Source organism: Heloderma suspectum, chromosome 10, assembly GCF_057233095.1.
Source record: "Heloderma suspectum isolate Gila_16-S chromosome 10, 16-S_ref, whole genome shotgun sequence".
Classification (NCBI taxonomy): domain Eukaryota; kingdom Metazoa; phylum Chordata; class Lepidosauria; order Squamata; family Helodermatidae; genus Heloderma; species Heloderma suspectum.
This window is the reverse complement of record NC_139467.1, coordinates 19,217,181-19,279,738: the sequence shown is the minus strand read 5'-3', so window position 1 is coordinate 19,279,738 and position 62,558 is coordinate 19,217,181. Positions and strand designations below refer to the sequence as shown.

Genomic DNA, 62,558 nt, shown 5'->3' with positions numbered 1-62,558 from the left:
TTAACTTGGGCCATAATCTACCTGGATGTTTTCGTGCAAGCCTCAAATGAAATGGGAATTGTGTTAGAGAACTTCCCAGTCCCACTGGATTGTTCCCCGTAGGAGATCTGTCCCCCATCCTGCTGATCTTAATGGCACTGTGGTAGCACCAAGAGAAGGACCATAGCTCAGTGGTTAGAGTGCATCCTTTGCAAGAAGGTCCCAGACTCAATCCAGGTAGGGCAAAGAAAACTCCTGCCTGAAACCATAGAGAGCTCCAGTCAGGGTTAAATGAGCTGGATAAACCAACGGTCTCACTCTATATAAGGCAGCTTCCTGTGTTCCACTTCAATGGAGTGCACAACAACTTAAATGATTAAGGGTGCAATCCTATGCAGGTTTCGACAGAAAAAAGGTCCTACAGTTCCCAGCATTCCCCAGCCAGCATGGCTGGCTGGGGAATACTGGGAGTTGTAGGATTTTTTTTTTTTCTATCGAAACTTGCATAGGATTGCACACTTAAGTGTTCTAAGTGTCAAAGCACAGGAGAAGGTGTCACATTACTATTAAGGTCACAAGCACATAACCACTATAACATTATATGCATCCATGTTCCATCCAACACTTGCAAATCCAATGAATGCATTTTGGAGCTACAAAATAATGTGAATTGATTGCTGGGAAAATGAGGTATTTCCACCACAAATAGAGTACCTTCAGAGAAGATGGCTGGATACCATACATTTATTAAATGAAAAACAAACACACTGATCCTCTTGAAAGGCCCTTAGAAGCTACATGAACAAAAGCTACTACTCCTTGTTAGGAGAGGTCTCATTCCAAAGCCAGCTGCATTTAATGCTCTCTTTTTCGGCATATTTGACTACTGGGGAGCTGTGTTGGTTATAGATGCCAGGCGAATGACACCATCCACAGTGGCTTTTCCTCCATTAAATTTATATTTCACTTTTGAGATTTGCACAATGTGACTTTGCACAGATCTCCCCAAAAATGTGTGTGTGGGGGGGAAGCACAAATCCCCCCATCTGCATTTTTCATGCTTTAGCCTATGGGGGAAATTCATATTTTTGTTCGGAGGATGGGGAGGTGTCTGTATTTTTGTATGACTAAATTTGCGTACAATTCCAGAAGGTTTCTTCTTCTTTTTAGGTCTGCAAATTTGGATAAATTTGCACAACTCTCGCAGTTGAGTACTGCTTGATTGCGCAATTCTCCCCTTCACGCAGACCAATCAGCAAGCACAAACGCAAATGAGAATTGGGCGCATAGGTGCTCCCAGCCTGACATACTGCTAGCGAAACTGTGAGGCTGCAAGTGGAATGGTCACATTTTCTGCCACTCTTGCCAAGTGCCTCTGTAGCCTTCAGGAACAAGCCATGCACAAGCCATCATGCCAGGTTTGCACGTCACGATAAGCCACTCTGAAAACAAGCCACCCTGAACAACACAACAAGCAGCCATGGGTTCTCAGGGTGGCTTGTGTGAGGTCAACAAACCACACTGCAACCACCATGCTGGGTTCGGGCGTCATGGCAAGACACTCTGACTGGCTTTGCATGATCACGGAGGGAAAATAAGCCACGGTGGCTTACTTTCCCTCCCCACACGTGCTCTTTGTGAGCCACTTAATTAGCATAATTACCCTTGCCAGCTGCAGGTCATCATGATGTCCAAACCCAACAAGGGTAGATGGCTGGGGTAGTTTACAAATGACCCTGAAACCCATGGTTTGTTCTAGGGTTGCTAAGTGGTTGTAAACCACCCCAGCCACCCACCCTCACCGGGTTTGGACATCAAAACAACCCAAACCCAGCAAGGGTAATTATGCTAATTAAGCGGCTCACAACTGGCGTGCCCAGGAAGGAAAATAAGCCACCCTGGCTGATTGTCCTTTCGTGATCATGCAAACCTGCCCTCTGAAGCACGGCTGACAACCCACTATGGGTCGTCGGATCGTGCGAACCAAGTCTGTATATCTTTTTAGATTGTAAGCTTGCAAGTAAGGACTGCCATGTTTAACTGATTATGGCTGGGTTCACATGATCAGCAGGGGAAACTACGCAGTATGGGTTGTCTCCCCTGCCTCTGCGCGTGTCCAGCCTTTAATTACCCATACCACATTGCGGGTTGCCGTGTTGTCCAAACCCGGCATGTGGCACAGGTGGCTTCTAACCCATCTCACAACCTATGGCTTGTAGTAGGGGTTGTGGGGTGAGTTAGAAGACACCCCCGCCACGCCGCACAATCGAGTTCAGACAACATGGCAACCCACGACACAACGCTGATAATTAAGCAAACGGTGGGTGTGCGAGCAGCATGCGCCGGGGTGGAGGAAACAACCCATACTGTGTAGTTTCCCCTGCTGATCATGCAAACCCAGCCAATACGTAAGACGCTACAGGTGTCTTTTTGGCTGAGGAGCAGCATAATAATACTGTAAACCACTTAGGAATTTTATTATATTTAGCGGTAAATATCATAGACAGACAGAGGTGGTGAAAGCACATCCAAACTGCTCTACAAATGTTGTATCTGTCTTCATCAGGGCCAGCACCAGACTTCAATTATTGAATTGTTTGTGCCTAGTTTTTCCCTGATGCTTCCAGGGTGGATGTCTGTTTGTACATCCAAACAGTTTACTAAATCAGCTGCTAGTGAGGTATAAGTGTGTACTTTGCGTTAACATATGGCTTGTATTTTATTAACCCCTTGTTTGTTCAGTATATTGTATGCATTTTGTATTTATCAACCGACGTGATGTTTTAAGTTCTGAACTGAAAGTTGGTTTACAGGTTTATTGTTGTACTTTTATTGCTGGATAATTTTTCACTTTGTTGTCTTTTGATATTTTATTTGATAATATCGTATTTGTTCTGTATGAAGATGTCATTAGCCACTTTGGGCTTCCTTTTGGAGGGGAGACAAAGAAGTGGTGGTGGTGGTGATGACTTCACCTTGGGCATGTTAGATTATCCCAAAGGTGATACACAACGTTGGGCATTGCATCTGGGATAATCTAAGATTGAGGCCAGCCAGCACAGAGTGGAGGAAGCCAAGCACTGACTCAGTTCCCATTCAGAAGTGCTGCCACCCCCTGGGGGAACTTGTCAGGGGAGAGTCAAGGTTCGTTGCAGTGGGTGTTCTGCTCTGCTCATTTTATTTATTTATTGCATTTATATCCCGCCTTTTTTCCTCTTGCAAGGAACCCAAGGCGGCTTACATTATCCTCCACCCCTCCATTTTATCCTCACAACAACAACCCTGTGAGGTAGGTTGGGCTGAGAGTCTGTGACTGGCCCAAAGTCACCCAGTGAGCTTCTATGGCTGAGTGGGGACTAGAACTCGGATCTCCCAGCTCCCAGTCTAACACTTTCACCACTACACCCCCAAAACCAACTTTTGACATTGAGTTGGACAATTCATTTGAGGGTAATCTAAGCCTAGAGTGGGCAGAAGGTAGATCTCCATGTCTGAGACTTTAAATCCCAGAAGAACCTGCTAGCATGGCCAGTGGTCAGGAATGCTGACAATTGAAGTCCAAAACACCTGGAGATCTTTTTGCCAACCCGATTTAGGATGCTAGCCAGCGCAGAAGCAACGACTGGGTCGGCTCCCATTCAGAACTGCTACCATCCATGGGGTTGGCACAGATGAAAATGGGCCCTTCTGAGCCCATGGGTTCTTGGCAGCTGTCCAGCCATGCTGATTCCTGATCCCAGACCTGGCCTTCATCCTAAGCTCATCGCTGAGTAGGGACTTCAGGTATTCCAGGGTCAATTCCCACATTCTAGCAGCCACTTCCCTCGGAAGACTGGGCCATTTTATGGCACTGTAATGAGAGAATATTGTGCTGGACTCTTTGGGTTGTTAAAGCAAGCTCAATGGGCTTGCTTTAACAAATATGACTCATGGGTGCAATTTGATGAGTTGCCACAGGATGGTACCAGAAAACTGTATTCTGCAGCAGCACAAAGTAGGGTTGGCGGAGAATTTCTCCCCGAAACTTCAGGGGGCCGAGCGCCAACGTGTTCGGCCCCCCGAACAAGTTTCGGGGAGAAATTCTCCGCCCCCGGGACAGGACTTACCTTTGCCGATTGTCCCTCCCGGCGGCGGGTCCCGGCGGCAGTTCGTCGGGTCTTCGTCAGGGGCGGGGACGGCAGCCGATCTTTCGACCGGCTGCCACCGCCGCCATTCCAATAAAACTAAAAAAAAAAACCGCCCCCGTGATAGGCTACGTTAATCATTACGTAGCCTATCACGGCTAGATTTGCAAAGTCAGCCATGATAGGCTACGTAAATCGTCACGTAGCCTATCACGGGTGACTTAAAAAAAAAAAAAAAGCACGTACGGATAATGGCGGCCCCCATAGGGAGCCGCCATTCCCGTTCCTTATTTGGTCGCTGTAGTCTACGTAAAGATTACGTAGACTACGGCGAAAATAAGGGCAACGCTATTTGCGTTGCCCTTATTTTCGCCGTAGTCTACGTAAAGATTTACGTAGACTACAGCGACCAAATACGGAACGCGAATGGCGGCTCCCTATGGGGGCCGCCATTTGCATACGCTTTTTTTTTTTTTTTTAAGTCACCCGTGATAGGCTACGTGACGATTTACGTAGCCTATCATGGCTGACTTTGCAGATCTAGCTGTGATAGGCTACATTAATCGTCACGTAGCCTATCACGGGGGCGTTTTGTTTTGTTTTTAACTTTTAATTTCGCGGCCGGGCGAGGCGAGGCGCCTCCTCCCCGGCCTGAATTTCGGCCGGGCGAGGTGGGAAGCCTCCCCCCCGGCCTGAATTTCGGCCGGGCGAGGCGGGAAGCCTCCCCCCCCCCCGGCCTGAATTTCGGGGGGAGAGCAGCGAAGCGCCTCCCCCCGACCGCGAAAAGCTGCGAGACCAGGTAAGTGGGTTTCGTGCACCCCTAGCACAAAGTACAAGAGCATCAATGCGACCTTGAGTCCATATTAGCCAAAAGAACCCTCTAGGGTGACACACAAGGCAATTCACAATCACTTGGCCTAAACTACCTCACAGGGTTGTTGTGAGAATCAAGTAAGGTAGTCTGACGTTAAGCCACCTTGAGCATCTCAGATGAACACTGGGATAGCAATTTGAAAGAGAAATCATATTATTCAAATATATAAATGAAATATAATAACTAACTGCTCTCCGGGCGGTTTCTGTGAACTGCCCAGAGAGCTTTGACTATTGGGCGGTGTAGAAATGTCATAAATAAGTAAATAAACTGCCTTACACAGTGAGTGAAGGTGTCTACCAAGCTCGACCATTGGTCCATCAGGGTCAGTACTGCCTGGCTCTCTGCCAAGGGAGCTCAAGTTCTTACCTCACAATATTATCGTCACAACAACCTTGTGAGGTACCTTAGGCTGCTGAGAGATCGTGACGGTCTAAGGTTATGCACTGTGCTTCATGGCTGACCAGGGATTCAAACCTGCATCCTCCTGGCCATAGGCAGGCCTAGTCCAACACTGCAACCACAACACCACACTGGCTGTCTCAGCCCTGCTCACAGAGATCTTGTTTCACTGCAGAGGCTGGTGATTTTATGTAGGCCCTTCTGCATGCAAGGCTCCTGTTCCACCACTGAGCTATATTTCCCCTACGGGAAAGCCTTCCAGGCGATGCTTTTATTGTGTAATTTCTGTGCCTCATTCACAAAATTTTATGGATGGGGGTGCCGGCCCTGATGTCTGTTTGTAGCCCTGTTTTCCCAACACCTAATTTTTAATTTAACTTAATTTTTGTGAACCGCCCAGAGAGCTTCGGTTATTGGGTGGTATAAAAAAAGAAATGTTCCTCCTGTGAAAGCACCAAGTCTTTGCTGACTCCTAGAGGGACGCCGCTTTCGCTGGCGTTTTCATGGCAGACTGTAGCAGGGTGGTTTGCCATTGCCTTCCCCAGTCGTGTCTCCCTTTCCCCCAGCAAGCTGGGTACTCATTTTACCGACCTCGGAAGGATGGAAGGCTGAGTCGACCTGAGCCGGCTACCTGGGACCCAGCTTCTGCCGGGATCGAACTCAGGTCGTGGGGAGAGTTTCGGTTGCAATACTGCCGCCTACCACTCTGCGCCACACGAGGCTCATTGGGCAGTATAGAAATAAATATACAAACAAACAAACAAATACGTCTTCTATTTTCTAACCCCAAAAATCCATTAAGGAGGGAAAGACGGAATGCCTCCACAATGTCCCTTGGCATGTGGCATTAGGAGCTGTGCCTCTGGAAGCACTGTACGATGACATGCCATGGCTCATTGTGGGATATTTAACCCATGACAAGCTGTGGCAGCCAAGGGTGCCACATTACATACGCAATCCCTGCTCAGGGGTTGTCGTGTTGTGTGAACTCTCTGAGTGTGGGTTATGCGAGGGTTAAACAACCCTCACATAACCCTAAAACAGACCGTGGGCAATGCGAGGGTTATTTAATCCTCAGTTGCGTCTCACATGACATGACAACCGCCAAGCAGGGGTTGCAGATTCAAAAATGGCAGCTGCACGCAGCCTGCATACACCACAGCCTCACCGTGGGTTAAATAACCTACGGCAGGCTCTCATGTCATGCGAAGAGCCTCTCTGACTCCTGCAAGAGATGCACCACTCAGAAAAGATGGCGGGAGTGGGAGAATCAAGCGTCTCTTGGGCAGTTTTAACAGATGGCAAGACGGTGGCGTTTGAACACGTACCACACACCGTCGTTCAGGCCACTGCTGCTCCCGTCACAAGCTCCAAGCCAAAAAGAAGGCCCAGTCTTCCAGATGTAGTCCCAGTCCAGTGTGCAGCCAGTACAGTGCAGAGTGACTAGAGGGCAGCACAGGGAGACCCAGGTTCAAATCCTTGTTCAGCCACAAAAGTTACTGGCTGACCTTGGCCTGTCAGCCTAACCTTCCGCACAAGGTTGTTGTGAGGATTACAAAAAAATATGTCTGGTCTAATTACTGCACCACAAAGAAAACCATATGGAAAGAGATTTATAGTGAATGGAAAGCAGTAGCGCCTTCAAGTGAAAAGGACCGGAGCCCTTTCACTATTCTCCTTTACTTCCAAAACCCACAGCTGCCTGGGAGATTATGGGAGTTGTAGTCCAACACATCTGGAGGGTACCAGGCTGGGGAAGGCATATCCCATCTTCCCCCTGCTAAGAGCTATCCGTGCCACGGTCCGTTGCTTTTTCAAATGAGCACATCCCGTCTCCCCACAGGAACAACACATGCCAACCAGAACAGGTGAAATTCAATCGTCTTTTATTTATGAACAAACCCTATTCTATTGTGATGGCAGCTGGTCCCTGGGACCGGCCCCAGGGTCTGAGGAGAGGGGAGGGCACAGTATTCTCCGAAGAGCCAAAATGGCCTAGCTAGGTGGCGCTGGATCGAGGAAAGGGAAATCTGAGGAGGGGAGAGGCATGAAGGCCTCGTAGCAGGAACCTGCTTGTACCAAATGAGGGCCAAAACAGGAAGCAAATTCGACAAGACGCAGTGAAGGGCACGACAGTAACAAACGTCAGGGACATCATGGAGGAACATCTGGATCCAATGGCCTCCCTCCAGTCAGATTTCTGTTCTGTGATGACTCCCTTTTGCACAAGGTCTTGAACAAATCCTCCATCTGGGTGACAGCCTTGAGGGAAATCCTGTCAGAAAATAACATTGCTGATGCCTGCAGGAATAGGTCTTTGAGTGCCACCGTTCATATCAGTATGAGAACCAGATATTTCACCCTTCAAAGGTGTTCTCACAGTAGAACAATAGTGTCCGCCATCTTAAGGTCCCTTCCATGGATTAGGCCTTGGGAACTTGTAGGTGGCAGCAGCCATCTTGAACACCGCTCCAATCCACTGCTGACTGTGGCCACACTGGGAGCAAGGTCAAGGGGTCAAGGCACAGAGACCTAACGCATGACATGTAGGGGAGAAGGGTGGGGCAGATAACTCCAACAGCAGGGGCCTCCTCTCCTCAGACCCATAGAAAGTGCTGGTAGCGAAGTAACCGAAAGAACTCGAAGCGCAAGAAATGTGCAAAGAATCAGAAAGCGCAAGTGCGAGTGCCCATAAAGAAAAGAGGCCTCCGGCTGGCCCAGCACCATGGCAGCGGAGGGCCCCAAGCTTCGCAGTACGTGAGCAGGCAGCCATGCCGCTTTCCCATCATGCATTGTGGCAGGGGCAACTCTCACTCACCAAAAGGTGAACGAACGTGTTTAAAAGAGCAAGGTGCCTGCCAGAGAACGAACCGCCCTTTCCCTTAGAAACACAAGAGCGTCTGTCCCTGGGCGGCTGGGTCGGATACAGAGCTCTGTTAGTAAAAATAGCATGCTTTGTTAAGGAAAACGGCCGTGCAGAGGTGGGGAGGGGCTGCTTGGCTCCAGCGCAACTCTTCTCAGGGGCTGCTGATGTCTCTGCTGAGTCACTCTCCCTCTCCTCCGTTCCTTGTCGAAGCCTCATCCCTGCAACAATGTTAATGGACATGGCATTAGATCACCATCACCACCGCTGCATAACGATACTGTGAGATTAGGCCTGCGGACTCTTTCTGGCCTGAAGGGAGTTCTGCAGGGCCAGTGCCAGGGGTCGTCGTCACTGGGCACCTTCCAAGGCCCATGTCTCATTGAGGTGGCCGCTGCCAACCCCTAGAGCCCCCTGGCCCTCTTGATCTCCCTGTGTGAGACTGGTGAACTATTCATACTCCATCCACTAGCCTGTTTCTCTTACCTCAACAGGTGTGTCTGTGACTCACCTAGCCAAGAGAGAAGGCTGCGGCCATATGGATAGACCCTCACCTAGCAACAGATTTATACAAAACTCTGGGTTTGTATATATCTAACGGATTGAAGTCAGGACAGGGGAGCTATCCAGTCCTCTAGTTTCAGTAGATGATATTGTGGCTTCAGAACAAGATGCTAGAAGCCTATCCCCATACTTTCAGATTCTGACATTTTTGCCTTTGAGGCAAGCTTTCACTGAGCTACACTTTCAGACAATGGCCCCTGCCTATTTAGATGGAAGGTATGCTAACTTGCCGATTATACAGTGATTAGGTATTTGTGGAGCCCTACAAATAGAGAATATTGTTCATTACATGTTGTTTCGTGAGTTGCATTCATCTCCAAGAAAGGAATTTATTGCTACGCTGTTAAAAACAATGTCTGGAAGAACATTATATGAGAAAATACTAGTACTGTTATCTGATCATGATCCTTATGTTACTAAACGGGTGGTCTCGTCTGCAATCACAGTTAAGTTTTTACATTCTATTTCCGTTAATTGTAAAGGTGATGACCTATCTCTCTCAGTTATTTTTTGTAATAACTTATAGTTTACACAAATAAACTTCTTCAGCAGATTTATACATCCCAGCTGAGTGGTTTGGGCTTCAAGAATTATCAGAATTTATGGGTGGTGGTCCCTGAAGCACCCCTCAAGCCAGATAACACAAAGTGGTACCGCAAGATATATATTTATTGCTCAAACAGTATTCAAGAATAACAGAACTTTGCAGTGACGAAACAAGCAAAACACATCACGATACAATATAATTGGGATGATTCGAAGCAGACTAGAAAGAGTTGCTGGCATATTTCTTGTTAAAATCAAAGTTCTACTCCTCTCAACCAACAGAACAGTCATCAGTGAGATCCTATATTTACCTATCTGGCAGGCTGGCAGAGCTTCAGTAATCATGTTTGTTAGGCTTTTTGTTCTCCCAAGATCTCTCTGCTCAACAAGTCAACATCTTGCTATTTATGACATTCTACCCAACAGTAGCTCTTGTTCCTTATCTTAAATATACATCTATGCAGCTTACCTTAACCTCAGACCCGGTCACAGCTTCTGCCCATAACTTCAGGAGTTCTGCCCATAACTCCCTAACACAGCCAGGCTTACAGCTAACTTCAGAAGCACCCTCGTGAAGGTAAACCTTCTTGTGAGATAAGGGGCTTTTTACTTCCAAGAACTAACCAACTCACCTGCAGCAAGTTCCCTTGTCCCAGTTGCAAGAACACATTTTGCACTTAAAACTAGTTCACAGTGGCAAGAAGGAGACACACCCCACCCCGCAAAGGGCATCTTGCCCCAAACTCTCCTAAAACCTGTAACTGCCATTGGGTTTAACGGTGTGGCGGAAAAAGCCTCAGCAGATACGGTTCTACTGACACTGTACCATAGTCCACAGAGAAGCTGCATCTGCCCAATCCTTCCCTGTGTTGTAGTTGTTAAATGCACATCAACACCTCTCTGTAAATCAGTTGGCAGCCTACGCAGGAACAGAACTTTGCCCATGGTGGACATCGCTCGGTCTCCCCTGCTATTTAATTTAAAAGGGGAACTAATAATCAAATTTATTTATATTTTATTTAAATTAATTAATTACATTTATATCCTACCTTTTTTCCTCCTGCAAGGAACCCAAGGCTGCTTCCATGATCCTCCTCATTTTATCCTCACAACAACCCTGTGAGTGAGGTTAGGCTGAGAGTCAGTGCCTGGCCCAAAGTCACCCACTGACCTTCATGGCCGAGTGGGTACTAGAACCCAGATCTCCCGGGTCCCAGTCCAACACACTAACCACTACACCACACTGGCTCTCACCACATGAATGCTAATTAACCCTTTTCTTCATCTGTTTGTCAAAGTCATTGTCAATACAAACTGGGGTGTGTGCTTGTGGGGGGAGCGAGGGATTAAATGCAATCTCAAACCACTAAAGATGTTTTTCTGTATGTAAAGCAGGGTTGCACGTGCTGATTTTCGACAGTCAGGAGAACCAGATTTTGGGTTCTTTGGGTATGGAGATTATATCTGTCTCTTAAACCAGGCCGTCAGCAGTCACTAGCGGTCACTATGTTTTGTCACCTATATGGTGCCACCTCTTTCTCAACTCAACCCCTCCTCTAAACACCCCCGCTATCAAAGCCCTCTTCTAAACAAACACGCCCCCCCATCAGGACCGTCCTCAAAACACACGTTCCATCAGAACCCTCCTCAAAACACACATTCCAGCAGAACATTCCTCAAAACACACACCCCATCAGGACCCTCCTCAAAACACATCTGTCCCATTAAGCATCTGGCTTAACCCCTTATAGGGTTTGCCTGGCACAGACCCTGTAATCTTTTCTGCACCAGTCAAACGTATACTTATTTTCCTGGGCATCTGGATAGGAATTATACCCCAATTCTTGTGGGCTGCTTTTGTGGTGTTCATTCTAGGCTGTGATAGGAGGCGTGGTGGGTGATGGGAATTTGTGTATCGTGGCTGAACATTTTTCATACTGTATTGCTTTTAGATCATGTGTTTATAGTGTTCATTGTTATTTGTGTTATTGTGCTGATTACAGTTCATATTGATTTTGGGGTTTTTCTGTTATATTTATTATGCATTTCTGTGTTTGTGTCTGTAAGTCGCTTTGCAACCGCTTTCTGTGGTGGAAAGCGATGTATACATTTAAATAATCCTAATAATCATCCCCAATTGCATGAGCCTTAAATACGTGTCATTGCATGTGCTGACATTATCTACCTACCTACCTACCTACCTACCTACCACATATCTCTACTGCCCAGTAGCCAAAACTCTCTGGGCAGGTTCACAACAATGGAGGGAGCAATCCTATGGCCGCTAGTCAGTGGCTAGACGGCCATAGGATATCTGGTTTTCCAGGAACCGACTTCATAGCCTGCACTCTGAGGTTGGTTCCCGGAGAACCGACCTTCCCCCCTTTCCGCAGTGCCTCGCAGGCAGCACGGAACGACCCCGGGCTCCGCGCTCACAAGGGGAAGCGCGGTGCGGCTGAAAAGGGGCATTCCAGGGGGCATTCTGGGGCGGGGAGGGCAGAAATACCTGTACAACACATCCTATGCATTGTCCAGCAGCCTCCTCCCAAAATCGGCTGTCTAGCCGCAAATGCAGGGCAGGAGGAGCGCGGAGGGAACGACCCCCTCCGTGCTTCTCCTGCCCTGCATTGGATAGGCAGTCGCCTCCGAGTTCAGAGGCAGCCGCCTATCCCTATAGGATTGCACCCTGAATCTCTTAACCAGATCAAAGGGACCACAAGAACTGCAATACGTTCATTTAGAATGCTAAAAATGTTTATAAGAAGCAAAATACGATAGCGAAATCTGCAAAAAAAATTGGCTCACCAGAAGTTTAATTATAGTGCTAAAAATTATAGCCATAAAATATGACATGATGAAATACAATATAAAAATTTGCTGATATCTATCCCTTGTTCACTCTCTTGCCTCTCCCATATGTCCTCTTCCCTCTCTTGTCTCCCTGCTTCCCATCTACATTTTGAATGGAAGTCCCTTGGGGCAGGGGCCTATCTTTTGCTTATGCTGTACTCTGCAGTGCACCATGCACAATGATGGGATGAGGATGATAACAACAACAACAATACCTGTCAACCAGGAATCCCTGCGCCCACCGACGGCCCTGCATGGGCTATTCAGCTACCTGCACCCCTGTACAGTTTTCCTTGCTTTCCGACGCGATGGCCAAGTATTCGGAGCTGTTGAGACACAGAGAGAAGGGGGACTGTGAGGGCTCTGTCCAGCTTCCCCAGCTCCCCATTGCCTAACCAGGCCGGCATCAGCACATGGCACGCTCCACTGCCCTAGCATGGCCCATTCCTGATGATACCTGCTCTGAAGATAACTTCAAAATAATGTCTCCAATGAGCACCCAGCGGCTGGGTCTGGGAGCTATCGCCATTTTAATTTCCCACAATGCCCCAAAGTGCCAGTGCCTCAGTGGCATTCTGGGTAATTCAAATTTCAGGCTCCCACACCCAGCTGCCTGGTGGGCATCAAAGCAAGGTTGCTCCCACCTGCCACTGCTGCTGAGTAAACAGCCAATGACCTAGATGGGGGCCTAACAGAGGGCACTTTGCTGAGAGCCCCATCTCCAAACCTGGAGTTGCCCACCATTTCAATAACCCATAATGCCCGTAATATAGCACTGCTCTCGAGCAGCCTTCCCCAACTTGCTGCCCTCCAGATGGTTTGGACTTCAGCTCCCACTATTCCTGACCTTTGGATAGGCTGTCTGGGGCTGATGGGAGCTGAAGTCCAAAACATCTGCAAGGTATCAGGTTTAGCAATTTATTTAACTGAAGTCCTAAAACATTTCGAAAATAAGTATTTTTTCATAAAAATTATTTCTATTAAAATATTTCTAGCTGCCCTATATCAATAGATCTGAAGGCAGGAAACTATCAATAAAAACAATTCCCCCCCCCCCCGCCCCAATCCACAATCCCATTTATAAAAGTGGCAAGGGTTTAGGGCACTGGGGAAGATTAAAATGGTAGGCAGCTCATAGCCACTCCGCACACACTGCAGAGTTGCTCACACTTAGGGATGCTGGAGAAATCCATTTGGGTGGTGGAGCTCGACAAAGTTTTGCCGGTTCAGTCCCCCAGACTTTGGTCCATTTTCTGCTAACTGGCCTGACTTGGTCTCCAGCGAGTCGGGCCAGTTAGCAGATTTTCCATTTGTGCAAATTACGGCTGAATTTTGTGCAAATTTGCATAATTTGCGCAATGCAAAATACAGCCGCAATTTGCGCAAATCTCTATTCGTGCAAATTGCGGCCAACACACATACACACAAATATGCAAAAAATCCCTGGAGTTTGGGGAAAACTTGCGGCTCAGCTCACAAATACAAGCCAAGTTGGGCGCCTTGTATAACGCCATCAAACCTTCAAAGGGCCAGATTTCCAGGCAATGGATATCCCTTCTCACACTACCACATAATCCCACTTGAAGGGGGGGTCCACTAACGTAGGAGGTAGCCCAACAGAGGACACTTTGGTAAGGGGGGGGTCTCAAACCTGCAGCCATCACTGACCCCTCCCCCTTCCTCAGTGCTCCTTTTCCTGGCTTCTGCCTCCCAAAGTGCACCCCCAGTGACCCCACTCCTGTCCCAACCCACACTTCTTACGCATTCTCTTGAGCAGCTGCCTCCGTCGCCGCGGCAATCTTCTTGTAGCAGTAGATCATCTCAGCCACCAGCCAGATGGTCAGGACAACAATGAGAACATACATCATGATCTCAGAGACGATGGACGCCATGTCCCGGTTAGCTGTGAAAGGGAGGACGTGGATGAGGATGTGCAAAACACACGCGCGCGTACGTGGACCCACACTGCTAGCTGTATTTGCTCAGGCCCATTGTTTGCTAGGGAGGCACCAGATTTTGAATTGTGTTCTATCATGCAAATATGGCCTGGCTGATGTTAGAGGGCAACAGACATTGAATGGGCTCCCAGCTGCAGCAAGGCACTTTGCGTCCCACGTGTCTGTAATATTCCTTGAGCCCCTGGGCTCTGGAAGGAGCTGCTAAGAGACATATGTGTTTATTTTAAGGGGCAGGACCAGGAAATCATAATGTTTTGGGGAGTTCCAGGTTGCTGATAGTGCTTTGGGGATTAGCGCACTGCACGGTCCTCCTGGGCGGTTGTTTCTGCGCCCTGCCAAGGTCTGCTCAACCACTACTTTGGAAATGCATTATTACTCATTCTGCAAAGCTTACTACAAACTTATTTATTTCTACTACTTTTATACTGCTTAGTATCCCCAAATCTCTAAGCAGTTCACAATACAGATATAAAACAGCAACAAACCATTATAAAAACAATGTAGGAACAATATAAAATAATAAAAAGACATACATACATTACAGTAGAGAATGTGATAAAACAGAACAGTGTTCAAAGTGATAAAGACATTATTCGCCCATTGCTCTCTCCTCCAAAGGATATTTATCCTGAAAAGGATTTTCACAGCTTGGGAATGAAGCAACAAGAGCTGCCAACCTCTTTGCTGGCTTGTTCCTGTGCTTTTAACAGCCGCCCAAGCAAGCGAATGTCTCCCCACCGCTGGCATAACAACAAGCAGTGGGAAAACTTTTCAGGAACAATTGCTCCAAGCAGATAGCTGGACAATTTGGCACTGGTCGGGGGGCGAGGGGGGAGGCTCATGAATTGACGGGCAGCGCTTGATTTCTCATCGCTTCGAGATTACCTGGATGTTATTGAGACACAGCACAACTCTGTCTAACTCAGTATTGTCAATGCCAGGAGTGGGGAACCTGCAGCCCGAGGGCCACAGGTAGACTGTGGCTGAGTTTCAGGTGTGCCCCAGCCCATTTCATAAAACCCACCCACTTTGATTCTGGCTCCACCCACACTGGTTTTGGCCCCACCCACCCCTGCTCTCACCACACCCACATTTTACTCTGGACCAGTGGAGGCCAGTGGCACTGATGTCAGTGGAGCAGTGAATCTGCTCTGGGTTTCAGCCAGAACCAGTGAGAACTCTCAGAGATGCTCTGTACCTTGAATAGCTCCCTTAGAGTGCTGAATGGTTCTGACTGAAACCCAGAGTGGATTCACCATTCCACTGACATGACTGCAACAGGAAAAGCTTCCCCACCCCTGATCTGCACCACTTAGCACTCCAGGTTTTAGGCAGCAGCCTTTCGCAGCCCTACCTAGAGGCCCCAGGGATTGAACTTGGGATCTTTTACATCAGGGATGTTGAACCTCTTTCAGCCTGAGGGCAAAATTCCATTTCAGAGAAGCTCTCATCGACCACATTCTAGTGGTGGGTGGGGCAAAAGGAATATCTGGGTAAAATATACCCATATATTTTAGCTTAAAGCTCCTACTGTCAATAACTAAGCCTTAGGAGAGCATTACAACCACCGAGGGGCTGCACCGAGGGGGCTGCACAGAAGCCAGGAAACCCCCAAACAGATGTTGGATTGGGACCCCAGGAGGATGGGATATGGCCCCCAGGCCTGAGACTGTGCACCTGAAAGCATGTGCTCTGCCTGTGACTTGCAGCTCTTCCCCTGCACAAGAGCAGGCTTTGCAATCTGCACGGCTGACATACATTCTGATTAGTGGGAGATTCAGGACAGAGAAAAGGCAGGGCTTAATTGTTGTGAACTGCCCAGAGAGCTTCAGCTATGGGGCGGTATAGAAATGTAATAAATAAATCACTAAGTCCTTCTTCACACAGTGCATCGTTAAACTATGGAATTTGCTACGACGAGACATAGCAATGGCCGCCAGTTTGGGTGGCTTTAAAATGGGACTGGACAAATTCATGGGGGAGAAGACTATCAGTGGGTACTAGTCCTGATGACAATATGCTACCTCCAGTATCAGAGGCAGTATGCCTATGCATGCCAGTTGCTGGGGAACATGGGCGGGAGGGTGCTGCTGCATTCATATCTTGCTTGTACGTCTCCTGTCAACAGCTGGTTGGCCACCGTGTGAACAGAAAGCTGGACAAGATGGACCCTTGGTCTGATCCAGCAGGGCTCTTCTTATGTTCTTATTCTAGGAGGTCAAATGCTGGTGCTGACATAAGGCTTGCCTCTCCCTCCAAAGTGAGTCGCCTGGCTTTGTGTTCTTTTAAGCACTGCACAGGCAATTTACCTGTCGATCTCTTGCCTTTCATTGTTTGTTAAGAAACATTTCTTAAAAACAGTTGCGAACAGCCCCAGTCGCAAAACAGTTGCGGGGAGATGTCTCAGATACATCACTGGTACTCAAGCTGGAAAAAGCCACAGCTTCTGTTTGTGTGTGTGTATGTGTGTGTACACATATAAATATATTTTTAGATATATTACTTAAAAGATACAAATGGTTTGCTTTTGTTTTTATTGTTTTTATCTTTTTCTTAAATTTCTTTTTCTTTTTATTACTATTTTTATCATCATCATAATGGGATTATGATTATTACTATTCTTTGCTGGTTAAACCTTTAATGTTTATTAATACGCGTTAAATGAATGGTAATATATGGCCAATGGAAATGGATTGTTTGCCCCCGTTCCTTTGCTGTAAGACTGAGGTTTTGACACTGAAAGATAAGGCTCACCGTTTATGGTGCAGCGGATTCAAGATTTAATAATACCTGCAATGTTTGGAAGAGTGCTGTATTGGTATAATCTGCAATTGGATTTATATTTGGATATTTGGTTTGCTTTTATTGAAGTTTAGATATAATCTTTTTTTTTCTTTTTTTCTTCTTTTGCTATCCTCCCTTTTTCTTCCTCAGAATACTGTAATGTTGGAAACTGAAGATTTGATTATGTTGTTGGTATTGTTTATTTCATTTATAAAAATAAAAGAAAAAAGAAGCCACAGCTTTTATTGCAAAGTTGTAGGACGGTTTTGTATTTCTTCCTGGAGCTCAGCCCTGGAGAGGAAAATGTCCACTTGGATGGCACGTGTTGAAGCTGCCTCCAAACCAGCTCTGCGAATGTTATTTCTGTCTTCACCTGAGGGAGGCGGTGAGCATGTGAAAAATGCACAAGCTTCCTCGAGATTGAGAGGGCAGGGTGCTAAGGCTGCAAACCTATTCCCACTTACCTTGGAGTAAACCCCATTGAAACTGAATGGGACTTACTTCTGAGCAGACATGTATAGAATTTCGGTGTACACTGTGCCTTTTTGAGGAATTAGAAGGACGTGTAAGACAAGTTAAGAGTTTTAAGAAAGAAAAGCTCCATGCATCGGTTATTAGGGTTAGCTTTCATATTGTATTGTTCATTTCCTATTATGCTAACACAACAGAACCAAAGTAGCCTCCAGAGATAAACGTGTGCCCTAAATTGTCATCCCCACCAGGTATAATCGACTGCCACTGATAAATCAACTAAAGCTTTAGTTGATTAATCTGTTCCTTGGACAGATTCACGCTTGTAGTCCTCCGCAAATAACACCAACTTGTGGGCTTCTCCGAGGCATCCTGTTGGCCACTGTGGAAAACAGGATGCTGGAGAAACAGGATGTTGGCCTGATCCAGCAGGGCTCTTCTGATGTTTTAAGTTCATCACTGCTCTGCAAGCTGATGAGACTCCCCCAGCATCCTCATCCCAGCTCTTTCCTCCCCACTTCCTTTGCTCCAGCCTTGCCCTTACCTTTGTCGACCACATCAACGTGGATGGTCTTGTTGACCATGATGTTGTGATAGAACTCATTTGCAAAATGAAGCGTGCGGTTGACGCTACAGATGTAGTCGCCCGCGTGTTCATAGGTCACATTAGTAATGAAGATGGAAACGTCCTGCAAGTCCGCGATGGTCTTGGTGCCGTTCCACACCACCAGGTCTTCGAAGCGAGAGTCCATCACGTTGAGTTTCTCCTCTGCATCATAACGAAGGATCTGGAGGAAAGGTGGAGGGTGTCAGGATTGGGCCCAGGGTTCCTGGTTTGGTTGCTGACTCTGACTCAGATTCGGAGGCGGAGCTAGAAGAAGCCTAACAGAGACAGGGAGCAGGGAAGGAAATTCCCCAAGATTCTCCAGGAGTCAGCAAAGAACCTTCCCAGGGGCTTATCGAGCAGGAGGGCCAAGCACAGAGACTGTCCTCCCCGCTCCTCATGGGAAACCCAGCCTGAGGGGGAGGGAGCACCGAAAGTGACAGATGCCAGAGCCCGCCACTGAGTTAAGCGGGCGGAGCTGACAGGAGGTGGGAGGTGTTCTTCCAGATAGGCTGCCTGTCAGCAGTTGGGTTGGGAGGATCCCTCCTGAAGGGAGCAGCCCAGGAAAAAACTGTCGAGCATGGTGGGAAACGTGCCCATTAGTTGAAAGGCAACTGCCCTGCTTTCGGTACCATCCTTAACAAAGGCCCTATTTAGCTAATTAGGCCCAGAGGACGGTTCCCAACCTTTGTAGTCACTACTGGTGTAAAGAAGTGCTATTAACTGAATAAAAGAGTTTGTGGACTGCACAAGTCTCTGTTGCCTCACTACTCAGTGGGAGTGCTTGGAATCCTTGACAGAGAGGGCAACATAAGACACAGGAGAAACAAGCTTTTCTAAAAAGTTTTGAAAGAAGCTTTGTAAAGTTTGATTAGCCAAGGTGATCCTATAAGAGGGAAAGGGGAGGCCACCATCTCAGGTAGCAGATCTGAGGTGCGATTTGGGGCAGAGTGGGAGACAGCTCCATGGGGATCAAGCCCAAGTTGCTTTGAAAAGAACAACGGCTATGCCCATGTTAACACAGAGAGGGAGCAGATCCGGTCTATGAGCCATTCAGGGGCCATCCTTGCACATCAGTCATTTTGTAGGTCAGGACCCAAAAATGGGCCACATGCTGACCTTACAGGCATCGTACAAGTGCCACCCTCACCACTTCCTTTGTTGTCGCTCTTTGCTTAGCTTAAAAAACCCAATAACAACAGAAAGAGAGCAAGAGAAGCATCAGATGCAGAGGAGAACCAGGGCTCTAACAAAGCATGTAGCAGAGGTGATTTCAGGAGGTGCATCTTTTCTCTGCCTCGGCATGAAAAGCTGCACCAGCTGGAATTCCCTCTTCTACACTACTGTTAAAAGCACAGGGGCTCTGCTGTCCTCCTTTGCATCTGGGTCCATCCTTGGGACAAAAGAAGGAAAATGGACATAGGCAGTGGAGGCTGGTGGCTCCAAATTTGGTGGGGGGTGCATTAATTCTGAGTTTCAGTCAGAACCAGCCAGAACTTCAAAGGAGCTATCCAAGGTGCTGAAAATTACCCCTAAAATAGGTTTATCACTCCTTTACAATTCTGGCTGGTTCTGACTGAAACCTGGAATGGATTCACGGAGCCACCAGCCTCCACTGGACATAGACACACAGCAGTGTTCACAGTGTAATCCTGTCCATCTCTGCTCAGAAGTAAGTCCTATTGAGTTCAATGGGGCTTACCCGCAGGTAAATAGGTATAGGACTGCAGCCTTAAACTAGGTCCCAGGTTGCAGGTGGATTCTTGGTGTGATCAGATTAAAGGCTATTGCTCTAGAATAGGAGCGGGGAATGTTTTTTTCTGTTAATGTCTGCATTTCCTCAGGGGTAATCTGTCAGGGCCTGCATGCCAGCAGTGGGTAGGACCCGAGCCAAAGTAACATCCAAGATCTTACGCTCAGCTTAGATCAGGTGCATCATTGCAGAATCTGGAAAAATAAGACATGGATATAAACAGATGCCTTAGGACAGCCTAGCTGGACATAGATGGCTGGGGGATTCTGGGAGTCACAGTCCAACACATCTGGAAGGCACCAGGTTGGGGAAGGCTACCTTAGGATACAGCCATCAAAATATGAGCATAGGATCACAAAATCAAAAGTTGGAAAGGACCCACTGCTGACATTGGAAATCCACGGTTATAGCATCCCTGCTAGGTGACCTCCAGCCTCTGCTTAAAAACCTTTAGGGTGCAATCCTATGCATGGTTAGGCAGAAAAATGGCCTACAACTCTATGGTGGCTGGGGCATGCTGGGAGTTGTAGGCCTTTTTTCTGTCTAAACAAGCATAGGATTGCACTTTAACAAATGAGCATCCACCACCTTCCAAAGCACTTTATGAAATTCAAATAAGAGGGCAATCCTATGCCCCTTAGACAGTGTCTGGGGGACACAGGATATTTCGGTTTCCTGGCTCTCAGCTCGGAGCCAGGAAACCGCGCCCCTCGCCTTGTAGCCAGTGCAGAGAGAACCACGCTGGCTGCTGCTATGGGCTCGCAAACACGAGCGCATAGGGGGTGACAGGGAGCGTTCCCAGGGATAGGGGGACTGGGGAAGGGGGGCTATGAGGTATCTCCAGCCTTCCCCAGCCTCCTTTCCTCCCCCTTCCCAAAAGCCTCCGCTAGATGGGCAAAATCACCTGTCTAACTAAAATGCAGAGCGTGACACACCTCGTACCTCCTGCTCTGCATTAGATACTCATGAGCCTCCAAGTTTGGAGGCCTACAAGTACCCAGGGTGGGTCCAATAGGATTGCGCCCTAAATTGCAGTGTGGTCTCTAATTAAACTGGAGCTTAATCCAGACACCACAGAGGTTCTGTGGGTTGGATGAATGGCCAACCCAGGAATAGGTGTCTAGCCTGTTCTGGATGGGATCACATGCCCTCTTAATTTATATTATGTTATTTATTACAAGTATTTTTAACTCACCCATCAACCTTTGATACCAGGGGTGGTAAAAAAATAAAATACTACAATAAAAATGTAAAACATTACAAGAGAAACAGGCCAGAACCATAAGCTCGAACTAGAGTGGCCTGTCGCGGGGAAATCCGGCCCTATTTGGGCCTGATGGATTTCCACAAGAGACCCGGCTTGGCTTTCATTTGCGAGCTGAGCAGCGGGTCAGTTCCTGAAGCTCGGGAACTTTGCCAGCTTTTTAAAAAAGTGTGAGTCATGATTTGCACACAATCATGGCTATACATATTTGCGGAAATCACAATTGCGGACCTGAATAGCACAATTTGCACTATTTATATAAATATTTACAGCCGCGGTTTTTCACATATCATGATTTGTACAAATTTTTAAAAACCCGAAAAACTGCAAGCTGGCCCAACAGATCACACGACAAGTCGGGCCAGTTTGCGGATGAGCGAGACAGAGTCAGGGGCCAAGCTGGCGAAAATTCACCAAGCTCTACCCCTCCCCCACAATGGATTCCTCAGACATCCCTAGCTCAAACTAATACTTCAAAATGCCTGGGTGGGGATTACATTTTAACCTGGTGCCGAAATGTAATAGCGGCATTTTAACCTGGTGCTGATATGTAATAGTGTCAGTGCCTGTGGAGCATCAATGGGAAGGGCATTCCAATGGAGGGGTGCCACCACAGAGAGGACTCTCTGCCTAGTTCCTACTAGGGATGTACAGACTGTGTAAAATCCACCCCGTCTGTGTTTTGCTGATTGTCAGGTGACTTTTGTTCCATCATCCGCTCACAGACGGATGCGAATATTTTTTTTTCGTCATGTGGAAAAGTATGGAAATAATTACCTAAGCATTTACACAAGTATTTACATAATTTACCCCAGTATGTAACATTTAGTGCATTGTTCCCTATTCCATTCTACGTTTCCTCAGCAGAAACTTACGTATTTTTCTATGGATTTATATGCGTAAATTTCACGAAAGTAAAAAAAAATAGCCAAAAGTCCATGGACTCCGCAGGGCCTGAGGGGGTTGCTCCACAGCGAATTCCGCAGGTTGGATTCTTAGAAATCCAAGCTCATTTTAATCCATCTCGAATTTCTCCAGCATCCCTAGTTCCTACACAACAAGCTTTCTCTGGCAAAGGGACCTGGAGATGAGCCCCCTCTGAAGATCTTAAGACATGGGCAGTACAGGTAGTGATGCTCCTTTAGGTATTTGGGTCCTAAGCCATTTGGGACTTTAAGCACCAGCACCTTGACCTAGGCTCAGAAAGGAATAGAAACAAGTTTGTAGTCTGGATGTGCTCCTGGATAAACAGGTGACAGCTGTGTCTACTACTGACTTTGCACTGCTCTGGTGCAACAATGGCGGCAATTCCTGGTGAAAGCAGATCTGGCCACAGTTACATGTGCTTTGGTTACTCCCAGGTTAAAGTATGGTCTGGAAGCATCTAGGTAAAGGTAAAGGTGTCCCCAACCAGTCGTGTCCGACTCTAGGGTGCGGTGCTCATCCCCGTTTCTAAGCCGAAGAGCCAGCGCTGTCCGAAGACACTTCCATGGTCATGTGGCCGGCATGACTGAACACCCAGGTGCACGGAACGCTGTTACCTTTCCCGCCGAGGCGGTACCTATTTATCTACTTGCAATTTCTTGCTTTCAAACTGCTAGGTTGGCAGGAGCTGGGACTGAAGACGGGAGCTCACTCCATCATGCGGCACTCGGGTCTCAAACTGCTGTCCTGCAGACCTTCCGGTCTGCAGTTCAGCGTCTTAACCACTAAGCCACCGCGCATCTACATAGCACTAATAACTCAGTGCTCTACCACTGTAAGCTACGCACGGAATTGCAACTGCCTTTCCACGCTCTCTGGGGATATTGCGCATTTTCTATCTGTACATTCCAGTAGGTTCCTTCCACAGTGCTCCTCTTCCATCTTTTTTAAGGTTTTCACACAGGCAGTGACTTATCAGGGAGGTGAACTCCCCCAAAGCCCTTCCCCCTGCCCTGACATCGTCTGCCCCCCACCTATTCTACTTTTCTCTATGCAGGAAAGGGACTTAGAGAAAGTCTCTCTATGGAGAAAGGGACTCGGCCGACACCTGGAGAAGCAGCTCCCCGAAGACTGGCCAAGTCACGCGCCAACTCTGCTCATCGCTGGTCGTCCTGACTGGACTGGCGTGCGGCATGTGAAAGGGCCCGGATGGCACCTGGGGGAGCCAGTCCTCTAAGCCCCAGCCAAGTTGCATGCCGGCTTCACGGGCCACTCATCATCCGGATTGGGTCGGCACACAGTGTGCAAAGGGAGTCGGCCGGTGTTTGGAGGAGCTCTTCCAAGTACTAGCCAAGTCCCTTTCTCTGGGCAGAGAGGCATGAAGAACGTAAGAAGAGCTGTGTCTGATCAGACCAAAAGCCTCTCTCGTCCAGCACTCTGCTCCCGCAGTGGCTAAGCAACTGCCTCCAGGAAGTCCAGAAGCAGGACGTGAGTGCAACAGCACCCTCCCACTTGTGTTCCTGAGCCACTGGTATTGAGAGGTACACTGCCTCTGATGCTGGAGGTGAGATACAGCCGTCATGGCTAGCCACCATTGACAGCCGTATTCTCCAGGGTTGCTGTAAAGGTTTCAAACTAGATAATGCCTGTGAAGCTCTCTGAAAACTTGAGCGCACTATGGAAATGTCAATTACGATTACTATTATTATTACAGTTGCTATTATTATTACTATTATTGCATGGTAAAATCCTTTTCAAGTATACTGGCACAATTTCTGTGGGATCTGTTTGCACCATCCTGCCCCCGCAACCCTCAATAAAAAGGATTCCATTTGCCTTTTCTCTCCCCACCCTTCCCTTGGAGACCGATGCATACAGGTGATTCTGAAGGAGGTTAATCATTGATGCATTTAGTGAAAACAGCCCCGGGAACAGCTCTCTGGAACACAGAGTACCTGGAAAGAGACACAGTCGGCAAGGCCATTTCAAACGAATAAATGTACCGCAATTAACACTGGGAGAATGGGAGATTTATTTTGTCCAGTGCATCAAAGTGTCTGCTGTAACCACGTGAGCTGTAAAAGGAGTGCACACTCCGTGGTTGTCCACTGCATATACAGCTTCACCATTCAGTCAATTGATTAGTTAGTTCTAGGGTGGTCAACCTAGGGTCCTATGCGGCCCTCAGCCTAATTTCATGTGGCCCTTGGCCTAATTTCAAAAACTCTCTGCAAGCAATCAGTTCAGACCTCTGGCAAGAGTGAACTGTCCTTGCCCCAGCAACCTTCTGGGCAGGGAGAAATGAGAGAGACAGAGAGAGACGGGGGGGGGGTCACATTCACACATACACACACAGAAGGCAGTAGCAGAAAATGAAAAAACGGGGAGGCCCACCGTTACTCTGCAGCCCCTGACAGATTGCCCGAGGGCATGCAGCCCTTGACAGAAAAAAGATTCCCCACCACTGAGTTAGACTAAAACAATTCCCATGATCAACTGGGGAAGGACAGCAGGCTAAAAACATACATATTTTTCAAACATATTATATACTTTGCCATAGCTCAGCCATGAGCTGTCTCCTTGCTCACGCAACATGACAACTCAAGAAAACAGTGGGGAGGGAGGGCTGCGGAAAGAGCACTAGCCACAGCACTGGAGGGTGGGCAGACAATGCCACACTCACCCATCCCATCTCCCCCCGGGCCCCCCAAAAATAACCTCAGACTCTCCACGTGCTAACAAACGAGTCTGAGGCACAGGGATTGCTCTCCCGAGGTTTCCTTCCAAGGCACTGCTGAAATGCTTAAAAGCCCATTGCTGCAAGAGCGAGGTTGTCAATGCCCCCTTAGCTGATCCAGGTAATCACTGTGGAGTAACGGCCCACACAACTGGCCAGGATCAATCTGTGGGAACTCCATGTGTTACCGCTGGAACATATTGAGGGGTCCTGCGTTCCCGCCATTTTTAAGACACTCATGGCTTCTTCCCTTTTTATTCAGAACTATAATTTTCTTTATGTTCAAACTGAACTGAGCACTTGGTTAAAACTTGCCTGCCTAAGATTTCTGTAATCAGGTGTTGACAGCCCTAGTTACATATATAGTGTGTGTTGCCGACATTCCAACCATCTGGCAGGAAAGCTAAGGAAGGGAAGGCCAACTTTTAGGCATTCGCCTGCCGCTAGCTCCAGGCTAACTGCCTCCATGCCTGTGGGCACTCTGGCCATTACGATGGGTGATGGTCATAGAATCATAGAATGGTAGGGTTGGAAGGGGCCTATAAGACCACCGAGTCCAACCCCCTATTCTGTGCAGGAATCCGAGTCAAAGCATCCCTGACAGATGGCTGTCCAGCCTCATCTTGAACGCCTCCAGTGTGGGAGAGCCCACTACCTCCCTAGGTAATTGGTTCCATTGTCGTATTGCTCTAACAGTCAGGAATTTTTCCTGATGTTCAGCCGGAATCTGGCTTCCTGTAACTTGAGCCCATGATTCCGTGTCCTGCACTCTGGGATTGTCTAGAAGAGGTCCCAGCCTTCCTCTCTGTGACAACCTTTCAAGTACCTGAACAGAGCAATCCTATCTCCCCTCAGTCTTCTCTTCTCAAGGCTAAACATGCCCAGTTCTTTCAGTCTCTCTTCATAGGGCTTTGTTTCCAGTCCCCTGATCATCTTGGTTACCCTCCTCTGGACCCTCTCCAGCTTGTCTGCATCCTTCTTAAAGTGTGATGCCCAGAACTGGACAGCTCCAGTCCCTCTCACTTGTCCTTCCACCCCTCCATCCTAGTCTGCTTTTGGCGGACATCCAGACAGCTGGTGCCCTTTCCAGATGAATTCCCACTCTAATCTTGAGTTGCCAAGGGAAAACAGGCCGCTATTCTCCCCCATCCCCGCCCAACTGCCCCTGGCCTCTCCACACAACCGCTTGTCTCTTCCTCCCCGCAGCACGCACCTTGACAAAATCCTCTGTCCCGTGCTCCTTGAAGAACCACTCAGTGAAGGCCTCGGCCTCTGTCTCGCTGCGCTTCTTACACGAGATGCACCGGATCTTGAAGTGGTCGCCAGCCACGGCCTCAGTTTCCGAGTCCACCTCCACACAGCCACCCTGGCACAATGTCACTAGAAGGCGGAAGAGGGAATGGGGAGTAATTACACCAGGAAGGTGGCAAAAGCTCCTTTCCTGAGTCCAACGCCTGCACTGTTGGCCTATATCTGCTCTTGCTGAGGACAGCCATCTTTCTTTTTCTTCTTTTCCCAGAAGTGTTGGCACTAGACATCTTCCTAGGCCCCCAACTTCCTACCTCCCACCATCTACCCACCCATTCTCACTTTCCCTCTGGTCCCATACCTCATTGTCACCCAGAGGGAAGTCAGCAGGAACTGAAGCCAACATGGATTTGTCAAAAACAAGTCCTGCCAGACAAATCTGATCTCATTTTTTTATCAAGTAACCTCCCTTGTGGACCGTGGGAATGCTGTAGACATCATATACCTTGACTTCAGCAAAGCTTTCGACAAAGTGCCCCATGATATCCTGATGAGCAAACTAGCTCAAAGTGGGCTAGATTAAACAAGGATCCGGTGGATCCACAGTTGGCTACAGAATCGGACTCAAAGAGTGCTTATCAGTGGGACCTTCTCAAACTGGGGAGAAGTAACGAGTGGGGTACTGCAGGGCTCAGTCCTGGGCCCAGTGCTCATCAACATTTTTATTAATGACTTGGAGGAGGAGGTGCAGGGAATGCTGATCAAACTTGCAGATGACACAAAATTGGGCGGGATAGCTAATACTTTGGAAGACAGAAACAAAATTCAAAGTGATCTTGATAGACTGGAGCGCTGGGCAGAAAACAACAGAATGACATTTAATAGGGATAAATGCCAAGTTCTGCACCTAGGAAAAAGAAACCAAATGCACAGTTACAAGATGGGGGATACGTGGCTCAACTACACTACAAGCAAGAAGGATCTTGGAATTGTCGATCACAAGCTGAATATGAGCCAACAATGTGATGTGGCTGCAAAAAAGGCAAATGCTCTTTTGGGCTGCATTAATAGAAGCATAGCTTCCAAATCCCGGGAAGTACTAGTTCCCCTCTACTCAGCACTGGTTAGGCCTCATCTGGAGTACTGTGTCCAGTTCTGGGCACCACACTTTAAGAAGGATGTAGACAAACTGGAGAGGGTTCAGAGGAGGGCAACAAAGATGATCAGGGGACTGGAAACAAAGCCCTATGAAGAGAGACTGAAAGAACTGGGCATGTTTAGCCTTGAGAAGACTGAGGGGAGAGATGATAGCGCTCTCCAAGTACTTGAAAGGTTGTCACAGAAAGGAAGGCCAGGATCTCTTCTCGATCATCCCAGAGTGCAGGACACGGAATCATGGGCTCAAGTTACAGGAAGCCAGATTCCGGCTGAACATCAGGAAAAATTCCTGACTGTTAGAGCAATACGACAATGGAACCAATGACCTAGGGAGGTGGTGGGCTCTCCCACACTGGAGGCGTTCAAGACGAGGCTGGACAGCCATCTGTTGGGGATGCTCTGACTTGGATTCTTGCATTGAGCACGGGTTGGACTCGATGGCCTTGTAGGCCCCTTCCAACCCTACAATTCTATGATTCTAGGAACAGCTACTCCTTTGGCCCCTCATGGGTGGAGATAGCAAGAGGAAACACTGGCAAGACCTGCAGGTCAGCAGGAGCCTGACAACACCAAGCCCTGACATTTTTCACACCTACAAGACAGGCAGAAATTCAACAGGCAAAAGCATGTCCTAGCAGGGGGATGCAATGATAGGGAACGCTTCCCTTGTTGAATTTCTTCCTTCCTCATATCTCTTAAAGCTACTAGAGCAGGGGCAGGGAACCTCTTGTAGCCTGAGGGCCACACTCCATTTTGGAGAAGCTCTCAGGGGCTGCATTCCAGTGGTGGGTGGGGGCAAAAGGAACAGGCCCAAAACCAAAAGAGGCAGGGCCAAACCTAGAAAAAAATACCAGCATGTTGTAGCGTAAAGTAACTAAGCTTTACTAGAGACATTTCAGCCTTTTAGAAGGGGGGGGGGGACTGCACAAAAGCCAGGAAGCCACCAAATGATCAGCAGCTGGGGGTAAGGGGTTGGAGTCATGGGGAACTCCAGAAAGCCGGATTGGGACCACAGGAGGACCAGATCTGGTCCTTCGGCCTGAGGTTCCCCACCTCTGCACTAGAACTTCTGCTAGGAGGTAGAGTGGAAGAAAGTGTCAGTCTGACCCACTTTTCTTCTTTACTGCTCAATTTTCATCTGTTCATAGCTGATGTTATTCATCAGAGCCTAAATGGAGGGTGGGTGTAGTGCTTGTAGTAATTTAGAGACACTTCCTTACATGAAACATTGGGATGGGCCTTTGGAGATGATCCCTGGCGAGTGGGGTGTGGGGGTAGAGCCGGGACTGGCTGCGGGAGCTCCAGCAAAGAACTGTTCGTCGTTTTAATTCTATTTAATAAAACCACCATGTTATCTTCTTAAGATATGGACCCAAACCTATTACAGTGGGTCATGTTGGAAAGCTGCACCAGTATTAACATCTAAGGCCTGGGGACATTTTCCCTCACCATCCTCTGCCCTCCACAAGATATTTCACTGTTGTTGTTCTTATCATGGTTATATAATATACACTTTCATTTATTGTCAGCTACATTCGAGGCCTACTGTCAGGCAGAGAGGTGAGAAATACATATTTGGACTTCATAGAATCATAGAGTTGGAAGGGGTCATTTAGGCCCCTGCACAGTGCAGGAATCCAGTTTAAAGCATCCCTGACAGATGGCTGTCCAGTCTCTGCTTAAATACCTCCAGCAACAGAGAGCATGCCACCTCCCTACGTAGTTCGCTCCATTGCCTGATTGCTCTGACCATTAGGAAGTGTTTTCCTGGCGTTCAACTGAAATCTGCTCTCAGAGACCTGTTATTTCATGTTCAACGGTCTTGGATAACTGAGAACAGGTTGTAGCCCTCTTCTGTGTGACAATGGTTTAGGTACTTGAAAGATGCTATCATATCCCCCTTCAGTCTTCTCTCCTCAAGAATAATACCCAGTGCCATCAATATTTCCACAAAGGACTTGGTTTCTAGTCCCCTGATCATTTTTGTTATCCTTCTCTGAATTCATCCCAATTTATCTGAATCCTTGTTAAAGTGTGGTGTCCAGAACTGGACATAGTATTCGAGGTGAGGTCTGACCAGTGCTGAGTAGAACAGAACCATTACTTCCCGTGATTCAGAAACTATACTTCTGTTGATGCAACCGAAAATTGCATTTGCCTTCTTTGCAGCCACATCACACTTCTGACTCATATTCAGCTTGTGATCGACTACAGCTCCAAGATCCTTTTCATATGTACTATTTTTAAGCCAGGCAGCCCCCATCTTATACTGGTGCACTTGATTTTTCTTTCCTAAATGAAGGACTTTGCACTTGTCTTTGCTAAATTGTATTCTGTTATTTTCTACCCAGTCTACTAACCTATCAAGATTATTCTGAATTTTGTTTTTTTCTTCTAAGTATTAGCTATCTCACCTAATTTTGTGTCATCTACAAATTTGATAATCATCCTCCCCACCTCTTCCTTCAAGTCTTCAATAAGAATATCGAAGAATACAGGGCCCAGGACCGAGTTCTCAGGCATCCCACTCGATACCTCCCTCCGGTTTGAAGAGGAATCACTGGTGTGCACTATGGTTCCCCAGCCAGCTATGGATTCTTCTAGTAATAGCCTTAACTTGCTTGCTAATCAGAATATCATAGGACACTTTTTCAAATGCCTTTCTGAAGTCGAAATATATTATGTCCACATCATTTCCACAATCTGCAAAAGAAGTTACCCAATTGAAAAATAGTGGGGGGTTATCTCCAATGTTAGTCCTACTTAGAGTAGACCCACTGAAATGAATGGGACTTAAAGTAGGCTAACATTGAATATTTCCCATTGGATACCACCCGAAATAAGATTAGTCCAGCAGAACTTGTTCTTGACAAATCCGTGCTGGCTTCCAGTGATCAATGCATTAGGGTCAAGGTTCCTACAGATCAAGTGCTTTATAATGTGCTCTAGAATAGTAGGGTTGGAAGGGGCCTACAAGGCCACTGAGTCTAGCATGTTCCCAGGTATTGATGTCAGACTGACTGGTCTGTAATTCCCTGGATCTTCCTTTTTACCCTTTTTGGAGATAGGGAAAATATTTGCCCTCCTCCAGTCCTCCACCCATTCTCTAGGATTTCTCAAAAATAATAGCGCTTCTGAGAGTCCATCCACTAGCTTCTTCAACGTCCTAGGATGCAATTCATCTGGACCTGGAGACTTGAACTAATTTCAGGTGCTTCGATATTCTCTGACCATCTCTCTATCAACCTCAAGCAGCACTCCTACCCGTTCAGTCTGTTTGTCAAATATGGCAGATGGGACACAGATCCTCTTTTGGGAAAAGACTGAACCAAAATAGGGGCTGAACAGTTCTGCCTTTTCTTGGTCACCTGTCAGCATTTTGCCACCTTTACTGAGCAAGCTGGTCTGCCATTACGTTCGTTCTCCTTTTACTTTGAACACATCTGAAAAAGACTTTTTGGTTATTCTTAGCATCCCTCGCCAATGTCATGGCAGCTTCGCACGTCACACCAAGCTATCCTGGGTTGGTTTTTTGCTTGCTAACCCGACAGACAATCGGGTGCTCTGCAGCTTGCCGTGGCTTGTTTTCCCCTTGAGTCCTACGGTTGGCTCCCAGCACGTATCCCAGGCGCCTTTGTGGCAAACCCCTCATTTCCTCAGCCCTACATCAGCACCGTTTCTGCAGTTGGTCTGCTCAGGTTGCCAGCTCCAGAGGGAAACTCCCCCCCACCCCGCACCACTGTCGCCTCAAATCACCATATAGAATTATTTTTTTTCTGAGCCTTTATGAATGCGGTAATGCACTTGCAACCTTTTTTCCAGGGACTTGCACAAGACCACCTGCCAGGTATTTAGCCAAGCATATCAATATCCCCCTCTTGTCAATGTCCTTCAATGTCATCCTCCACTTCAGTGCTTCCCTCGCTATAGAACAGTGTTTTTTAAAGGCTGCTTCATGTTCTACTGAAGTAAGAACACCTGCTCCTAAAGTTCCTTCTCTCCTGCAACTGCCAGCTGCTTTCAGCTCCTCACAACCCCCTTTGCGCTTGTCACTTCCCTCCACTGGAAGTGGTCACATACAAATATGGGTTACAGAGTGGTGAGTGGGAATGGAAAACATATGCAAATGTCATGGAAAGGCAGTAAGATGGAGGGGAAATTGCACAAATTTCAAGGCAGAGCTGTAAAACTAAGAGAGAAATCGTGCAAATCTCACAGCAAAGCAGTAAAATGGGGGGACTGCACAAATTTCAAAGCAGAGCAATAAAACTTAGGGTTACAAATATGGGTTACAGAGTGGTGAGTGGGATTGGAAAACATACGCAAATGTCATGGAAGGGCAGTAAGATGGAAATTGCACAAATTTCAAGGCAGAGCGGTAAAACTAAGAGAGAAAGCGTGCAAATCTCACAGCAAAGCAGTAAAATGGGGAAATTGCACACATTTCCTAGCAGTGGACATTCACTTCTGCAGAGGGCAGATAAAGGATGAGGAAGGATGGCAATGGGACTAGCAGGACTGCAAGGAGTGGCAGGGGTTTTTGCCACTCGTCATGTAGCTCTCTAGGAGTTCCTGACAACCCACGATGAAGTCGCCCTGCCCTGTTCAGACATCAGGGGAAGCCACCATGGGTATGAACAACCCAACAACAAGCCATGGGTTCTCAGGGTCATGAAAAATAAGCCATCCTGCACCAGGTTCGCATGACACAATAACCCACCATGGCTGATCAGCCCTGGTGGGTTGTTGTGTCGTGCGAACCAGGTCATTCTGAGCTTTAGTCTTACTGACACCATTTATTTATTTATTTATTCAGTCAGTCAGTCAGTCAGTCAGTCATTCATTTCATTTCTATACTGCCCAATAGCCGAAGCTCTCTGGGCAGTTCACAAAAATTAAAACCAAACAGCACACAAGAAAACAATTTAAAATATATAGAACATTAAAACCACAATATAACAATACAACCACAATAAAAGCTAGCAGCAGTGCAAGAGTTTAAAATACAGATTTAAAACAGCAAAGCTAAAAGTTTCGAAAGCTAAAATGCTAAAATGCCTGGGAAAATAAAAAGGTCTTCACCTGGCGCTGAAAGGAATACAATGTAGGTGCCAGGTGAACCTCACTAGGGAGCTCATTCCAGAGCCAGGGTGCCACAGCAGAAAACCCCCTCCTCCTAGTAGCCACCTGCCTCACTTCCTTTGGCAGGGGCTCACGGAGAAGGGCCACTGACGATGATCTTAAGGTCTGGGCAGGCACATATGGGAGGAGGCGATCCTTCAGATAACCTGGCCCCAAGCCGTTAAGGGCTTTGAATGTTAATACCAGCACTTTGAATCAGGCCCAGAAATAGACTGGCAGCCAGTGCAGCTGAAAAAGTACTGGCGTAATATGAGCTCACTGGCCAGACCCTGTTAACAATCTTGCTGCTCTGTTTTGGACCCTCCAGAACACCTAGCTGAATATCACCTAGCTGGGCAGATGAACCACCCACTAACAGCACCTCCGTCTTGTCTGGATTGAGTTTCAGTTTATTGGCCCTCATCCAGTCCATTACCGTGCCCAGGCACTGGTTCAGAACAGCCACTGCCTCACCTGGTTTTGATAAAAAAGAGAGGTAGAGTTGAGTGTCATCCGCATATTGCTGGCATCTCAGCCCACACCTCCGGATAACCTCCCCCAGAGGTTTCATGTAGATGTTAAATAGCATGGGGGATAAAACAGAGCCCTGTGGAACCCCATGGCACAATTGCCATGGCACGGAGCAATAATCCCCCAGCACCACCTTCTGGAATCGGCCATCCAAGTAGGAGTGGAACCACTGCAGTGCAGTGCCTCCAACTCCCAACCCAGACAACCTATCCAGAAGGATACCATGGTCAATGGTATCGAAAGCCGCTGAGAGGTCCAGGAGAATCAACAGGGTCACACTCCCTCTGCCCCTCTGCCAGCAGAGGTCATCCCACAGGGCGATCAAGGCAGTTTCTGTTCCAAAACCAGGCCTGAAGCCCGATTGAAATGGATCTAGATAATCCGTTTCATTCAACAGCGCCTGGAGCTGTCCTGCAACCACCCGCTCAAGCACCTTGCCCAGGAAGGGGATGTTGGCCACTGGCCTATAATTGTTAACATCCTCTGGGTCCAGGTTAGGTTTTTTCAGGAGTGGTCTAATTACCGCCTCTTTTAAAGCGGCAGGCCCCACTCCCTCTCTCAAGGAGGAATTTACAACCTCCTGGACCCAGCCGAACATCCCCTCCTTGTTTGATTTAATAAGCCATGAAGGGCAAGGGTCAAGCACACAAGTGGTCGATTGGACTTGGCCAAGCACCTTATCTGCATCCTCAGGCCTCAGTAACTGAAACTCATCCAATAAAACTGGACCAGACGGTGCTCTGAACGCCTCTACCAATGGAACTGCTTTAATCGTGGTATCCAATTCATGACGAATCTGAGCGACTTTATCTTCAAAGTGCCTTGCAACCTTATCACAGCATGCCACCGAGGGTTCCACCGTCTCTCTCCCTGTCCCGGAACGTAACAGGCCGCGAACCACTCAGAAAATCTCCGCTGGACGACACTGAGAAGATGCAATGCTGGTGGAAAAGAACTGTCTCTTTGCCACCCACACCGCCACAGAGTAGGCTTGATAGTGGGCTCTTACTAGTGTTCAGTCAGACTCAGCACGAGTTTTCCTCCACCTGCGTTCTAGCCGTCTCCCCTCTTGCTTCATTGCCCTCAGCTCAGGTGTATAACAAGGAGCTGGCCAGGCTCTGCTCAGAGGGAGAGGGCGCTTGGGCACAATTGTGTCAACCGCCTGAGTCATCTCTGCATTCCACAGAGTGACCTGGGCTTCGACAGGAGCACCAGCCATACCAGCAGGAAAATCCCCCAGAGCCCTCTGGAATCCATCAGAATCCATTAGCCTCCGGGGGCGGACCATTTTAATAGGTCCCCCACCCTTGCAGAGGGGGAAGGCTGCCAGGAGTCTAAACCTCAGCAGGAAGTGATCTGACCATGACAAAGGGAGGGATGTAAATTCCTCCACTTTCAGATCACCATCTTCCGGCCCAGTGGAGAAAACCAGATCAAGCGTGTGTCCTTTTATATGCGTTGGGCCAATGACATGTTGGGACAGCCCCATGGTTGTCATGGCAGCCATGAAGTCCTGAGCTGCCCCGGATACAGCAGCCTCAGCATGGAAGTTGAGATCACCCAGGACCATCATCCTAGGGGTCTTCAACACCAAGTCCGAGACCACCTCCGTCAGCTCAGGCAGGGAGTCTGATGGGGCAGCGGGATGGGCGGTACACCAACAGAATCCCTAATCTGTCCCGGGTACCCAACACAAGGTACAAACACTCAAGATCTGCACTCGAATGGGCAGGAAGCCTGGAGAGGAAGATTGAATTCCTATAGACCACGGCAACCCCCGCCCCCCGACCCTCGAGTCGGTGTTGGTGCTGCACTGAGTACCCAGAAGGGCACAACTGGGAGAGAGTGACCCCTCCCAGTTCCCTCACCCAGGTCTCAGTAATACATACCAGGTCAGCCCCCTCGTCTACAATCAAACCATGGATGAGGGAGATTTTATTTTGGGCCGACCTGGCATTCAGCAGCAGCAGCACCACCAGGCCCAAGGGCTGACTGGTAAGGCTCGGCAATGGCGGGCTATCTGCCTGTACACTTCCTTATTCACCTTCCGTTCTTCTAATCCCCTATGTATGTCCTTTTTTATTTTCAGATCATCACTAAGCTGTTTATGTAGCCACATTGGCTTTTTCTGTTGCCCAACATTTTATTTCTTCATTAGGATTGTTTCCGATTTACCCTTTAGTAAGTTCCTAACGTAAGGAGCAGCTCAGGCTGCAATCCTACCTACTCAAAAGTAAGTTCCATTGAGCTCAATGGGACATACTCCCAGGTAAGTGGTATAGTACTGCAGCCAAAATATGGGGTGAGTTGGATATCCTAAGAGCTGGAAAAGACACAGGAAAAAGAGCAAATAAAATGATTTTCCTGATGAGAAAAGGCACACACACGCAAAGGCGTTTGGGGCTCTTTAGTTTAGAAAAAGAGGTGACTAGAGTCAGGGAGGACACACATAAGGCTAGGCAGAGATAATTTTTTCTCCCTCCCACCCAGTCCTTGAACAAACAAAGATGATCTTCACATGGGTTCAAGATGGGCAAAAGGATTTAACTCTTCATACAAAGCATAACTAATTAAAAGGGATTCATAGCAGCACTGCAAGATGACCACCAGCTTAAGATTGTTTCTAAAAGGCACTTAACAAAAGTCTTGCATAATAGGGCTATCTACGGCTATTAGCCATAATGAGAGCTAAAATGGATCCTGTTTTCAGAGGCAGTGTACCTTTATGTACAAGATGTTGGAGACAAGCAACAGGGGAGAGCAGTTGCCTTCATGCCCTGCTTATAAGCTTCCCAGAAGTATTTAAATGAGTGGCATGATGCTCTGGGACTACAGGGCAGCACTCGCTGGCCTCTGCCACTGGCCAGGAGAGCCAGGGCCACTGAGAGGCTGCACTCCTTGCCTTCCAGAAAGAACATCAAGGAAAGGGGAACAGCAACCTGACACCATCCATCGGCCAGAGAAAGAGCAGGGAGCTCGAGTTCTCTGCCAGAAAAAAACAACAGGCTCCAACCAGCAGTTGCCCTGGGACTGCAGAACCAAACGGAAGTGTGCTAAGGGCCCATCCATCAACTAGAGCAGAGGTGTTGAACCTCAGGCTTGTGGCCAAATCTGGCCCACTTCAGGTTCCCCAGGTGGCCATGCCCCCTTCCATGACTCCACCCTCTTTTCCCAGTTTGTTGGGTGGGTTTCCCAGCTTTTGCACAGATTTTCCCCCATTCTAACAGGTTGAATGCCTCTCCAAAGGCTGTTACTGCAGTAAGAGCTTTAAGCTAAAACTAGGGATGTACGAAAGTCACTTACCTTTCCGCGGATTATGTTCATGGGGGGGGGGGGGAGGCATTCCATCCCTCCCCCCGGAATCCTCGACGGGGGGGGGAGGCGATCCGTTCCTCCCCCCCGTAATCTTTGATGGCCAGCTGTGCTCTGCGGCAGCTCCGCAGAGCAGCCGGCCAGGCCCAGGCCGGAGCCGCCCGCAGCCGGATTTCCGGCCGTGGAGGCCTCTGGTAAAAACAAAAAACGTGTACGCAAATGGCGGTGGCTACGGCCGCCACCATTTGCGTTCCCTATTTTTCGCCGTCTTAGTCTACGTAAATATTTACGTAGGCTAAAACGGCGAATCAAAAAGGGACGCAAATAGCGCCCGCTACGCTATTTGCGTTCCCCTTTATTTTCGCCGTAATAGTCTACGTAAATATTTACGTAGACTAAGACGGCGAAAAATAAGGAATGCAAATGGCGGCGGCCGTAACCACCGCCATTTGCGTATGCGGTTTTTTTTTTTAACCCAGCCGTGATAGGCTACGTAAATCTTTACGTAGCCTATCATGTCTTTGTAAAAAAAAAAAAAACAACCCTCCAGACTGCAAATGGCAGCGGCGGCAGCCGGTCAGAAGACGAGCCACCGCAGCCGCCACTGGAGCCGCGGCCGCCCGGAACATCCGCCCCAGGTAAGTCTTGTCCCAGGGGGGATCCGCGGGGGGGCAGGCCATTCCGCCACAGATTTCAGGGGGCCGAATGCACTGGCATTCGGCTTCACCGAGATCCGTGGAGGAATTCTCTGACATCCCCAGCTAAAACATGCTGGTATTCTTTGTAGTCTGGCTCCCCCTTTTTACATCTGGTCCACCCCTTCTGCCTTCTGCCCCATCCTCCACTGGAATGTGGCTCCCCAAGCGTGCGTCTCCAAAACTGAACTCGGCCCTCGTGCTTAATTAAACAGGTCTGACATCCCGGAGTTAGAGGATTAAGGGCTGCTGGGTTGTGTTTAGGTGTGAGTGTGGGTGTTTAAAGTATTTTTACAACCCACTGCTTGTAGGCTGCCTTGAGAATCATTGGATTGAAAGCCAGGTGTCTTAAACCTGGGGCCTGACCCAGCCAGGACCCACACTAAACAGATCCATGACTCATGTCCACTTGTGTGAAAGAATGATAAGTTTATTGACAGAAAATGGATGCAGATAATAAAGAACAGTAAGATAATAAAAACAAATAAAAGCTTACACATGGCCCTCGGTTCAAAGCTGTAGCTACTCCAGTTCCCTTGAAGTAACAGGTGTTGCCCCAAGAGGTAATCAGAGTAGCTATAGCTTTGAGCTGAGGGGTGTGTGTAAGCTTTGCTTTTATTGTCTGCATCCATTTTCTATCATTCTTTCACACACGTGGACATGAGTGATATTGGTACCTTCAAATGTGTTTAGTGTGGGTCCTGGCTGGATCGGGCCTCAGGGTTAAGACACCAGGGTATAAATCTTCAAAACAAACTAAACACTACACCATAAATGGCTGCCTTATAGTGCAGTCCTACGTGTGTACATCCCATTGAGTTATATTGGGCTTCGGTAAGGGAGCATAGGCTTGCATCCATGACTGAGATTTGTATCCCTTGAAATAACTGTCTCCCTGGCTCTCTGCAATGGGGGTGCAGTAAACATCCCATGATGGGCTTCAGTCCCAACAAGTATCCAACTGGTGGAAATTGCCACTGATTTTCAACAGAAGCTCATCACCAAGACCCTCCAAAGAGAAGGGACGCTCGGGAATCCTGGGAGATGGGGTCCAAAACATCTGGAGGGCACCATGTCGGGGAAGGCTCGTCTACCCTGACTGGCAGAGGATCTCCGGGGTCTTACGCTGAGCTCTTTCACATCGCTGGCTACCTGAGCCTTTTAATTGGAGATGAATGCCATTCTCTGCCCCCTCGCTGGCTCACAATTCTGTGGCAAGCCTCCGATTCCCCCTCTCATCTTCCCACAAGGTGCCAGCTGATGCCAAGAAGTGCGGCACAGCTCAGTCCTCCAGCACGAGGTCTGACTAATACAGCCACAGAGGGTGTTGCCAGCTCCCACCAGCAACTCAAGTCTGCCACAACCCCGTCCTTGGAGCTTAGCCTACGGCTGGCTGGAGCAGAGGGTCACGGGGCACAGCTGCCTTCCCAGAATGCCTCAGGCAGGGTGGAAGAGTGCCCAGTGGGGCAGGATAAGTTGGAGAAGGAACAAGGCGAAGAGGGGCTGCAGCCGCCTGCCCGTAGCTGTCTTTGCACTGCAGCACGCTACTAATGACGGTGATGACGATGATAATGATGATATTTTTAAAAAAAAAAAACAGCAGTGCCACACAGGCCACATCCTTGCTCTGAGCTGGAGCTTGTTCTTCTCTCTTTAATAGCACTCAGAGAGACAAAGGCAGGAAAATGGCCACCACATCTGAAAGCTGTGGCCTGAAGTTACTGCTTCATGGGAAGGGCCAGACGGGGGAAGGGGCTACTGATGCAGCACTAAGAACACAGGAATGTCGGACGCTGCCTTATCAGACCATCAGCCAGACTGCTGGCCCATTTAGACAGCAGCTCTCCAGGCTTTCAGGCAGGGTTTTTCCAGCCCGTCCTGGAGATGCCAGGGATCGAACCTGGAACCTTCTGCATGCAAAGCGTGTGCTCTACCTCTGAGCTATAGGGAAGGCTACAAATTGCAGCACAGCTGGTGTTGCGATTTACAACCACTACCAATAAACCCAGTGGGGGTGGGGGAGAGATGCTGACGTCGGGGGGGTGAGGAGGCCCAAGGAAACCAGGTTCTGACACTAACCCTATGGCACTTTAAAGACTAGCAATGTTATTACACCAGTCTTGTATCTAACTAGTCAGCTGGTCACCTAGGCGACAAGGAATTCCATGTGGGCGAATGCATGGAATTCCATGCAGGAGAGTGGATTGGCAGAAGAGGGATGGATCTCTCCATTCCTCCTCCACCAACCTGCTGTGTTTCTTTGCTGGTTGCCGAGGAACTGAAGTCCCTCCTCCATAGCCAACACAGAAACCAACTGGACATAGGAACCCATCCCTCCTTGCCAGCGAACTTGGTCATAAGATTTTTCTATTTACTAGCCTAAGAGGCTAGTTAAAAAAAAAGTTCAGGCTAGTAACTTTCCTGGCCTTATCTACAAGGCTGTCTCATAGCATAAGATGCATGAGGTGTTGTCCTCAGTTCACACATGGATAAGGATCTCCATTCCACCCAAAAGTGGCTTGGGTTGGAAATCCACATTTCCTTGCTCATTTAACTGATTGTGATGGGGAAAAGGTAGTTAAAGTCTTAGTAATTTGTATGGTAGATGATCTTAATAATGCATCCAAAGACAGTTCATTGTCATGGCAAAGTACACAAGTGTTTCCAAAGACTTCCCAGAGCATGATCAGAAGGGCCGTGCCGCAGTCTCTCCCACAAGGTAGTCGTGGAGAACACCGATTATTTGGCTCCGTTTCAACCGAGTTCTCAGGCCTAGTTCTGTGACTGAAAGTCTTGAATGCCTTGGTGGATGACTTATGCTGGGAAATGCACAGGGGGAGTGTGACCCTGTTAGTTCTCCTGGACTTCTCAGCCACTTCCAATACCACTGAACATGGTATCGTTCTGATTGGGGTTAGGAGGCATGGTGTTTAGAAGGTAGTTCTGATCCTACCTAGACAGTCAGTCTCAAAACATGATGCTGGGAGACTTCTGCTCTGATCTTTGGCCTGTAGGATCCTACAAGATTCCATCTTATCCCCCATGCTATTTAATTTCTACATGAAACTGCTGGAGGAAGTCATCCAGAGGTCTGGCCTCCAGTATTACCAGTAAGTGGATGTTTCCACCTGCTAATTCCCGGGAGGCTGTGGAATTCCTGACTAGATGCTTGGAGGTAGTTTTGGGATGGGTGAGGACAAAAAAGCTGAACCTTAATCCAGACAAGATAGAAGTATTTTGGTTGGGGAAAAATCCACTGATCCACTGTGGTTGGGGAAAAATCCACTGATCCCTCTATCCACTGATCGGGATAGAGGGATTCAACGGCCATTGGGTGGGGTCGCACTCCCCCTGAAAGACCAAGTCCATGGCTTGGGGGTCCTTCTGGACTCATCGCTGACTCTGGAAGCACAGGGGCCGGAAGTGGCCAGGGGTGCATTTTACCATCTTTGGTTGGTACAAGCTGCAGCCGTCTCTAGGGAAAGCAGGCTTGGCCTCAGGTGTGCATGCTCTAGTTACATCTAGACCAGACTGTTGCAATGTGCATTACATGGGGCTGCCTTTGAAGACGACTCGGAAACTTCAGCTGGTACAGAATACGGCTGCCCACGTCCTTGTTTGGGCTAGACAGTCAGATTGTATTGCTCCAAGTCTGTACCAGCTGCACTGGTTACCAGTGCCTTTCTGGGCCCAATTCAAAGTGCTAGTTTTGAGCTTTAAAGCCCTAGACGTTTTTTGAAGGACTGCATACACCAGTATGAGCCTGTCTATGTTTTAAGGTCATATCTGGAGGCCCTACTTACTGGCTGTCCACTAGTACCAGTAAGGTTGGCAGACACTAGGGTAAGGGCCTTTTCGGTAGTGGCCCCTACCCTATGGAATTCCCTCCCAAAAGTTATCTGGCTCTGTGAAGGTTTGGGGCCTACAGAGGCAAAGGGAGAAAAGGTCAAGCTTAGAGGCCTGGAGTTTTCTGTTGGGAGGAGGTAACCCTGAGAGGAGTAGTTTCATTTCTCTGGCTAACTGACAGTTTCATTTCTCCACTTAAGTTTCATTTCTTCTGGTTTGAAGCAGTACTGTCAGTTTTGAGGGAGCAGGGTATATAAAGTGAGTGTCAGGGTGGACACTGAGCCCATAGAATCCCAGAGTAGTTCTGATTCTGAGGAACAGCAGTCGCTCCTGGGAGAGGAGCGCGCTCCGCTTTCCCAGGGCCCACAGCTGGCGGAGATTCCTCCCACCAGCATTCCTAGACTTGAAAGCAGTCCAGGGAGTGACCGAGCAGAGATAGCAGACTTAGTGGATGTGCGGTGCAGATGCAGAGAGCGGTGCCAAATGGAGAGCGCGGAAAGGAGGCGTAGCGCCCGGTTGGCGCTCAAAGAATGGTTGCGCCCAGAGGAGCAAAGGGAAGAGGGGAGGGATTCTCCCTAGTCCTTATATTCAGGGGTCTGCCAGTAACTGCCTTTCAAACGGGGACCAACTGTTCTAACTTAGGGCATAGGGATGCTGCTGCTCAGATCTAGTTGCTATCTGTAGAGCTGTTAAGTTGTAAAAGAAGAATAAAGCTTTGAAAGGAATCCCTTTGTCTGTGTCTGGACTTGGCTACTGGATTAGACTGAGAGCCCTCCAAGGAGCCCTTGACAGTGAGAGAGCCAGGAAGAGCAGAGACAGCCAGAGCCTGAAGTGAGAGCAGAGTCTGAAGAGTGAGCAGGAAGAAGCAGCCTAGAAAAGTCTAAGGACAGCTAGGGTAAAGGAACTTGCGTTTTGCACATTTTCTTTTCTTTTAAGGCCTTTTGTATCACTCAGCTCTATTGTGTAAATACCTTTAGTTGTAATTTGTTTGCTTTAAATCTACTAGTAAAACTGTTGTGGTTAAACCCTGGGTCTAGAGTGTCAGTCACCTCACATCTACAGCCTAAACCGCACGTTACTGGGAAGGGGAAGTTTAAAAGAAGGAAGGTGGGACTCTTAAGGAGGCAAGAGATCCTTAAGGAGTTGCTCAGGGGGTCCAGGTCATAAGGGGAACCTTGACAGGCTTTATCTGTGGCTGCTTTTAAAAGAGCTTTAAAACCATACTTGTCATGACTTTTATTGAAAAGCCATGATTCTCTGGCTTTTAGCTAAAAACGTTTTATGGTATTTGCAGCTTTGATTTTAACTGGCTTATTTTAACATTGTTTAAATTTGAGGTGTTTTTATAATTTGTGATATTTAATTGTATTGTTTTGATACAGTAAGTTGCCTTTGGAGACTATGGTCTTGAAAAGTGGCTAAGAAAGATAGGTATAAATACATACAAATAAAATGTAGCCCTCTTGCTGAATCTATATGAATTATTGCTTGATTACATCGTTCCTTCCTCCGAGGAAATCAGAGCAGGAGTCATGATTCCTCCCTCCCCATTTTATCCTCACAACAACCCTGCAATTTATTTTATTTATTTATTTTATTTAAAACATTTATATCCTGTCCTATAACATTCAGATCTCAGGGTGGAATACAGATAAAAGGTAGGTTAGACTGAGAGAGAGTGCCTGGTCCCAAGTTACCCAGTGAGATTCATGGCTGAGGACGGATTTGAACACAAGACTCTCCAGTCCTAGCCCAAGACTTAACAATGACACCATTCTGGTGCTCTAATCAGCTATTTCCCATCATTTCTATAGCATACATTACATTATGATGTACATTATCTTGATGTCACCCAAAACAACAACAAACCTGTAAGGTAGGCCAGTTTTATTCATAGATTTTTCCAGTCACGGCACATTCTCTTTTGTACTACTGTTCCATTACCGTGTCTCTCATTTCTGGGCACTTTTGTCCCTGACTGTCCTTTCATTTCAACAGCTTTTGCCCTCTATTATTATTATTATCATCATCATCATCATCATCATCAGTTATTTGAGACCTACAGCCCCAGGGCTGATTGCCAAAGTCTCCTCGCCCCACAAGAGTCCTGCCTCTTACTTGAAGGCTGGGATGAAAGCCACAGAGTCAGAAGCCAGCAGATATTAATTAATGGGGCCTGCAACAGCAAGTGTGACTGAGCACATGTGGGTGAGAGCGACTGAGTGGGTGGGAGCGGGTGTATATGACAGAGGACTGTCAGCAAAGGGGGGAACGTGCGTGTGCGCAGCTGTGAAATGTGTCAGCACAGAAGTGGGAGAGAGATCATGTCCCTGCCTGTCTTCTAGCAGGTCATGCTCTTTCTCCACCCTGTACCGTCTCCCATTTTTCATGCATCAGCAATAACATCCTGCAGGGCTGCAGGACAAGGGCACTGCTGAACTCAGCACACGTGCGCATAACCAGCAACACCTGAAGCATCAGCAGCTCTTTTGCAGAGGATTCGGCACTGGCCAATTCCGCACAAGGACTACCCTAAGTTAAGACTATCTTCTCATCTTGATGACCCCAAACCCAGGGCTTTAGCACAGGTTTGTAAACAGCCACTCGCCTGGGGCGGGTCAGAACTTTCTGCAGGGGAGCAGGCAAGGACGTTTTACGAAAGTTGGATTTTCACAGGGGTTTCAGTCTGTGCTGGCTCCCAGGGTTTTTGTTTTTTTGCGGGGGATTCAGGCAAAATGCTCTCAGATGGCCCCCCTCCTGTTCACAACTCTCACTGCTGCCCTCTCCCTCTCTACCGAAACTGTCTCACCAGAGAGGAAGGCGCAAAGTGGAGGCTGCTGCCCTTTCTCTTCGATCGTGACTCCTAACATGCTCAGAAACAGCAGGTGAAGAAGCAGTAATACCAGGGAGGAGGCGCAGGACCACAGATCCCCAGAAATACAGGAAGTTTCCCTCTCCTTAGTCAGACTACTGTCCACTATAGCTCAGCAGTGTCTTTACCAGGGGTGGGGATCTTGTAGCCCTCCAGACGTTTTGGCCTACAAAACATTCAGCCCTAGCCAGCGCAGTCAATGGTGAGGAATGGTAGGCGTTGTAGGCCAAAACATCTGGAGGACCACAAGCTTCCCACTGATGATCCACACTGGTTCTCCAGCTCTACCTGAGATGCACTTTTCTGTACACGAAGGATGTGCTCTACCGCTAAGCTACATCCCATCCCTTGAGTTGGCGGTGGGGTCCCTGGTGGGGCATGGGCTTCAGCAGGTGTCCAACAATGTCAACTCCTAATGCCGACCCTGGTTTGGGCCACTGAGAGGTGACTAAGAGCTATTCATGAGCGGATGCACAAGTAACTGTGGATTTATTTGCAGGACTGGATTAGGAATATGCACCGCCACAGAGCACATTTATAATGTGGGCTTCATCACTGTCCACAGAATCCTGAAAAGCTTACACTTTGGCCAGGCAAACAAGTTTCTAGCCCTCATGGATATAGAGAAAAATAAGGGGAGAAAAACATGCCAGATTTTGCTTGGAAATTAGAGATGCTCCAAGTAGAGTATGTTTACGAAGGTGTCTATGCATGACCCTTAGTTGGCCCCGGAAACCCTATTACTCCTCTTTCCATCCCACCCCTCAGATATCTTATCCTCCATCCCTGATCCCTATCACATACCAGTCTTCCATTCCACACAAGCAACTGGCAGACTCCAGATTACACAAAGATTCCTGCAAATTGTGCAGAGAGAATAAGGCCCCATTCAGACATTACAAGAACAATCCAGACATGGGAAAAATTACTGTGAGATGTGGGAGGATGCGTGCTTTCCTGTGAATGCAGACACAACCAGTGGAGGCTGGTGGCTCCTATTTCAGTGAGGCGGTACATCCGCTCAGGGTTTCAGTCAGAACTGGTTCGGACCTTGGATAGGTCCTTTAGATTTCAGACTGGTTCTGACTAAAACCTGGAGCGGATTCACCGCCCCACTGATATTATTTATTTATTACATTTATATCCCACCTTTTTCCATCATGGAACTCAAGGTGGCTACATCTGGTTCCCAGGTGGTCTCCCCTCCAAGCACTGGCCAGACCCAAACCAGCTTAGCTTCAGCACAGTGGCTGCCTCATGTGCCTTCAGACTATGCCCTGATACCAGAGCCACCAGCCTCCACTGGACACAATGTTCTAGAAAGCAAGATGGCAGGACTCACGCCCTCCATAAACGTTGTGCCCTCACTTCCTGAGGTCGTACCTCCTTAACCCAGGTGTTTGGGGGCAGACTGTCCTTACGAAACATTAGTACACACACGCACATTTCTCACTAATGAACTGCAGCATCAGGGGATGACTCAGACGTTTGAACGATCCAGCCCCAATGTGTCACCGCAGACAGAGGTTTCGCGTCACCCACAAGGTCAGCTCAGACCATAACACTTCTGCCCCAGAAGACAGTTCACGCGTTTGGCAGGGAGGCACCAAGAGCCGATTCAACAAGGGAAGAGAAAATCAAAAGAACGGGCATGTGTGAGCCACCCTGAAGATGCAAAGAAAACGCACTCTGCACATATGCCAGAACACACTTCTTTATCACTCATGTCTGTGCCAGGGTTCTGCCCCTGGCATTGAAAACCGCTTACTAAGGCCGAGATCCTAACTAAAATAATCTCTACAACCCTCACCCCATCCCCAAATACTCATTTAACTCCAACAGAATCATAGACTTGGTTCACATGATCGCAGGGTGGTTAACAAGCCACCCGGCACACATGGGCTGTAGTAGGGTTCTAGGGTGACTTGCAGAACAAGCCACCCTGGCTGGGTTTGCATTATGCGACAAGCCATGCTGCTGAAGGCAATTATGCTAATCCCCACGGCATGCAACTGGCACACATGGTGGGGAAAATAAGCTGGCACGGCTTATATTTCCCCAGCCACAATGGTGCAAACCAGGCCATAGAGCGGGAGGAGACTTTGGAGGTCATCCAGTCCAACCGCCCACTCAGTGCTGGCTCTGCAAAGCAGGAAGCAACGACAGCATCCCTGACTGGTGGTCATCCAGTTTCTGATTAAATACCCCCAGCAAAAGAGAACCCAAAGAGAACCCAGCACCTCTTGGGGCAGACACCTCTTAATTCTTTCATTTCTTCCATTTTTGTATCGCCCAATATGGGACTTTGTGCATTCAAAGCACAGGGTCAGCTATAGGCCTTCTTCCCCCTCATCTCTTGTAGCCTGCATTAGGGGATGAAGATATCCTGAAGGGGCAGAAGGAGAAAGTGTCTATATACCCAGCCTTGGTTTAGCACCAGCTGGGGAGAACAAGGAGTTGGTTTAGGGTGTGCGGGTGGTGTCTGTATGAGTGACTGTCTATATTCCTTCTAATGGGCAGTGCTGGCTCCACAGCTTTTCCAAGCCCTTGGGAAGGAGGCGATCATGGGCATGCCTGGCCCCATTTGGCCCCAAGCATGCAGAAAAGAAGACAATGCCTCTGTGAATGTACACAGTGCTTTCTCTTACCATTACAAAACCAGAGCCAAGCACAAAACATCTGAGACTAAGGCAGGGTTGCAGAACCTCAGGTCGCAGACCACCTGGGGTTCTGATCTGGCCCTCTGGGGTTCCCCAGACTGCCCCATCCCCTTTCCCTGGTCCCACCCCCTTTCACCTAACCACTAATTGTTTGGTTTTCCCAACTTTTATGCAGTTTTCCCCCATTCTAAGAGGTTGAAATGCCTCTCCTAAGGCTTCATAACTGGCAGGAAGAGCTTTAAACAAAAAATATGCTGGTATTTGTAGCCCCACCCCATTTGCCTCTGGCCCTGCCCCCATTTGCCTACTGCTCTGTCCACCACTGGAAAGCAGCTGAGAGCCTTTCTGAAATGGAATTTGGACCTTGGGCTGAAAGAGGTTCCGCACCCCTGGGCTGTTCCAGGGCTCCCAGAACCAAAGCAGTTTCTTCCAGGCAGCACCTCTCGTCACTCCCTCTAATAGTGAACTCAGCCCATGAGTGCCGACAGAACTGTAGCCAAAAGAGGACCATCGAGAAACAAGAAGGCACTGTCGTTACGCCCGGAGGAATGCCGAGGTGGGAGGGTGCTGTTGCGCTCATGCCCTGCTTGTGGGTTCCTGGTCAACAGCTGGTTGGCCACTGTGGGAACAGAATGCTGGACTAGATGGACCTTTGGTCTGGTCCAGCAGGGCTCTTATGTTCGCAGAAGTACAAACAATCTTTCAGAAAGCAAAACCAAAAATGCTCAGTGAGGACTGAGCATGCTCGATGGCCACAGAATACTGAGTGTCTGTTGCGATGGGGGGGAAAGGGAAATGGAGCGAGGGGACGGAGTAACCTGAAAGAAGCATGGCTGGCTGGAAGACTGAACAGCAGAACTCCATACTGTAACATTTTGTTGCAGGTCCCACCAGTTTCATATATTTATCACATCAAAGATTCTTGCTGTGAGAAAGCATATGAGATCATGGCCCACCTGAGCCCGCTAGGAGAGGAAGGGGCGGCAGAGGTTGATGATGGAGGCCCCTCAACAGCGTCTGGGCATTAGCAAACACCTCTCTTGCTGCTGGGCTGATAGAAACATAGGAAGCTGCTTATGCTGAGGCAGATCATTGGCCCATCAAGCCCAGTATTGTTGACACTGGCTGGCAGCAGCTCTCCAGGGTTTTAGGCAGGATTCTTTCCTCACCCTACCTGGAGAAGCCGGGGATCGAACCTGGGACCTTCTGCATGCAAAGCAGGTACTCCATCACACTGAGCTATGGCCCCTCTGTATGCTGGCCATATGGACTTACTCAGTAGAGGACTTATTTTGGGATTTTAAAAACACCCAATCTGGAAGAGAGAGAGACAGGTTTATGGAAAATAACAGCCATTATAGGGGACAATACACTAAACAACATAAGAACATAAGAAGGGCCTTGCTGGATCAGACCAAGGTCCATCTTGTCCAGCATTCTGTTCATACAGTGGCCAACCAGCTGCCCACAGGAAATGTACAAGCAGGGCATGAGTGCAACAGCACCCTTCCACCCATGTTCCCCAGCAACTGGTGCACATAGGCTTACTGCCTCTAGTACTGGAGGCAGCACGTAGCCATCAGGAGTAGTAACCATTGATAGCCTTCTCCTCCATGAGTTTCTCCAATCCCCTTTTAAAGCCATCCAAATTGGTGGCCATCACTGCGTCTTGTGGTAGTTTGACTAAGTGCTGTGTGAAGAAGGACGTCCTTTTATCTGTCCCAAATCTCCCACCAATCAGCTTCATGGGATGAGCCCAGGTTCTAATATTATGAGAGTTCCAAAGAACGTGAGGGAATGGCTGCTTAGCTGTCAAGTCAATGATCATATAGAAGGTGGCATGCAGGCCGTTTCTGAGGTGAAAAACTGTAACGGCCATAGTCCCTCACCCAAAGAGAGCAGGAGAGTAACTAAGTAAGAGAGAGGGAGAAAAATGTCTCCCTGTCCACGTTCTCCACACCATGCATAATTTTGTACACCTCTGTCATGTCTCCCTGACTCGCCTTTTTTCCAAGCTAAACAATCCCAGCTATTGTAACCTTCCCTCATCGGGGAGTTGCTCCAGCCCCTTGATCATTTTAGTTGCCCTTTAGTTACCACTCCGATGGAAGGTTTACTCACTGGTATGTGCCAATGCGTTCAGAGGTGCTTACTCTGTAGTGCAGCCATGGCCATGCTGGCTAGGAATGATGGAAATTGCAGTCCAACACATCTGTTTAGGATTGCTGCCAGATTACAGTAATCTGGCCTCAGTTTATTTATGGCAGGGGTGTGGAACCTCTTTCAGCCCATGGGCCAAATTCCATTTTCAAAAAGCTCTTGGGGAGCCACATTCCAGTGGTGGGAGGGGCCGGAGGGAAAATGGGGCAGGGCCAAAAATACCAGCATATTTGAGATTAAAGCTCTTCCTGCCAGGAATTACCTACCAGGAATCTGGAGAGGCATGTCAACATTTCAGAATGGGAATAAACCCTGCGAAAGCCTAGAAACCATCAGACCATGAGCAGTTGGAAGGAAAAGGGTGGAGCCAGGGGAAAAGGGGGTGGTCATCAGGGGAACCCCAGAAGGCTAGATTTGGTCCCCAGGCAAGCCAGATTTGGCCTGCAGGCCTGAGGTTCAACACCCCTGAGCTATGGAGCAGGACAAGGTAAATTATGACTATAAATTAAAAGCATGCAACAAAAGTTTGAATAATTCCTTACCATTCCTTAATGTTGATTCACGTATCCAATTAGGGATTTTTAGTGTGCAACTCCAGGTCACCATCTCTGACATCTCCAAACTTGAGAAGTTGCAAGGGGGGGGGCACTAGGCCAAGCTCCAGCGGCTCTGGGAATGGAGGAGTTTTTTGGACGGCTGCCGCATACCATTTGTCAAGCTTGGGGGATTTCAAGAGATGCAATGTATCTTTCCTGAGCGCTGCTATTTGGCCCTGACTCCACAAGCAACTACACAGCAGCGCTCGACCAAAAGCCCTGCAAATTTAATGATTAGAAATGGGCTGACCATTAGTTTTAAGTAGCACCAAAAACAAGCAATCCCCAGATGCACAGCTGCTACTATTAGTGTAAGGCAGCAGGAGGCAACCAGGTGCCCTCTCGATGTTTTGGACTACATTTCCCAGAACCCTCAGCCACTGGCCAAGGAGTTGTAGTCCAAAACATCTAGAGAGCACCAGGTTGCCCACCCCATGTACCTTTCTGTTGTTTTTAAATGAGAACACTTTCCCCCCTTCTAAACATGCACAATTTCCTATTTAAGGTCTCACTCCCCGTTATTTTAATATTTAATGAGTTGGAATTTGCTGTTACTATTCGATGTTGCTCAGACTGAATTGCTCCAGCATTGTAAGGATGCAATCCTGTGCGCACTTACATGGGAGTAAGCCCCGCTGAACTTAGTGAGGTTTGCATCAGAGTAAAGTGGCACACCTGGCCTCAGTAGGTGGGCTTAGGTAAGCTACTAGCCCTCAGACTCAGTTGCTCATCTCCAATGTGGGCGTAATAATATATGGCTTGCAACACAGGATGGCTGTTGACTGGGATACTGGGGCTGTTCACTCAACATGCTAACCCACACACAGTGGTTGTGTGTGGGTTGTTGCTGAACTGCGGATTGTTCGTTGAATCGTGGGTTAACATGTTGTCTGAACCCAGGACATTTTCCAAAGGGTGGCTTCTTAACCATGAAGTGTGGCTTGTTAACCACTCTGAACAACCCAACATCAAATCATGGGTTCTCAAGGTGGCTTGTTCAAAAAAAAAAAAAAAAAGCCATACTGCATGGTTAATAAGCCACCCTGTGGAAAATGTCTTCTGTTCAGACAACACACTAACCCACAGTTCAACAAACAACTCATGGTTCAACAACAATCCACACTCAACCACTGAGTGTGGGTTAGCATGTTGTGTGAACCCAGCCATTGTGAAGTACCTTGAAGGCTCTATATTTTGTGTAGACTACTAACAGTGAACTCATTCTCTTAGCGTGGATCCTTATGTAGCTAAAATGGAACCATCTGCATACAAGAGGGAGGTATCAACAGGTTTGGAGAGACCCCAAAGTTGAAAAAGTATGTTTAAAACCTTTGGAAAAATAACCCCCTAAAAGCAGGGGGGAAAGGCGAGCAGGCTCAGTGGTGAGTGCTGGCTCCAGGTTTTGGAGGGCCCTTGGGCAAGACACCCTCAATGGACCCCCTCCCTCAGTGAGTCTACCTTCCAGCCACCATTGTCACATGCTACTATTGCTCCTCATCCTCTTTCTCATAGTTGCTATCACTTGCTTGCTTGACAGGCAGACCCAGTGAGCAAGGAGGTAGCGCCATCTACACCTCCTCCTTCCCGCAAGCATCCTTGTATGGGCCAGAGCAAGAGGCAGGTAAACAAGCACACTGCAATTGTGAAAAGGAGGAGCAAGTCCAGGGGACTCTTGTCAGTGAGCCCCTGCTGGGGTGTGGGCCCTCAGCAAGTGCCCAACCATGCCTACCTTTGATACTGGCCTTGTCAATGACCATGGAATGCTGAATGATGGAAGGCAGGGGAACGGAAACCCGGGAGGTGGGTGATGCAATGGAGTATTGTGGAAAAGGGCATGGATGGCTGGCTAAAACCCTGGGCTGGCTAAAACCCTGAACTCCACAGTGCAACGTTTTCTTGCAGGTCACACTTGCACCTACAGAGAATTGCAATTTATCAGTGTGCTTTTGTTTATTGTTACTGTTGTTGTTATTATTATATTTATTTATATCCAGCCTTTTTCCCAATACGGGGACTCAAGGTGGCTTTACAACACCAAAAACTTGTACAGTTAAAACCTATAAGTAGAAATACACAAAAGTTAAAAATATAGTTAAATCACCAATAATCTTAAAATTCTATAAAATATCAAAATTTTAAAAGACAGTTTACATAGTGATGTCATGGATAGCTAAAAACCTTCCATATTATTACTCACAGAGCCTAAAAGTCCTGCACTATGGCCTGCCAGGTTCTTAGCACACGTGCACACACACACACCTGCTCTATTTGGGGGGTCTTGAGTAGGCAGAAAGACCAGGTTGATCAGCTCCCCTCAGTCTGCAATACCTGGGTGTCAACTGGCAGGGAATGCAGGCTGCCAGTCATTGTACTGCAGTTTATTATCATGCTCCAGGGTGAAAATAGGTGGCATTCATTGACTGTTGTTAGTGCTAACTTTAACCATTCTTATTTCTCTAGAATTTGTGAGAAAGATGCATTGTGGAAGAAAGCATAAAAGAGCTTAAAACCACAAAACTTCATGCCAGTGATTGAGTGTGAATCAAGTTGTTCTCTCATGACCTAGCCCAGCCTTCGGTAGAACCCAGTGGGGTCACCCCATAAAGCTGATTGGTGGGAGATTCAGGACAGATAAAAGGAAGAACGTGTTCATACCACACATAGTTAAACTATGGAATTCACTACCACAAGACGTAATGATGGCCACCAACTTGGATGGCTTTAAAAGGGGATTGGACAAATTCATGGAGGAGAAGACTATCGATGGCTACTAGTTGTGATGGCTACCTCCAGTATCAGAGGCAGTATGCCTATGTACACCAGTTGCTGGGGAACATGAGCGGTGGGGGGGGGGTGCTGTTGCACTCCTGTCCTACTTGTGAGTTTCCCCTGGGCAGTTAGTTGGCCACTGTGTGAACAGAACGCTGGATTAGATGGACCCTTGGTCTGATCCAGCATGGCTCTTATGGTGCCCTTCAGATGTTGAGACTACAATGTCCAGGATTCCTGACCATCAGCCATGCTGGCTGGGGCTGATTTCTCAAAATATGCTACTGTACATGACTAATACCCATTACAAACAACATAACTTAAAATGCAATGCAATAACCGAATGTAAAACATAAGTCAAGGTAACATATTGCCTGCACAGTCAACTGCAAAAGCATTCAGAGCGACTGCACGGAACTATTTCGCAGTCTCAGTGAACAAAGCTATTTTATATGTGACATAAGGATCACAATCTCACAGTTACCAGTAAATCTTCGTATAGACACTTTTGCCCTGCAAAGATGCCAAAATCTGACCCAAGAACCTCTCCTTCAAGGGCAGCACAATAAATAATGTGAGATATCCTCTACCCCTCCCCGATCACAGATACAGAGCAATAGATTTCTTAGAAACTGCTTGTATGTTCCATGCAACAGGCTGGAAGGCACCAGGCTGGGGAAGACTGGGGAAGCCTACCTCACAGAGTTGTTGTTGCAAGAATAAAATGGAATGACTTCATGCATGGCATCCTGCGCAGTTTGGAGGAAGGGTAGGATAGAATAGCAATAAATGTGCAGCAACCAGAAACTCTGGGTAAGGGCAGACAACTCCATCCACAACGGATGACATCCAGTCACTCCAATTGGACTTAGTTGAGCACTGCCTTGCAGATGGATGCATGAATCTGCACCACCCCTGTGCATAAGTCTGCTTCCAAATGTGGATCTCTCTTGATCTATTCAGGCAGGTGTATTTGCCTTTCTTTTCCCTTTTAAAAATAAAAAGCAGCTTCTTAAATACTGAAGGGAAAAAACACTACCGCAGATGGCCTGTTCTGCTTAGAAACTCTGCTGGTCTGGACTAAAGGAGACTCAGGCTGCCATTAGCAGGCTGGCTTGCTGATTGCAGCCACTGAAATCTCCAGATTGCCTTCAAGCCTTGCAATGTGGTGTGGAGAGCCAGTGTGCTGTAGTGGCTCCAGTGTTAGACTGGGTCTCGGGAGATCTGGGTTCTAGTCCCCACTCAGTCATGAAGCTCACTGGGCCAGTCAGTGACTCTCAGCCTAACCTACCTCACAGGGTTGTTGTGGGGATGAAATGGAAAGGCGGACTATGTATGCTGCCTTGGGTTCTTTGCAAGAAAAAAGAAGGCAGGATAATGATGATAATAATAATAATCACCACCACCACACAGGCGAGCCTGCAAGTCTGCATCAGCCATGCACCGTTTCTGCACCTAGATCTCTATTGCTGGAGTTAATAACCTATGCAAGATTTACAGCACTCTTCCCCATCCTGACACCCTCCCATAATCCTCCAGCCAGCTGCAGTCCAACACATCTGGAGGGCAGCAGGTTGGGGAAGGCTGGATTACAGGAAGGGAATGTAGTTCAGGGTTAGATCTCGAAGGAATGTAGCTGCTCTATACTGAGTCAGACCGTTGGTCCATCTAGCCCAGTACTGTTGACACTGACCGGCAGCAATGGCTCTCCAGGGGTTCAGGCAGGAATTTTTCCAGCCCTACCTGTACATGCTGGGGATCGAACCTGGGACCTTCTGCAGGCAAAGCAGGCGTTCTGCCACGGCGTTTCAGCCCCTCCCTCTCAGGCTTGCATACAGAAGTTCCCAGGTTTAATCCCTGCTGTGCCCATTTAAAAGGAACATGCAGCACCTAACCTGAAAGACTTCTGCCTGATACCCCAGATCACAGATGGGGAATATGTGGCCTTCCAGATGTTATTGTACTGCAACACCCATCATCCCTCACCACTGACTATGCTGGCTAGGGCTGATGGAAGTTGTAATCTGACATGTGGAAAGGGAAGGAAAGGTTCCTCCTGTGCAAGCACCGGGTCATTACTGACCCCTAGAGGGACGCCGCTTTCGCTGGCGTTTTCATGCAGACTGTAGCGGGGTGGTTTGCCATTGCCTTCCCCAGTCGTGACTCCCTTTCCCCCAGCAAGCTGGGTCCTCATTTTACCGACCTCGGAAGGATGGAGGGCTGAGTCGACCAGAGCCGGCTACCCGAGACCCGGCTTCCGCTGGGATCGAACTCAGGTCGTGGGGAGAGTTTCGGTTGCAATACTGCCGCCTACCACTCTGCGCCACGCATTTCCCCCTGCTCTGCAGGGACGAACAGGCTGATCTGGTATAAGGCAGATTCCCATGGTCTCTAATACCTTCCTTTGGCTATCAGCCTCCAAGAGAACTCCCAGTTATGGTCATTGATAAGAAGGACCGATGCAACCTTTCCCCCAGGAACTGAATCTGGCTCAGCAAAACCAGGCAGCTAGGCCCATGGTAGCCCTGCAGGGCGCAGCCCATCAGGCACTCTGGTCTGATCCAGTTTAATGCCTAGTGCCGTTTGCCAAGGGTTTGCCACTGAGAACTTGTCCCTTTTGGCCACATTTTCGCTGGGCCCTCTTTTCAGATACGGACTCTAACAGGATTGTGTGAAGTGCTACTGAAGATTCTGCACATTAGAGGTTAGCAACTGAAGGCCTTGGGGTGAAATCTGCCCCACTGAGGAATGCCACCTGGCCCATTACCAAACTAAGGCCAAAAGAGCAGAAGGAGTAGAATCCCTGGCAGAACGGAAAACACCACAGGTGGGAATGGGCCACTCTGTGGGCAGTATGGGCCCTGACCTCCCACTCTGACACCATTCTCAAAGGAGCCTTCCAGGGAATTTAGTCGCTGACCAAGGATGTACACCCCTGCCCCCAGCTCCCCAAAAGCATCCTATCCTACATCAGAGATGAGTGGTTTGTTCAACACAGAAAGCCACACCACATTCATGTAATGAGCCAGACAGGGCCACACCCAATGCAAACATGCAGCTACCCATCAAGAAGGGATCTCATTTGTATGTCATTTGAAAAGACCTTGATGCGACCAAAGCCGAGGCCACCCGTTTATTTTGTAATGGAATTGTTTTGGAATTAATGATCACAAATGCCTTTAAGAAAATCAGTCCCAGGGCTTAATAGCAGCCAGAGCAGAATGCTGGAACCACTTAAGAGTGAAAGTAGAAAAGAGTACCTCTGAGCACATATAAAGTAAAGTCCATAATCACTGAGTAACTACAGCCAGCCCCCTCATCCCTGGGATTGAGAGTTTAGTGGCTTTAGATTAGGTAAGAGGTATGTGATTCCAAGCATCCGGTAGCTGCTAGGATTTAAGGCCAGGTAATGCATGTGCGCGCATGCGCGCGCACATAAGAGGTAGCTCATTTGAGAGCATCCCCGTGTTAATATCTCCTTCCTGCACATAGAAAACTAGCAGGTCAGCAAGAAGAACATTGTAGCCTTCCACGAACAGAGAGAGTGCAATGATGTGGGGGTACTTTCACACGAGCAATCCCATCTCTGCGCCTTCTGAAGGAGTACATTTGCACAAAGTTCTATATAGAAGGACACAAGAAGAGCCCTGCTGAATTTTAGACCCTGGACTTAATGGTTTTCCAGGGAAGGCAGCATAGTAAGAAGCAGAGACATCACCTTGCCGCCAAAGGTCCGTCTAATCAAAGCTATGGTTTTCCCAGTAGTAACGTATAGCTGTGAGAGCTGGACTATAAGGAAGGCTGAGCACCGAAGAACTGATGCTTTCGAACTGTGGTGCTGGAGAAGACTCTTACGAGTCCCCTGGACTGCAAGGAGGTCAAATCAGTCCATCCTAAAAGAAATCAACCCTGACTGCTCATTGGAAGGGCAGATACTGAAGCTGAAGCTCAAATATTTTGGCCACCTAATGCGAAGAGAAAACTCTCTGGAAAAGACCCTGATGCTGGGAAAGACTGAAGGCAAAAGGAGAAGGGGACGGCAGAGGATGCGATGGCTAGATAGCATCACTGATGCAATGAATATGGACTTGAGCACGCTCCGGGAGAGAGCGCAGGACAGGAAGGCCTGGCGTGCTATGGTCCATGGGGTCACGAAGAGTCGGACACGACTGAACAACAACAGTTACTTCAATTATGAAGCGCACAATTAACATTTACCTCTCCCCTTCCCCATGCACTCCCCCCACTCCATGCTGTACAAATGCTGCTACATTACTGATATTTTAGAGAGGAGAGGAGGAAACTGTTTGCCAGCCCTAATAAAAAAAAATACCCTGAGCATGCGCAGTTTTGCTTTTTAAATTCAGCCAAATCGTAGCACCATCTAAAATGACATTTGCTTCTTCTGTCCTGACACAGTGACTTGGGAAAGATGCACCATTTTGTTGTAGAAGAGGATAATACATCTTAAAAGTAAAAAATAATAAAATGACTTCCAGTAACTGTGCACATGCCTCCTGACTATAAAATGTTTCTAAAAATAAGGCCCCCCCAAAAAGGATGCTTCAGCAACCAGAATCCCCCCAGCAGGCCCTGGCATGCTCATGTTGGCCTAGGTGTTGATGTTGGGCCCGTTTGCCACTACCCTCAGTGCCACTCTTTGTGTGGTCATTTCGGAGCCCCCTGGGCTGCAGGACCCTAAGTGTCAGCCCCGAGGTCCAGGCCTGGCTGCACCGCATAGACTTATGACCCTAGTTTGCAAGCCAGGCTGCTGTCTTGGCCTCTGACAACAAAATCGCTCTGTTTTGCTTTGCTTTCTATTTCATGGCTTCAATCTGTTCCACCGTTATACCTTAACTCTGTGCTTGACTGTTAATGCATTAAAGCTGGTTTACACCTTTCAAAATTTTAGAAACGTAATTAATCTAGACTTCTTTTGAACTTGCCTAGTGTGAGAGAGAGACTTCAGCATTGATTTCCCCCACGCTTCTGAAGCTGATTTCTGAAATACTGAGTGTTAGGAATCTAACTTCTGATTTTGAGATTCTGACAAGAGCCCAAACAAGAAATACATATACCTAGGGAGAGGGGGAGAGACCATTACATCACTCACCCATTCGACATGAGATATGCTGTTGGCGTGACCAAATACACAAACCTTGCCAAAATGCAAAATGGGAAGGGGAAAAAATTAGATTCCTCCAGTACTTTCCAAAATGTGAAGAATGGATGTAAGTTTTCTTCCATCCACAAAGTAATCAGATCCTTTGGTTGAAGCAGTCTTCTAAATGGTGACTCACCTAGGGGTGAGTAAAAATCACCTCCAGACAACCAGACAAAAAAGCATTTGAAAAAGTAAAGGAACATGATACTTCTTCTCTTTTAAGCCATGCACAAATATATTGGTCTGTGTGGCAGGCACGCTAGCAACATTTGGGAAGAGGAATAAGCTGTTTGTTATGAGCCATTGCAGTGTAATCAATAGAGTGCTGGATTATGACTGAGGAGGCCCAAGTACAAATCCATACTCAGCCATAAAGGTTCATGGGTGTGTGACCTTGCAGCCAGTGACCTAACCTACCTCACCAGGTTGTTGTGAGGATAAAGTAAAAATGGAGGGGAGATTATGCACGCCACCCTAAGTTCATGGGGGAAGAATAGGAAAAAAATAGCATACATACATATGTATTGTGATGCTAAGGGTTTAGAATGGCCACCCAAGGTTGGGTGGCCTAAGGGTTGCTAAGCATTGACCTAGTTGTTGTTATGTGCAAACCGTGCACTATGGTTTAACGATGGGCTGTTAACCACAAACAATCCATAACCCAACAACAAACCATGGGTTCTCTTCCTGGGTTGTTCATGGTTAACAATCCATAGTTAAACCATAGTGCAGGGTTCACACATGATAACAACCCACAGTTCAACAACAACCCATACTCAACCCATACTCTGGTTTGTCATTTTGTGTGAACCAGGCATTTGTGATGCTAAGGGTTTGGAATGGCCTTCTAATGGGTAGCGAAAATGATTTTGTTTCAATGGGCTTATAGTTCCTTTTAGTGAAGTGGGTTTTTTAAAAAAGGTTTATGCTGTGTCATGTTGTTTATTTGGTTTATTCTGCTTATCTAATAGTCTAATTATATTTATTTGATATGTTGTTTAAAAAAATAGCTTATACACACACTCACACCCCTTAAATTATTTTGTAAGTGGAAAAGCAGAGCAGAAATGACTGGATTTTTTAAATGTTATATTGCGATCTTCTTCGCATGGCTGGTTGGAAATCTACCCATTTATTTTTCATTATATTCCTAGATGTGGGGGCCGGGGGGGGGGAGATTATGTAGTCAAGGATAACTCCTGCTCCACAGGGTCTAATTATTTCGGAAACTCTCAGATGAATGAGCAAACCAACACACACAAACACAGGTTGGCTCACAGAGCTTGTTACTGTACTTCGCAGCGCGTGAGCACCTAAGGGCAAAAATTTCCCCTGTGTACTGTATGAAGTACATGTGTCCCTCTCCAAGGACCCTGAGGGAGCTGATGCTGTCACAGATGCATTTCCAAGCATCCTTCTCCTCCTCTCCCCCATACCAAATCTAAACAATTAAGGACTTAATGAACTGGAAGATCGAAGCCAGGAAAGCATACTTGAGGAGGGAGGGTGTGTGTGTGGCGAGAACCCATCAGCAGAAGAGGTATCTGGCACAGGAGCAGAGACAGATGGAAAAGGTAGCCCCAAAGGGGCATTACTAGAGGAAATGGGAGGGAGGGAAGGAAGGAAGGAAGGAAAAAGGAAGATTGGGAACACAAGGCACGCTGAAGCATTTATTCTCCACCTTCCTTTTACCCTCTCCATCCCCGCCACCGTGCTGTAGGGGTTTAGCCAGAAATACACTCCTTTGAATTTTATCTCACCCATAGTAAATATTTACTATCTATTTTACTGTTTCCATTTTTTAATCCGTTTCTTTCCTGAGCACATTATGTGCAGCCTGACTTCCTGTCAGCATTTCCCCCACCTGGTGGTGCCTCCAGTTGTGTTGGACTACAACTTCCATTGCTCCCTGCTGGCAGGGGATGATGGGAGATGTACTCCAATACGTCTGGAGAGCGCCATGTTAAGGGGACGGCTACTTATTTAGCAAGGTGTAAGTCCAACTGAGTTTACTGGGGCTCGCTCCAGCCCCATGTGAAAACATCTGGCCATGTTTGAACTCAGCTTAACAGCCCACATTAAATTTCCATTCTCTTTGCAGCTATTGCTCTCCTCCCCCACCCATGCTACTTTGTTTACTTACAATTCACTCCAGACTACTCTGAAATCATCCTCGCTGGGTTGGAGTATATGGTGAGGTCCGGTATAACTGCTGTTGTATTCCCACTCCAGCCTTCCCCAACTTGGGGCTCTCCAGACGCTTTGGACGCCAACTCCCATCCTCCCCAGCAGCATGGAATGATGGGAATTGCAGTCCAACACTTCTGGAGGGCGCCAATTTGGGGAAGGCTGCCCTAGTACCTCCAGGACTGAAGAGAAGACCCCGAGATTGATTTTCGGGGCCCTGGAATGCGCTCTGGGGGCCGTAAAAAACCGAAAGCGCCAACAAGGATTCGGGTGGCGATGGTGGCAAGCACTCCGTGCAAATCTACACATCACGCGCGCGTACCGAACCCTGGGCCGCTGGATTGGGATCTCTATGCGAACTCTGGGAAAGGAAAGAGAAGTCCTGTAGCCGGATTTCAAGCACCATGGAACGGACTCTTGGTGCCCTCTCCATAAGAGAAATCCGCGGAGCAGGTCGTGGGCCTTTTATTCGGTTTGCTATGCACAGGTCTCCAAGATGCCCCAGGAACCGGCTCACGCGACCTCGGCGAGAGGGCTCGATCCCCCTTACCGGGCAGGGCCCATAAGGGCAACCTTAGCTCTTATGCGTAGGGAAGGGAGGATGGCTTGAATATCGTGTACAAGTCCCCTCAAACATGAAGTCCAGGAAGCGGATTCTCCGGAGACGCGGATCGGGCGGCGTGCGCAGGCCCTACAGGAGCAAAGAGAAGCGCTGGCCCTGGATGGCGGAGCCCTCTCGGCCTCTCCCGAGGGCCCGGCTAACGCGCCCCCTCCCGCTGCCTGCCTGCCTGCCCCATTTGGTCGGGTTTCTGCAGCCCCCTCCGGGGTCGCGCGCTCTGTACCTCGGGATCCCGCGACCCCCGGCGCCGCCCCCCGCGACCCGTTTGTCCCACTCACCCAGGGCAAAGCAGAGCAGGAGCGAGACGGGGCGCGGGGCAGCCATGGCGGGGGTTTTCGGACCCAGGGTCTGCGGAGGCCGCTCCCGCCCTTTGGAGCGACGTCCTGCGGTCAGCGGACAGGCGATCCTTGGGAGGAATCTTCCCGGGAGGGTATTTATAGCCCGGGGCTTAGCGGCCGCTCAAGAAAACCCAAGCGCGCCTTGGAATGTCCCCGCCGGATGCAGCTGGTGCCGCCTCGGACACTGGATCCCGCCCGACCCCGGAGCGGACGGCAGCGGCGGCAGGGGGCGCTCCGGCGCTCTTTGCCCCGACGGCCGCCCCTTTCGGCCCGCTGCTGCGATGGGACCCAGCCGGGGACAGAGAGGCCGCGAAGAAGCAGGGGAGGCGGCCGGCTGGAGGATCCATAAAAGTTGGGATGGGCCCAGAGAGAGGGAGAGCGAGTTGGGGGGGGGAACGGGACCCCTTCCCCTCCTCTTCACCGAGCCAGGGCGAGACGACTCTGCTTTGGGATGGCTGGTCCCGCTGGCGCCGCCACGGATCCGGCAAGCCTCCCTGGCGCTGGGCGTCCGCAGCAAACGCTTCCGATCTCCACCCAGATACCCAGGTTCTCCTGGTTACGGGAGCCCCGTCCTTCCGGATTCAAGGCGCCCCGACGCGGGGGTTTAGATGCTCGTGGCCCTGCCCTTTAGCCAAAGCGGCTTGCACGCGAGGTCTTCCTAAATCCGGAGCCTCTTCTGGATTCGCATCGTTCCGGTCTCTCCCTCTCCCTCTCTCTGCAGAGGGCAAATTCCACGCACAGACACACGCCCCAAAACCGCCGCCCGGGGCGCACAGCACAGCCCGATTGGCAAAGCCGCTCCGTCGCGCGCGCGCGAGGAGGAGCTACCCGCCCCCACGGGCAGGTGTTTGCCCGGGACTCGAGAGGGCCCGGTCTATGGCCGGTGCACTGCACGGGGCGTCGGAAGCCCTGCGCCGCGCCGGGCTTGAGACGGAGCGATCTCGAGTTTAAGCCTCGCTTGCTGTTGCCGGGAGGGCTGCGCCGAGGAGAGGAGGGATCGATTTGAGAAGCTTGTGTGTGCGTGTGTGTGTGTGTGAGCGTGGCGCGCGCGCGCCCCTGCTGCAGAGGAGAGGGGAGGGATCAGGGCCGGGGCTGGGATGAGACGCTCTCCGGATGACCCTCCCTCTCTCTCTTTCGCCCTTTTCCTTCCACCCCGATGGGGGCTGCGACGCGGCGATCTGCCCACTTTCCCCCTTGCCTAGCTTCCCCTGGCGGCGCGCACCGCTGCGGCAGAGCCTGGTCTGGCCGCGGAAGGCTTTGGCTTGCTGCTGCTGCTGCTGCTGGAGAGGGCGGCTGCGAATGAATCGCAGCGTGCGCCAGGCGGCGGGGGGGGCGCCGCGAAACTTGATGCATTGCAGCAGCACCAGCATCCGAAGCGGCGGCGGCACCGCGGAGCGGCCGCCGTGGCGGGGGGGGGGGCGGCCGCCCCGCGACGACGCACGGGGCAAGCACGCGAGTGTGGGGCGGGCGAGCCGGACACGAGCGCCGCGCGCCCCGCCCTCCCCCCCCCTTCTCCAAAATCGGGCGATCGACGCCGGTGTGGTAGAGAAGAAGCGAGGCGAAGGCGGGGGGGGGGGGGAGAGTGCGAGGAAGATCAGGCACGGAGGAGGGATGCGTCACTCTCTGCAGTGGCTGCGGGAGCCGAGGAGCCCGGCGGCGCGTCCCGAATCGTGCCGTGCCCCCCCCCGCTCCGCCCAGCGCCTATTCACAGCCCTCGCCACGCCCACGGGGCTCCCCGCCGCCCGCGCGCCTCGCCCCCAAACCGCGCAGCCACCGCGCGTTATCGCGGAAGACGGAGGGACAGAGACAGAGGAGGCCCATCAGGCGTCCGGACCCGCCGGGAAGGAATTATGTGCCCACGCCTCAGTCCCCACTTGCTTGTCGTGGGCGCTGGAGGACGCTTTGCACATGGTCAGGAGCACTCGCGTCATTGGAGTTGCGGCCTCGTGTGTCAAAGCCTGAGCTTCCTGTAGGTGAGATGAAACCCACGCTGCAGTTAAACTCTTGGCCTCTTCCCCCCCCCCGCCCCCCAGTTACATCGTGTGCCCGCCGACCCTTCCCCCCCAGTAAGCACAGCAGTGGTTAGTGATAAAGTTTGAAGTGTGGATGCTCATTGCGACAGATCCCCCCACAAAGGCCAAAAACGGTGCTTTCCCAAGTGCTTTATTTTTCCACAGAACATGTACTGTTCCGTGAGTTCATTGGTGACAATCAAGGGGTGCCAATTGCAAATACAATATTTGGCAGTTCCAGCAGTGTAATTCATGTTTTTCAGGTGATTATCCCTCGCATATATATGTCACTGGAATTCATATATGTCTTCTGTGAAAGGGAACTAGTAAGTAGTGACAGCGAAAATGAAGGTGCCCCAAAAACCGCACTGGAAGAGACTGGAACTCTGTTGAAACAGATGAGTGGTCGTGGGCGTATCATGCACAGTTCTTTGGGTTGCTAAAATTAATTAGTTTAGCCTTCCCCAACCTGGTGCCCTCAGTGCTGCTGACTGAAGGAGGCTGGGAGTTGTAGTCCAAATACCTGAAGAACACTTGCTTGGGGAAAGCTGAGTTAGTGGGTCAACAGTTTTC

General features: G+C 48.7%; 1 protein-coding gene across 2 annotated transcripts; it reads right to left on the bottom strand.

Moving 5' to 3' along the window:
- Positions 1-7,242: 7,242 nt before the first annotated feature.
- SCN1B (sodium voltage-gated channel beta subunit 1) lies at positions 7,243-60,699 on the bottom strand. Of its 2 annotated transcripts, XR_014785114.1 has the most exons (7): positions 59,914-60,699; positions 25,911-26,077; positions 17,960-18,203; positions 13,964-14,105; positions 12,418-12,528; positions 10,402-10,469; positions 7,244-8,463 (listed from the first exon to the last, which is right to left on the bottom strand). XR_014785114.1 is itself a non-coding variant. In XM_084815404.1 (6 exons), exons 1-5 carry the CDS (start codon positions 59,957-59,959, stop codon positions 12,462-12,464), a joined length of 666 nt encoding a protein of 221 aa, XP_084671530.1. In that variant the 5' UTR covers positions 59,960-60,699; the 3' UTR covers positions 7,243-8,463; positions 12,418-12,461. The 2 variants fall into 2 exon arrangements, 1 of the variants encoding a protein (XP_084671530.1); XM_084815404.1 differs by lacking the exon at positions 10,402-10,469 and having other exon boundaries at positions 7,243-8,463.
- Positions 60,700-62,558: the final 1,859 nt, after the last annotated feature.

What these genes read in the sequence shown, in the direction of transcription:
- SCN1B (XM_084815404.1), bottom strand. Translation starts at nt 59,959, where the DNA reads ATGGCTGCCCCGCGCCCCGTCTCGCTCCTGCTCTGCTTTGCCCTGG. An exon ending in CCTGCTCTGCTTTGCCCTGG is followed by an intron (nt 26,078 to 59,913) that starts GTGAGTGGGACA and finishes TCCGCCTTCTAG; the next exon opens with TGACATTGTGCCAGGGTGGC. An exon ending in CGTTGATGTGGTCGACAAAG is followed by an intron (nt 14,106 to 17,959) that starts GTAAGGGCAAGG and finishes TCCCTTTCACAG; the next exon opens with CTAACCGGGACATGGCGTCC.